The sequence below is a fragment of the Amblyomma americanum genome, chromosome 1 (genome assembly GCF_052857255.1).
Source record: "Amblyomma americanum isolate KBUSLIRL-KWMA chromosome 1, ASM5285725v1, whole genome shotgun sequence".
Lineage (NCBI taxonomy): Eukaryota > Metazoa > Arthropoda > Arachnida > Ixodida > Ixodidae > Amblyomma > Amblyomma americanum.
Window position 1 is genome coordinate 161147329 of NC_135497.1, and position 60948 is coordinate 161208276.

Here is a 60948-nt window from a genome sequence, read left to right on the forward strand (position 1 = left end):
GATCCCGAGTATAACAGCGGTGACCCGATGTTTCAAAGAACCCGCGAGCCGCGCACCCGCGTTTTCCTCCCGTGAATGTGCAAGAGATGGCCAGTGGGGACAAAGCTATTGCGGAAGAGATCGCCGAGTATAACAACGATGACCCGATGTTTCGAAGAACCCGCGAGCCGCGCACACCCGACACCCCTCCGGCGACTACCTCCCGCGAATGTGCAAGAGACGACCAGCGGGGACAAGGCTATTGCAGAAGAGATCGCCGAGTATAACAAAGGTGACCCGAAGTTTCGAGGAAGCCGCGAGCCGCGCACCCCCGACACCCCTCCGCCGACTACCTCCTGCGAATGTGCAAGAGACGACCAGCGGGGACAAAGCCATTGCGGAAGAGATCGACGAGTATAACAACGATGACCCGATGTTTCGAGGAACCCGCGAGCCGCGCACCCCCGACACCCCTCCGCCGACTACCTCCCGCGAATATGCCAGAGACGACCAGCGGGGACAAAGCCATTGCGGAAGAGATCGCCGAGTGTAACAACGGCGACCCGATGTTTCGAGGAACCCGCCAGCCGGGCACCCCCGACACCTCTCCGCCGACTACCTCCCGTGAATGTGGACTCGCCTGTTTGCGTGCTGCGTTAATTCCGCCACAACGGGCCTGCGCGCTTGCTTTATATGAGTTTTCATGCCTATCAGAGCAAAGCTTGTGTTCACGGCGCGCATTCGTACATTGAGTTGACGAGGCTGCTCTGCGATGGAGCTGCTCGAAGGGAACCCCCCCCCCCCCTCACATGTGCACGCATTTATTCTCTCCATAGCTATTTCACGATAGGGGCAGACAACGCTTTCAGCGCCCTCAAAATTTCTACACTCAGAAGTGGGGTTAACTCAACAAGCCCGTGAAGCCGCTGGAATGTGTTCTAACGGCGAACCATGGTATATGGGGAGCGCAAAAACGGCACAAGGGACAAAGAAAGACGGACAACACAGGCACTAACTTCCGACTGAAAGAAACCTAGGCGACAAAAACGAACGTGGACCGTGAGGGATTCCCCTCACGGTCCACGTTCGTTTTGGTCGCCTAGGTGTCTTTCCATCACGGTTCACTTTCGTTTTGGTCGCCTAGGTTTCTTTCAGTCGGAAGTTAGCGCCTGTGTTGTCCGTCTTTCTTTGTCCCTTGTGCGGTTTTTGCGCTCCCCATATACCATGGATCATCGTTACCGACTCGCCCAAGTTTCCACCCTTGTGAACTAACGGCGAACCCCTGTAAAACCAGGCGAGTAGCTCAGACGCGCGTAGCGAGGAAGACGTGTCATGCAGTGCATCCGGACCACAAGGTGATGCTGACCAGCTTGGAGACAGCGGACGCACCTACATCTCGACGATGCGCTGTACCAACTGATCAGAATTCAGGCTGAAAGGGAACGCCTCGGCGCAACGGCATAACCGCCACCAACGCTGCCACCACCTACATACAACGCAGCCCTACCAGAGGACGAGCGATGCTATCCTGGGGCAGCTCACGCAGGCATTCTCGACCGTGACACGCATTGATGGAGCGGACGGCTACGCAAACCGCGCCGCCAACCAATCAAGTGAGTCCTGACCCGTCAAACGCAATTCGCGAATTCGCAGGAGATGACACCCATGTTGCGGCAGAAGAATGGCTGTCAGAATTCACGCAGTTCGCAGACCAGGCTAACTGGTCAGATTAATAAAAATTGACTGTTATCCATTTGAATTTAAAAGGGCCGAAGAATGGCTCACATCAGCAACTGTATGTATCGCGACCTGGCCACAATTCGCCGCTTCCTTCAAATCTGCGTCTGTCATCACGGAAATCATTCCTGATTAGTGGAGAAAACTGGCACAGCGGGTACAACGTCGCGGCGAAGATGTCCTCAAGTATGTGCGTGAAAAAAGAAAGGATGTGCACTAAATTAAAGTTGGGCATCCTGGAAATCATCGCCGAAGCATTCAGGTGCTTGTGGTAAACAAAAATGAGCTTCGCACTGCGAGACCGGAGCTATGCAAGCGTTGACGAGCTACTTAAAGCCACAAGGTCATACGAGGAATTCGCTGAGAGCCGGAAAAGGCCGTTTTCTACAGCGCGAGGTACCGATATAGGAAATTCAACGCAGAGCGAATCTCACCAAGAGCTCGGAAAAACACGCAGAGCTCAACTTCACTGCACCGATACACAGGCTGTCCAGGCTAACTTTAGCTAACGGTTAACTTATAAGAAAAATATTAGAGGTAGGCCAGGGAAACCACTTACATACACCTATACCAACCGGCTTGCGCATCATGGGCAATTTTTGTTTTGCAATTAATTAATTAGCAATCCACCTTTTTCACGACGTGACTGCGCATGCGACCATCCCCTGGCGGCGGTGTCGCGAATCATATTGGAAGGGTCGCGCGCTCCACTCGAGACCGGCCGTGGAAGTGTAAACAAACCGGCGTCTTACGCGGAAGGAAGGAAGGAAAACGTTTATTGAGCTCTAGAGAGTAGGTGAGCAATTTGGCGGAGTCAGGTGTGTCGTCCGTCTTCTTAGCAATGTCGTCTGCCCCTAGTCCAGGGCTCCGCTGGATGCCGCTGCCAGCTGTGCTCGCCGGATTAGCCCAGGTTGGACGTCCTGACGGTCGCTGGACAGCATTCCTTCTCATTGCTCCGCACTCGGGTTTGGTATTTTTTGTGCCACCTCTATTTTCTGGCAGGCCCACGTTATGTGATAGAGCGTGGGTGTTTCATGGCACCATGGGCATTTGTCTGTGTATTGTGTGGGTTGCAATTTGTTGAGTGTATTTAGATTCGGGTATGAGACCGTCTGTAGCAGCCTCCAGGCCACGGCGTCTTCCCTGGAGAGTGATTTATGTGGTGGGGGGTACCCTTTTCCTGCAGCCCTTGTAGTGGTTTAAGATTGCCGAGTAATCTCTAGGGACAGGTTCGGCTTCCTCGAGGTCGCTTGTGGAGAGAGCTCGGTAGAACGTGTACCCTCGAGCTACCCTGTCGACCGCTTGGTTGCCTTCCACACCCGCGTGTCCCGGCGTCCATACCATCGTATGTTTTATTGGTTCTTCTTCTGTGCTTTGTTTGGGTCGGTCCCCACAGCGGAGTATGCGGAGCGCTTTGTGACCTATTCTGCCCAACATGAAGTTTCGGCATGCCGTTTGAGAGTCGGTTAGTATTGTTAAGGATCGCTTAGTCCGGTAGCCCTCCGCTGCCGCTAGAGCGACGGCCACTTCTTCAGCCTCGACTACCGTGTAGTCCCGTAGCGACGCGCTGATGATTTCCCGCATGTCCGAGTTTATCACAGCCGCTACCGCGTTGGGGTTGTTTTGTCCCGTCCTTCTGGGGTATGTGGCTGCGTCCACATACACAGTTGTTGTCTGGCGGGCTAGTGATTTTTGGATGCACACGGCTCTCGCCTTTCTGCGTTCTTAGTGTAGGTTGGGGTCCATGTTCTTGGGGAGGGGGTCACTCTAATTGTGCCTCGTATGCCGTCCGGGATAGTCGCGGTTCGCTGGATTTCTTGTATTCGTTGCATCCCAACTTCCGCAGAAGCTCCCTGCCAGACGGAGTCTGCTGTAGTCTCTGCAACTGGGCGACGTGTTGTGGCTCTCTCAGTTCTTCAAAGTTGTTATGAAGTCCTAGTGCTAAAAGCTTCTCTGTGGATGTGCATTGCGGTAGATGGAGTGCTGTTTTGTATGCTTTGCGTATAATCGCATCAATCTGTTGGATTTCGCTTTTGATTGGGTTGTAGTATGGAAGACTGTAGGTGGTTCGGCTGATCACCAGGCTCCTGACCAGCTTTAGCGTGTCTTCTTCGCGCATGCCCGAGCGTTTATGGGAGACGCGCGTGATCATGCGGGCAACTTGTAGGGTGGAAGCTTTGAGTAAAGCAAGTGCATGTGTACGCCGTTGGTTTGATTGTATCCACATGCCCAAGATTCTTATGAGTGTCTTCTCTGGTATGGGTTTTCCCTCTAGGTAGACGTTGAGCCTAAGCTCGTAGCTGTTCGGGACTGTGCGGTTTTGTTTCCCTCTCCAGACTCTGAGCATTTCTAATTTTTCGGTGAAGCATGCTAGCCCTCTCGATTTTACGTAGTTCTCTACGCAGGTCGCGGCCTCCTGTAGTCTTTCTTCCTTTTCTTTTAGTGAGCCCGTATTTGTCCAGATGGTGATGTCGTCAGCATACATGGCATGGTGTATTCCTTCGACTTCCTTAAGTTGTTTTGCAAGGCTGATCATTGCAACGCTAAAAAGAGTAGGTGAGATGACCGAGCCCGGGGGAGTTCCCTTGTTAGGGGTGTGGAACTTCTCCGAGCGGAGTTCTCCCAGCCCTATCGTCGCTGTTCTATATGAGAGGAAAGCTTTGACGTAACCGAAGACCCTCCTGCCGCAGTTCAGATCGTCCAGGCCTGTCAGGATGGCTTCGTGGCTTACGTTGTCAAAAGCTCGTTTGATATCAAGTGCCATTATTACGTTCTCTCCGTCCCTAGGGACGTTACTTAGAACTCCTTCTTTGATTTGTAGAAGTACGTCTTGGGTCGGCCGCTTCGCCCTGAATCCGAACATACTGTGGGGATAGAGTTCGTGATCCTCCATGTATTGTTGTAGCCTTAATGTTACCACTCTCTCGTACAGCTTGCCGAGGCACGATGTGAGGGAGATGTTTCTTAGGTTTTCGATTTGTAGCATTTACCCGGTTTTGGAATCATAACCACCTCTGCATGCTTCCAATCCTCGGGAACGGTCTCCGCTGCCCAGTGCTTGTTGAGGAGATCGGTTAATTCTGCGACTAGCTCGTCACTGAGGTTGCGGATGAGTGCGTTGTTGATTTTGTCCGCACCCGCTGCCGTATTCCTAGTTGTGCTTCGAATTGCTGCATAGACTTCTTCTCGTGTAATGGGTCTGTCTAGGTTTGGATTTTCTTTCCCCTGATAATCTCTTGCATAGGTTCTCGGGTTTGTCTCCCCGAAGCACTTGATGCGCACTTTGTCCAGGAGTTCCTCATCGGTTCCTTCGAACTGGTGGATTAATCGGTATATTGCTTTATTTTTTTCTGCTTTGGTTTTGGTCGGATCTATGAGCGCTTTCAGGATATGCCATGTCCTAGCTGTGCTCAGAGTTCCGTTGAGGGAGTCACTGAATTTCTGCCAGTTCGTTTTCGCCAACTGTACTGCGTACTCCTCTGCTTTCGTTGTAATTTCTGCTATTTTAAGTTTGAGCTTCCTGTTGTGTTTCTGTTTCTTCCACCTCTTGATTAGACCACGTCTGGCTTCCCATAGCCTAAGGAGCCTGGCGTCTACTTCGGGTGTCTGTGTTGTTCTCTTGATCTCTTTGGTGTGCTCATTTTGCCTTTGCTTGAGTATGTTTCCCCATTCTTCTAACGACTGAATCCCTCCTTTGATGAGGTGTTCGTCGCATGCTTCTCTAAAGGCGTTCCAGTCTGTGATTTTAGCCGTGCCTAGTTGCCGCTTTAGTCGGTCGGAGGCCACTTGGGTTTTGATTATGTAGTGGTCACTCCTCAGATTTTCCATCGGGAACTGTGCAGCGATGCTGGTCACTGCCCTTAATCGTGGATTTAAACCTATACGCATAGAAATGCAGCAGGCTCGTGACCGGGAGAGTTGCCGTCTACACCTGCTATATGGGCCTTAATAAAGTACCTGAAACCAGGAGCGGTTAGCGAGCGCTCTAAATTAAAGTAGGGCGCTGTAACCCGTGTCCCAAACAGTTCGCGTTATACAGTTTTGCAAAAATCTGAGAGAGGAATGCGAAAGCATGTGTTTTGAGGAAAGGACGCAGTAGCTCTCAGATCTCGACATCTCGGTAGACACCTTACCGCGCCTTAAAGTATGCACTTGAAGATGCGTATGTCATTGGTACGAACCCCTGCCGCTGGCTAGCCTCGAACTTGACTAAAAAATGTAAGCTATATGCAAAGAGAAATGCTATGACACCACCCAGAATGCTGTATGACGAACGGTTGATAAAAATTTTGGTGCATGTATTCCGGAATGCTGTCACCACATAAGAGTCCACCAGCGATGATATGGCGGGGATTTCATCTGCTCCTGCGATATCTGTTGTTCAGTTCGATCGTGGTTCCGTACGACGGGCGCAATTTTGCTCTGCGCGCCGCTTTCAAAGTGATGATGTTACCGTTTTGATTTTGTGAAACTGCACTAATTAATTTCTAACTGCCTTTACTAATTAACGGTGTGACGGCATCATTCTTCACCATGGTACATAACACCATTAATTTATTGCTCGTTATCACTAAACTTTTACACATCATTGTGTGGACACATTTGGCGGGCAAGTTTTGCGTACACAACTGAGCCATAAATGCTTTCCAAGGAACTCTTTAATGCACGCGGTGGCGGAGTGGTTATGGCGTTCGGCTGCTGGCCCGAAAGACGCGTGTTCGATCCCGGCCGCGGAGGTCAGATTTTGATGCAGGCGAAATTCTAGAGGCCCGTGTACTGTGCGATGTGAGAGCACGTTAAAGAACCCTTGGCGGTCGAAATTTCCGGAGCCCTTCACTACGGCGTCCCTCATAACCTGAGTCGCTTTGGTACGTTAAACACCTATAAACCTAAAAATCTTTACTGCACGATTGTTTGTTTCATGATAAAATTATTTCAGAAGACGCAGGCCGCCGAAAGAATCACCATGTGCACATGGAAAATTGATACAGTGGTTTTGTTCAGTTTTTATTGACCCAAAATAGGTAGGTTGCATATTTGCAATAACATGCAATAAAAACAGCACATTACAATATAAACGCCGCTGTTGATTATAATGAAATACAAATAATGACTATTGAATCAGACACAACAAAAGCGTCATTTCACCGTGTGGTACAAAAGAAAACAATTCCTCTTGTTTGTCGTTGAGAGGTAAGTGCCACATTTCAAGCAGTAGCTCACAGAGATTCCTGTGCATGTGGGAAACTTGCAAAGCTGCCTCTTCTGGCTCCAAAGGACCAAGTGATTAACCTGAAAACAGAAATTCAATTATTAGCTTTGAAATGAGGCATGATGATTCAGAAATTATACCTGATCTACCTTGACATCCTGTGTTGGAGTGGGTGCTTGTTGGGTCATGTTCAGAAGAGATAACCTACGAACATGAGATTTATGGTTATGTTTATAGGGTTTACCGTTCCAAAGCAACATAGGCTATGAGGAACGCCATAGTGAAGGGCTCCGGATAATTTCTATCACATGGGATTATTTATGACAGCATCACCAAACCGTATAAGAGCAGTCCAGTGCGTTCACACGAAGCAAACATGGGTTCCAAAAGGAAATAACAAATAATTTCAGAGAAATAACAGCGCGTATGCAAACCAGGCTTTCAGGTGCGCAGGTTTTTTATTTAAGGGTTGGGTGACGATTTCATAATAATAATAATAATAATAATAATAATAATAATAATAATAATAATAATAATAATAATAATAATAATAATAATTGGTTTTGGGGGAAAGGAAATGGCGCAGTATCTGTCTCATATATTGTTGGACACCTGAACTGCGCCGTAAGGGAAGGGATAAAGGAGGGAGTGAAAGACGAACGGAAGAAGAGGTGCCGTAGTGGAGAGCTCCAGAATAATTTCGACCACCTGGGTATCTTTAACGTGCACTGACATAAAAGATACCCAGGTGGTCGAAATTATTCCAGAGCCCTCCACTACGGCACCTCTTCTTCCTTTCATGATGACTCTGAAATTTGCACTCTATTTTTGTCTCCTTCGGTCTTCACAGAAAAATATGTTGATGTGATTGGTGGCTGGGAGGGATAAATTCGTTTGCTTTGGTCTCAAAAATATTCGAGTGGCACTACGGTGCGTTATCTTTACGTCTATCTTCCTCTACTGTGTGTTTTCGCTCTGGGTTCTTCGAACTCTTGATGTGCGCTCCTCCTGTCCGAGAGATCAGCTGCTAATGCCCCGCGCTAATTATTCAGGGCATGCAGCTGTCGTGGTAGTCACCGCGCCTATTTTAGCGCTTTCGGTATGCATCCTTGTTAATGCAGGCCCGTTCTTACGCGGGGTGCGTTGCTGCAGCCGTCGGGCGTTCAGCGCGACGCATTTGGCGATGCATACGACATGTGTTACATACGACTGAAATGCCCAATATGTAAAGGGCAGCAAACTCGGATTTTTTCGCTTTCCGAACGCTTCCCGGGACCGCCTTCGACGCAAAGCGTGGATAAAGGCAGTTTGCCGGCTCGACGATCGTGGCCGCCCTTGGGCACCGCCAAGCACGTCAAGACTGTGCGGGAATCACTTTGTGACACGTACGGAAGAGGTACTGCGTTTAAATGCATGTGCAGCCTATCACAAAAGATTTTATTCATGGCCAGGAAGGCCTCGAATGTCACTGCGGCATTTAGACTTCGTTCCGACGCTTTTTTTGTTTCTCAAGCAAGAAGGCCGAATGGGCAAGCGCGGTGAGCCGCTTTCAACGCACGATGGAGCGTACAACGAAAAAGAAGCTACGAGAGCATTCACGCATGATGCTAAAATTTTGTCATAATCTCCAATGTAAATTTCCTTGTTTAGGCAGAAGAAGAAGAAGGTGCGTTATGCGTGTGTTCGCATCATATTAATAATGATGAGCGCCGCGTGGTATCGCCGGAATTACTCAATGTGCGCCCCTCGCGCTCGTCATTATGGACGCGCTTGCTTGTTTAACCTATGTAGCGGTGTGCTGTGGAAAAATGAAGTGAAATTCTAGCAGAGCTGCCATGTTGCGAGTACGCTTGTGCTTGTTTATAGTTCGTGTAGCTATTCAGCAGCGCATGAACACGATTGCTTGTGAAAACTGTTGCCCCCAGTCGTTTTCTGTGCTACGGCGTGCACGATGTAGTATCCACCTTTCAATGGATGGCAGGCATATACAGCGGAACACGCCAACCTCACTGATCGGGGATATTTCATAGAACATTATGCTCTGAATGTAGCCTTCATCTCTGAAGCGGCGGCCCTTGCTCAGCTGGCGTTCGCATCGCATGCCGGTTGATCGGATATACTGAAGAATTTGCTCTTCGGTGGGCACAGCAGCCTGCCTCGGACTTCGCACCGAGCCATCAGTCAATCCTAGAAATCATCCATGTACCAGGTGCTGCCCACGACACGCCATCGTTGACAGATTCCAACAAAACGTGCTCCGCAGCGGCACTCAGTCCGGCAGATTTGGGCGCACAGTACCCTTCCAGTGAGCTTCCAGCGTTGTACGCGAGGTGGCAGCACAGGAATATGAAAAATGCGGATTAAGATAAGTTTTCAAAATGCGTAAATATTGACCTTAGACTGCAAATGGGAATAGCAAAGTTTGAGAGCACCTTCACAAAACACCGTTCTGTTTATTTGCGATATAGAAAGCCTCACGTGTATCTTTTTCTTCGAGCTATAAAGAAATCCCGCGAAATACAAAAAATATCACGTGACAAGGGCATTCGCGAGCCACTATTGTTCTGCTTTAAATCCTGGCGCGCGAATGCGCTAGTCACGTGATTTTTTTTGTGTGTGAACAGCCTTTGCAAAGTCGTCAACGCAAATGAATTCTATGAACGCCGTCGGCTCACTTGTTTTGTTTGGGTTTTGAGGAAAGGGAATGAGAGAGTAACCATCTCCCATATCTCAGCGGACACCCGAACAGTGCCGTAAAGGAAGGGATAAAGGAGGGAGTGAAAGAAGAGAAAACTGAAAGTTGCAATTTGAGGAAAGGCGCGGCGCTATATATATATATATATATATATATATATATAGGCCCTCGCGAGGCGACACCTCTTCTCCCTCTACGCCGGTTGGCCTTGTTCACATATTCCACAACATATGAACCACACGCATAAACGTCCAGTATGACCTGTAGGTCCATGTTTGATTTCAGCACCGAGGCTATCCAAGGATTGAACGGGTCGCGTCACTCTTGCGCCTATTCTCTAGGCTAATGGCACGTTGTTCATCGGTTTCTTGAGCCCGCCGCTGAAGTCTCTTGGTCGCATTCCATCGTTCATCACGGGCCGTCTTCAGTGAAACAGGACTCAGGTCTCCCCTCCGGCTGCTGTCACTGCTGCTAGCGGTCGAGACACCGGACGTTAAATGTGCCTCTCTCGCGGCGGCATATTCACGGCGGCGTTTAGCCAGTCGTCCGGCGCGCTGTTCGTCTGTTTCCTGGGCGATTCGTTTCCTCTTCATCTCGTTCCGATGTCGATTCCAGGCCTCCTCCAGCTTATCAGAATTGTCGCCGTCCATACAGTCGCCTCAACTGTGTTTGCGGCGCATGCGAGCTCTCCTTTACAATCCTGTGACATCTTATCACGCATGCGACGCAGCTGTCGAAGCGAACGGAGGCGAGCGCAACGACGAGGAATGCGATGTCTCGTCCTACCAAACGGCGGCGGCGGAGAATGCGCGTTGTGACGTCACGTGCCTCGATGGAGTACCGCCACGGCGAAATCGCGTGTTTGCGGTCCTGTCCCCTCACCTCTTTCAATTCATTTCTCCATTCTGCCTGATATCCTTTATTTCCGCTGCCCCGGCTCATTTGCTTCAGTATCGATGGCAGATGCCGGGGCGAGCGAAATTTTTTTCCTTCCGTTTTACTATTATTTTAGTAAAAAACCACTACCCCCAAAATCACGAATAAACCTTTCGCGTTATAAAAATGACATGGGCATAGTCATGCAGTCGAATGGCCACAGGCTTTCGCCGAACACACTCCAGAAATTCCAAAGTGTTTCAATTTTTACCTCTCCGTTCTCTTTCAACCTCTCGATAAATGTAAAACGCCGAGTTGTGCGTGCAGGCTAACTGCCTTCTATTAACCATCGGCGATCGATGCTGTAGCGGGCGCCTTCTGTCACTGCAAATCCATGTGTAGTTGCGTACAATATCTAATTCTTCTTTTACTACACCTCCGGCGTTTACGGCGCAAAAAAGAGTACCCGAACTATTTCTTCTATTTATTAAAGTCCACTGCGTAAACAAGACAGCTTTTAATTACCCTTTTACAGTGGAATTCGATGCGCAACTGAACTCGTGGCTGGAAATTTCTTTTCTCGCGTTGGCCGTGTTCCATTTTTCGTCAGAGAGCAACAGCGCCGCTCTGTGGCGCCGCTGGACATTTCGCTGCCGCGACCGCAACGCAGTGACATCTGCCGCCGCTCACAGTCACAACCGAACCGACATCCGCTTCCGGTGTATCGAAAAACCAGCTGTGTTCGCTGCGGCAGATTCTCACGCTTTTTAATATGACACAAACTCGGAATACGGACCGTGGACTCAGAATTCAGCGATCCTGCTTTATCCAGCTTAATGTGCGTTTCTTTTTAGGTTTTTTTTCGGATATAATTTGACCGCTCATTAAGCTCCCGAAAGCACAAATTTCCTGTGTGCCGGCGCTGTCCTTCAAGTCCTGCATTGTGCGAGGAGGAAGGTGCAAGCAATACATAGAATATTTGCAGCATTCGTTTGGCGCTCTCAATGGGAGCCGATGAGGCGTGACAACTTGTTCCTTCCCTTAGAGTGTGGTGGAGTGGGCCTTGTTCACCTGTTCGTGCATCAACTCGTTTCCCGTTTTTTCTTTTTCAAATCGGCAAACGACCCGTTTCTGGTAGCTGTGCTCATTAGGCGGCTTAGTTTTCATTTGCCTTACTTATTCGCACCGACTGTGCAGGCTCGTGAGGGGACTTTATGGGGATTTCTTAAGGAGGTTGCTGACACTTTCAATTTTCTCACTGTGCGCTTCTCTTTAGATTACCTGTATAGCCTCTCGAGAAAGCAGATGACCCAGGCTCTCACTGAGTCTTTGTTCCCTACACCATTGTATCGGCAGCCTTATCTGGGGTCTTTGGACATCAGTGTTCTAAAGCGTGTTAGGCGGATGTGCATTCAGGCAGCCGCTAAAACGTTCTTTTTCAAACTACACATAGCGACGCTGCCTGTCAAGACATTTCTTAATGACAAGGGGATGTTTGTACCCTGGAATGTGAATTGTCGTCTGTGTAACGTGCCTGAGACAATTGATCATTGCTTCATCCTGTGCCGTGATGCCATGTTCTTTTGGGACATACTACAACGAACTCTTAAGAAGGACATTGAAATTACACCATACACTATTAGATTTCTGCCTGTTGACAAAAACTCTGTTGTGCCTTATGACGTGTTTGTGTTGATGGGACTATTCAGTCTTTGGGAAAGCCGTATGATGGACAGACATGCCGAGCCACCAAGATCGTCCAAATCTGTGTTTCGGGAACAGTGTGCGTTGGTGAGGAGTGTATATGCTGCTCGCGACGAACCTCCAAGCTGGCTGCCGTGCCTAGATGCTTGTGTGTGCCTCTGATGTTTTGATGGGGATGCAGTGGTGAGTTAGGGCTATGGGGGGCTCATATTAAGCAGCCCGGTAACTTGAGACGCGAACTAGTCTGATTGAAGTTTCCTCCTTTCTACAGAAGTTCTTCCATGCAATAAAGAAAAAAAAAGTGCCGGCGTGGTCTAGTGGCTAGCATACCTGGCTTTCAGCCAGGAGACCCGGGTTCGAACCCCGGCGCCGGAGTTTGGTGTCATGGTGTAATGGTTAGCACTCTGGACTTTGAATCCAGCTATCCGAGTTCGAATCTCGGTGGGACCAGCGTTTTTTTTTCGTTCCCGGGCTCGAACGCCGGCGTCGAAGTTTGGTCTCGTGGTGTAATGCTTAGCACTCTGGACTTTGAATCCAGCAATCCGAGTTCGAATCTCGGTGGGAGCAGCGTTTTTTTTTCGTTCCCGGGTTAGAACCCCGGCGTCGGAGTTTGGTCTCATGGTGTAATGGTTAGCACTCTGGACTTTGAATCCAGCAATCCGAGTTCGAATCTCGGTGGGACCAGCGTTTTTTTTCGTTCCCGGGTTCGAACCCCGGCTTCGGAGTTTGGTCTCATGGTGTAATGGTTAGCACTCTGGGCTTTGAATCCAGCAATCCGAGTTCAAATCTCGGTGGCACCAGCGTGCTTTTTTTCGTTCTCCTTTTTTGCCAGATTTAGGTTGTCTGAGCGAATGCTTTCCAAAATACATATAAATAGTGAGTTCCAAACAGAAGAAAAATATTTTCAGAGCCAAACATTCACCCGAGGTGGAAGTCAGCTTTGGAGCGCTGCAGGGCGATGAAATGCGGCTCTTTTTTGAGCACAAAGCCAAAACTAATCACGTATGGCACGCAAGAAACCCTGTAGAAATGCAGCGTCCACTGATGACCTGTTGCAGTGCCTACGGTGCCCAAAAGGGGCCTCGCCGGCTGCGTTTCGATGGACGCGAACGCTAAGAAGCCCGTGTGCTGTTCGATGTCAGTGCACGGTAAAGATCCCCAGGTGGTCGAAATTACTTCCGCAGCCCTCCACTACGGCACCTCTTTCCTCTTTCACTCCCTCTTTTACCCCTTTATGGCGCGGCTCAGGTGTCCGCCGATATGTGAAACAGCTATAGTGCCATTTCCTTTCCCCAAAAACCAATGTTAGTTTTTATTTCTGGTCCTACAGTAAGCCGCAGCCTATGTCAACTGTCTACCACAAGCGGCCGCCGGGCGTATCCAGACCACGATGTAAGAATATGTTCAGGTGCTGACACTGTGCACGGCGACGCGGCCAGATCTTGTTCGGAGGTTTTTGCGCTTCTCTCGAACGCGAACAGATAGCGCCACACAATGGGGGTTTCTCTAGTCGCCGAGCTGCGGCGGCTGTTATGCAAATGTTTGGGCGCGTTCTCACGTGTCCTAGAATCTGGCTATCGAAGCGGATTCGCTCACCGGGAAACATGCACCTGTTCTCATCTGTTGATACCTGGGCGAAGCGGAATCGCCGCGCCGCTGCTGTTTCTCACTTTACCACACACTTCCCGTTCACCACGCCACCGCTCGCGCCGTACACAGATATGGATAGAAAAGAGCACAAATCGACGCTGTCTGTGTACCATAACCGTATACGCACGCTTACGTACAGTCGCGGACAGAATAAAATGGACTAAGGCTCCGGTTAAAAAGCGCGGGTCAGCGCCATCTAGTGGAAAAGCAGCCTGGTGTCGAGACCTATTTATGAGCATGCGCGCCTTATCTAACTCGCAGCCTCTGCCAACGGCTCACTTCTGCTCGGTACGATCTAATCCTAGCGAGTAGCGCGAGATGTCGCCGATGTATGTGCCGCAGATGATGCGCTGTCGGAATGGCTTGCCGCGTGCAATCTTTCTTCCGCTTTCTGCTTCCAGCTCCTGGCTCTGGTGACAACATTTATTATGTAACCATATATAGAGAGAGGTGTCGGGAGTGGAGCCGATGGCGCGGGATCGGCTGTCCGAGTACCTCCAGCTCTTGCGGCAGCTGTCTATTGCTGCGTTGGTGCCGCCGCCGCGGCTGCATTCATTTTTTCTACCGCATGAAGACAAACCCGCATAGACGGAGGCTGAATGGCGCGGCGTGTCCCCTGGTAGGTTAGGAATTCTCGGTTAGCTGCGGGTCGCGAGAATGACGGCGCACGATCCACTGTAGATACTGGCCGCACGGACGCTGCAGGTTTTTTTAGCTGCAGATGTAGCTTCTTGCGTCTGCTTTCTCTACAGATAAACTCCACAGACCACTGTGATCTTTTTTTTCCCTGGAACATGAAATGCTGGACGCCATGCAAACCACACGTCAGGCTTGAAGGTCTACCGCCGACAGCTGGAAATTATCGGGCTTTTCTAAGATTGACTGCCTGGCCGTCGCCTTGAGGCTTTTTGGTGGGTGGCGAGTGCGATGGGCATGGCATAGCAGGAGCTCTCTTGAACCTTACTTCTCTTCATTTACAGGCACATTGTCAGAGCTCAGATACAGCGCACAATTTCAAAGAAGTAAATGTTGGTGATCTAGTCATCTATACGCTACAGAACTACAGGACTGCCCCACAGAAGGAGAGCATTGTATGCGTGTTTTTCTGAGTTTTATTGATATTAACAGATGGATACCGCTCTCTGGGATGAACGCCTTTAATGCACTTCTTTCGTTGCGCTTGTGTCCTGTGCCGTTGCTTAGGAGAGCGACCAAGTGATCAACGGGAGTGACGGAAAAAGCGCGCTTGTTAATTCGCACTGGAAGAAAATCATCTCGAATTGCTAACTACCGACTCTTTCTTCGCGTGCTGCATATTCAGTAACCTCCAAAGTTTCCTTCTGCAGCCAAAACTTGTGCTACGTAGATTCTTCCGTAAAAACTTGTTATCTATAAATTTTCGATGGTCCACTCGGCTACTTTTCTTGCGTATTCCTGCCTTGTCTTTCTTTTGATTCTGTGAGTCAGAGCTTCTGGGCAGCCATGTGGTTCTGCAGTGCAGCTTGTTGCAGCCCCCTCTGAATGGTTTTGCGTGACACATGCAGGGAGAGCGCTTGTCTGGTGTCTCTTGCAGAAAGAAAAGGGACTCCCACAGCCGCGGCAACTATCAGCTGGTCCTCTTTCGTTATGCTTCGTCGCCCGTGTACTGTGCGATATCAGTGCTCGTGAAAGAACCCCCCCAGGTGGTGAAAATTTCCGGAGACCTTCACTACGGCGTCCCTCATATAGCCTGAGTCGCTTTGGGACATTAAACCCCTATAAACCAAATCATTATTCATGCCTGATCGAAGTGCGTCCCAGAATGATGGTCGATCCGACTACCGGCGAGAGACAACTAAGTGAGCATTCTGTACCGCTGCCGTCGTGCTCATTTCCTTTTAAGGATGCGACAAGTTTGTCTGCGCCGGCTTCGCTGCCGTCTGCCCTTCGCTGTGCACTGCAAGCCACTCGTCATGTCTGGATTCGGGCACCGCGGGCCCGTGGCGTGCGGGGGTGCCGGCTATTTTCTTTTCAGTTTACTCTCCTCACCATTTCTCTCACCTCTTCATCTGTACGCTGTTAGTTTTGCTGCCGGCGACACCAAGGCGACTGTCCTCGGCGCGAGAGTAGAGTGCGGAGAACGATCTAACCGGCAAGCCATTAACAGCGCATCAGCAGCGTAACCTCGCGCTAGTTGCTACGATGAAAGAGCGCACAAAGCGAAGTGAGCGATTTGGATAGGCTGAGAGCTAAGAGGGCGCACGTTGTGACGCAGAAGTCTTGGCACCAGGCAGCGTTTCAATTTGATGGCGCAGACCCGCTTTTTTTTAACCGGAGCCGTGGTCCCTTTTCTTGGCTATGTAGACATGGTCGTGTCCGCGTCAGTTGTGGGGAACTCAGAAGAAATAGCGTCAGACGAGTGGTTGTAATCGAAAGAGGGTGATGTGAGGATGCTGCGGAAACAAAAACTTTCGAAATCGGACGAATAGTTAATTAGATCCAAAAATGTCCAAAAAGTGAGCGGGGTCAAAGCAAAAGTGGCGCCGAATTTGAAATCGCCGGAAGTGTGGGACCACGTGCCGGAAAGTGTGGGCAGAGGCGACGCGTGGCGCCACATTTCAACACCCGAAATGAATGCTGAGACGAAACGAAGGCTAAGGCAGCTGTTCACAACTTTTGTAGGGGGGGTCTCCAGTCAAGCCACCAAATTATTAAGAATATACCATTCTAGCAGAGAGGTCTCCCTCATATGGGTTCCTGCTCATGAGGGCATTCTGAGGAATGAGGCTGCTCACATCCTCGCTCGAGAATTATACATCCGAGCTTCTCTGGAAGTACCCCTGAGTGGGAATAAAAACCTTCTCATAACGTATAAGGAAATAACCGAAACACATAGACTGAATGGGAGAACACTCTAACTTCCGGATATGTCACTCGCTCCAAAGCAGCGCAGTGCCTGGAGGAGGCTTCAGGTCAACAGATTCTTCCCGTACTCAATACTACACGATGAAGACACTGGGGAGCCTGCGCTCTGCAGTAGCTGCCACAGAATCACTTCGGAAAATCACTTAATTTGGGAGTGTCCCGATTCTCCTGGGGTGAAATCACAAAGCATCCCAGACCCTGCCACCTTGGAAGACCTGATCCGGAGCCAGGACCCGGATCAGCAAAGACTCATCATCCGTCCAGCGGAGACAGCTTACTACAAGACTGTCTCCGCGGTCTCCGGTGCTGAGCGCCGGCTGGGAGGCACACTTCTCCTTCCTGATTGCTGCGCCCCTACCGTGAGGCCCCATATGATGACGGTAATAAAGTTCATTCATTAATTGATCAAACGAGAGAAAATGTGCCGTTAGTCAAAGTCAATTGATTAACAATGAAAAGTGTTCCGGGTTATTTAGGCACATTAAAGTGAATTAATGATTGATTAATTGTGAATTAAGGCTGTTAACGTTGAATAGGGGTATTAATGGTGAATTAAGGCGAATTAATGGTGAATTACGGGAAATCAATAGTGTAACGGTGCGGCGCGGACGATGCCACGACAAGCGTGAAATGAGTATACGGCCCATCCGCCTCGACGTGTCGCTCTTGCGCCATTGGCGGATTGCTTGCTGATGAGACGTCATGATCACGTGAGACTCACGGAGCGATATGGCGCACCAAAAAAATTTAAAAGGAGTGGACGGCCCCTTGCGCTCTTGTACGCCAGTCGCTCTGTCGCCGCTGCCGCGTGCAGATGCTGTGTGCGCGTGAGTTGATTCCGTGGTGCTTAATCGCGCGTTGTGCGAGCGTGTGGCATCATGTTTAAGCCGCCTGTGCCATCGCATAGTGCAGCTTCAACGTCCAGACCACATCTAAAGAGAGGTAAAGAGAATCACAGAGAGGCGACGAGGGCTGAGGAGGCGTCAGTGCTTTCGCATTACTCCAGTGCGGGTTGCCGCAGTGGAGTAATCAAGATATACTGCTGCATAAACTTTCATTCTACGGAATTCGGGGCATACCACTAGAACTGTTTCGGTCATATTTGAGTGGCAGAACTCAGTGCGTATGCATCGATAGGGAACAGTCAAATTTCTTAACAGTTACACATGGTGTGCCACAAGGAAGTGTTTTGGGGCCTTTATTATATAATTTATATAAAAATGATATTGTTACACTAGACCAAACAGAGAAGTTCATAATATATGCAGATGACAGCAGTCTTATTTTCTGGTCCAAGTGTACACAAATTAGTACTAAAATGCAATGATATGCTTGACAAGCTCTTGCTCTGGTCGCAGCGCAACAAGATAAATATTAATGCAGCAAAAACAAAAGCAATTATCTTCCGGGCAAAAAATAAACCACTTCAAATTCAAAACGCAATTAGATATGCTGATAAAGAAATTGAAATTGTGCATGAGCACAAAATTCTGGGAGTTGTTTTCTCGTCTAATCTCAGCTGGGATACGCAGGTGAAAAACATCTGTAAAAAGCTCGCTGCGGCAGCAGGAGCACTGCCACGATGCCGAACGCTGCTGCCCACAAACGTTAAGCGACAAATTTATTATGCACTCTTCGAATCTCATATTAATTACTGTAGCTTAATATGGGCAACCACTACGAAAACAAATAACGCGAAGATTCTGCGCCTCCAAAAGAATACCCTTCGTCACATCGCAAACGTACACTGCTGATCCCCAACAAACGTTTTGTTTCCATTGTATCACATTGTCCGCATCGACCATATGTATGATTTCCGGATGCTACGTTTGTTTTCTTTCTCTAACAGTTCTTACAAGGCCTTTATAACTGAAACAGCGTCCCTAAAAATTAAACATACTTCTGCTCATACCCGCAGCGCGGACGCTTGGTTTGTTCCTCATTTTAGAATTATTAACTCCAAACATTGCAACACAATCTACCGCATGTACTTAACAAATATAAACATACCACAAATTTCACGTTCAAATAATTGCGACGGTATTTCGTAGAGTTGTGAACTATTTCTTTTTTTTTAGATATGTTACTTCTGTTTCTCTAGGTGGCCTGTTATGTACAGAGACAATTTTGTGCATTTCTCTAATATTTTGATTATTTCATACAATTTGATGTGTGTACTCTGCTTTGCATGTGTGTATATAGGTTCAAAATGTTTATAAGTAAACATTAAGTGCGTCTTTGAGATTCTATTACATGTGCATTTCATAATTACGTATTATTTTTGCACTATGAGCCTAGAAGTTGCAGTTTTAACCATACAATTGCATGTAAAAGTGTATTCATTGTTTGTATTTGATAGTGTGTATATTTGTTCTGCTTTGTTGTATCTTTCTTATGTTCATTTCCATCAGCTAGTATGTCGAAGCCACTGCTATGTAAAGGTTTTCCGGGCCCAGTCAAGTTGCAAAAGCAGCTTTTTGCCTGGAAATCCTTCCAGTTGTTCTGGAGAAATAAATTCAATTCAATTCAATTCAATCTCTACTTTTTCTGTCCGCGACTGTACGTTAACTGCAGGCACATTCCCTCTTTTGCAGACAGACTCGCAGCGATAAACCCAGCCTAGTGGCGCCTTCTGCTTGGCAAGTAGCGGCAGAATCGCGACTCGGCCGCTACTATAGGTGAGATGAGAAGAAGCGTCAGAGCGGTTCCCCAATTACGGCCAATGAACGCGCTGAAAAGGGTAGCAACAACGACGTATACATTCCGAGGCGAAGAGTACCGCTTCGAAGGGCGCCGCCAAGTTTGTCGCCGCGGAATTTTTCCGGCGGCGAAAATTGGTCCCGCACCGATCGCCCTCGCCGCGCCGCTCAAAAGCGGCCGAATCCGCTTCGCTCGTCGGATTTTTGGACAAGTGTGGACGCAGCCTTATGCGATCGCTCGGTGCCGCGGTGTGCACATGTGTGCGCTTTTTTAAGTGTGGCAAGTCACAAAACGATTTAAACTCCTGTCGTCACCGAATAATTTTGGGCGACTTGGTGTTTGACTTGCTGGAACTGCATGGATGGGTGGAACAGCACCGATCGAGGACGCTGCCCAGCGATCCTTCCAAGCTCGTAATCGATATGCGTTCACCACAAAGTTTTGTCGTTCATCCGCACGAATGCTTAGAGCATATAGTCAACGATACCGACTCTTAAATATAAAAGGTCGGCCGCAACGCGCATGCTCCCAGATTTGGGCCAAGGTGTATACGGATACGTTCAGACATTGCTTGAGCAGTGTAATGCGCCGACGCTGTGAGATATGATGTCCGCCGTGCAGAGAACATGATTAACTTCGGCCAACTGGGGTTCTTTAATGTGCAGATAAACCTCAAGGGCGTTTCCGCATTTCGTCTGCATCACAAATATTGCTTCCGCAGCCAGGAACAGAACCCGCGCTCCTGTGCTGTGATGCGGAATTAACGCCTCCACCGAAAGAGCACACGGACCGAGAGAAAACCAAGTGTGCATTTGCGACGTTTTAAGGGCTAGTGCAGTGCATTATTAGCTACGCGACGCGAAGATGGTTAGTGGAAACCCCTTCCTCCTGCCAAGACAATGCTGGGCTGCTGTCTCCCTCGAGGCAAGACTGGCGTGCACCATACGTGCGCCACTCTATCTAGTCTGGGATGTTGGCTGAGAGCAGTTGGCCACTTGTTGGCCTCAATTATGCCGGGCCACGAAATTCTCCATCCATAGTTCCAGGGTGCGGCAAATTATGCAGCTGCATATTTGCTATAAATGTTACCGGCATGTCATACCATGTTTTGTGGCACCAAATTCTACAGCGGTTGGAAACTTGCCACGAGATCGCCGACCGAAATTAATTTATCCGCTGCCATGGTATGTACAGGGAACGCTGAGCACCTATAGAATGTGAAGTACCCGGACCAGTGCACAAGAGAACAAACCTTAGCACCATTAGTACCGCTGAATACGGAGCTTCCACTTGAATGAGGAGGCGCCTCAAAGTTTCATGGTGGGAGGAGAGCATGTTTGTTGATCAGCTGACACGCATGATGTATTCCAGTCATCTGAGCGCAGTTTCTTGCGAGGGCTCGATGATAGAACGGCGTCTTTTTGTTTACAACAGGGCGGCCCCGAGGGCAGTGCGACAGCGCCGGGTGCGGGCCGCTGGCTTGGGTGCTTGGCACACGTGGCTGCAGAGTGTCGTTTTCTAGGAAGCTTTATTGAACTCGTCCTTTTCGTTAGATATTTTGTACACCAAGGAAAAATACTGGGCACACCATTCGCCGACACCACTGGTTTCTTGGGTGCATTTAAAAGTGCCTTGCCATTGCACTCGACGTAGAACGATTTTATATCGTATGCTCGGGAAAGTGCTTCGCGCAGACGTGGTCGCTCGGTTGCAGTATCCTATCTACTCTGGGGACTGGGGACTGCCTGGCGCCAAAGTTCTAGGCGAGCAGAATACGACGGAGCTTTGAAACGTGACACTCGGTCCGGACAACTCTGGTAGGCCGATTTGCATTTGGGTACGTAGCACTGGCTGTCCATAATCGCGCATAGTCGGCTTCTGGACCCGGCTGGACCCCTCTGGCGTGCCACAGCAACGACATACGCATATAAGCCACTACTGAATAAATCAAGACGATCCTTCAACGGCGTCGGCCCGCGCCCCCACGCGCGTTTGCACAGCGATCACTGCGGCTGGTCCCAGACCGCGACACAGAAAGATACTTTAACAAGGTAAGCATGTGGGGTAGTTGGTGTGTATCAGACATAACTTCACCAGCGAAAGAACGGAACACCAGGAGAAGAAGAAGACAGGACAACGCTGGACTGACAACTGAAGTTTAATCGAGAAACGTCCTGGGTCACCAAACGACGCATGCGCATCAGGCTCACAAGAACCCCTAAAAGACAAAATACCTATGTGGCGAATCACCTAGGAGAGGATGCACGCACCATAATTGGCAAACAAAAACAAACAAAAAGCACAAAAGCAGAAAAAACACATAATTTGCCTGTCAACCTTGCACTCGTACACTTTTGCTCAGGAATCTAAATTCCTTGTCAGTGAGATATAAAGACGGTGCACTGAATCTCACTGACAAGGAATTTAGATTCCTGAGCAAAAGTGTACGAGTGCAAGGTTGACAGGCAAATTATGTGTTTTTTGTGCTTTTGTGCTTTTTGTTTGTTTTTGTTTGCCAATTATGGTGCGTGCATCCTCTCCTAGGTGATTCGCCACATAGGTTTTTTGTCTTTTAGGGGTTTTTGTGAGCCTGATACGCATGCGTCGTTTGGTGACCCAGGACGTTTCTCGATTAAACTTCAGTTGTCAGTCCAGCGTTGTCCTGTCTTCTTCTTCTCCTGGTGTTCCGTTCTTTCGCTGGGGAAGTTATGTCAGAAAGATACTTCTAGCAAACTTAGTTCGTGTGCACTGTGCCTACCACAACGTGGAAGCCAAGAATCTAGCTTCCACACCTTGTGGTGCTCTCTGGCAGCGCAAAACACCGACAAACACAGCCTAAAACGGCACCGACAGCCGTGCAAACCGCTTGGTCGCGTCCGCCGTTGCGCAAGCAAATGGCCACTAGGGACTCTAATGGCAGCTAGTGTTCCCGTATATGCTCCCGCAGGTAGCATATGCTCCCCGTGGGAACATATACAAGAACACTAATGGATGGATAAGGCTGAACCCTTTAAATCGGGTGGTGGCTCAACCCACCTAGTCATGACTTATGAAATTTTACTCTTGTCTTGATTCTAGCTAGCCATCAGATAACCTTCGCTTGTTTACTTCTACCCGCTTAAAATCTACTTTCCCTTCACTGTCCTTAAACCCCAATGCATTGGATAAATCAGCCCCGCTGCTTTCCACTGTAGGGCGAAGCCCTTTACAGAAGCCCTTTAATGGCCACTGCTCCACTGAGCCCCCGCTCCGCAGAGGTCGGCGCGTGTACTAGAGGGCGAACATAATCTGTGCGCGCTCTCCGCTGCGGCGTGCGGTCCGTGTAAACACCTAAAATACTCTTACTCCGTGATTTGGACTTAAAAACGAGCGAGCGTCTTCACATTGAACCGTCGGCAGCGACGGAACTCTGAAGCTGAAGACGCGTATCCCTTTTTCTTTTTGCAAGCTGGCAGTTAATATTTATAATTTCACTCCGTTCCTAGTCACGTCAAGGTAGATGTACACTGGTAGCGAAGGCTCCATAGACGCCCATTGGTCCAATAAATGGCGGCTCGTGGGCACTCCAGCGCCCCCTGGATTTTGAGGGGCAAACTACGCAAACGTGACGTAGAATGACGTCACGCATACGTATGCTTTGGCGCGAATTATAAAGCGGTCTTTCTGTAGAATCCGCGTTTTCGAGCCCGTACCTCTCGAATGTTGCTGCCTTTCAGCGCGCCCCAACCTTTGCCAGTCAAATGTGCTCACCTTGTGTGCTCGAGTTCCTGCTAGTTATGGCCTTGTTAATGTGCAATTGGGAACGCAATGAAAGTGACTGGTAAAGGAGGGGCAGCATAGAAAGGCAGCAACACTTCCAGACACTGGCGTGGCCGGGTTAGCCGGGTATCGAAACAAGGCCTGCAAAGACGCGCTGTAATGCACCGCACACTCATGAATAGGGGGCAGGTCAAGAGTGTTGCAAAAATACAAAATTTGCCAGGTTTTAATAAAATGACTTACCTCTTTCATAAAACAAGGTGCTAATATATTTTTTCTTTTCTATTGGCAGATTACATTAAAAATTTTGTAGCTTTATCATTCCTTTATATGAGTGTTTTGCCCCCCATCCTCTGGTTGTGCTGCAGTCGCGCTAAACCACTTTTCGGCCCAGCCTTCGCCACCACTTTAAATCCGCCTTGGTCACGTCTACAGGCCTCTATTCGCTGTTGCCAGACTGCCTTGTATTGCTTTGCATTGCTCAATAGTATGGGGCCTGAAGTAGTCCTGAAAGAAATGCGCACGTATTCAGGGAAGAGCACAGAGAAGTCAACTCCAGCCTTGATTTTTTTTCAGCTAATGTTTTCAAGAGACGACCAGTGGGGACAAAGCTATTGCGGAAGAGATCGCCGAGTATAACAGCGGTAACCCGATGTTTCGAAGAACCCTCGAGCCGCGTACCCCCGACACCCCTCGGCCGACTACCTCCCGCGAATGTGCAAGAGACGACCAGTGGGGACAAAGCTATTACGGAAGAGATCTCCGAGTATAACAGCGGCAACCCGATGTTTCGAAGAACCCTCGAGCCGCGTACCCCCAACACCCCTCCACCGACTACCTCCCGCGAATGTGCAAGAGACGACCAGTGGGGACAAAGCTATTGCGGAAGAGATCGCCGAGTATAACAGCGGCAACCCGATGTTTCGAAGAACCCTCGAGCCGCTTACCCCCGACACCCCTCCGCCGACTACCTCCCGCGAATGGGCAAGAGACGACCAGTGGGGACAAAGCTATTGCGGAAGAGATCGCCGAGTATAACAGCGGCAACCCGATGTTTCGAAGAACCCTCGAGCCGCGTACCCCCGACACCCCTCCGCCGACTACCTCCCGCGAAAGTGCAAGAGACGACCAGTGGGGACAAAGCTATTGCGGAAGAGATCGCCGAGTATAACAGCGGCAACCCGATGTTTCGAAGAACCCTCGAGCCGCGTACCCCCGACACCCCTCCGCCGACTACCTCCCGCGAAAGTGCAAGAGACGACCAGTGGGGACAAAGCTATTGCGGAAGAGATCGCCGAGTATAATAGCGGCAACCCGATGTTTCGAAGAACCCGCGAGCCGCGCACCCCCGACACCCGTCCGCCGACTACCTCCCGTGAATGTGGACTCGCCTGTTTACGTGCTGCGTTAATTCCGCCACGGCGGGCCTGCGCGCTTGCTTTATATGAGTTTTCATGCCTATCAGAGTAAAGCTTGTGTTCACGGAGCGAATTCGTACAGTGAGTTGACGAGGCTGCTCCGCGGCGGAGCCGCTCGAAGGGAACCCCCCTCACGCGTGCACCGATTTATTCTCTCCATAGCTATTTCGAGATAGGGGAAGACAACGCTTTCAGCGCCCTCAAATTTCTACACTCAGAAGTGGGGTTAACTCGACAAGCCTGTGAAGCCGCTGGAATGTGTTCTAACGGCGAACCCCTGTAAAACCAGGCGAGTAGCTCAGACGCGCGTCGCGAGGAAGACGTGTCATGCAGTGCATCCGGACCACAAGGTGATGCTGACCAGCTTGGAGACAGCGGACGCACCCAACAGCTCGACGATGCGCTGTACCAACTGACCAGAATTCAGGCTGAAAGGGAAGGTCTCGGCGCAGCGGCATCACCACCACCAACGCTGCCACCACCTACATACAACGCAGCCCTACCAGAGGACGAGCGATGCTACCCTGGGGCAGCTCACGCAGGCATTCTCGACCGTGACACGCATTGATGAAGCGGACGGCTACTCAAACCGCGCCGCCAACCAATCAAGTGAGTCCTGACCCGTCAAACGCTATTCGCGAATTCACAGGAGATGACACCCATGTGGCTACAGAAGAATACCTGTCAGAATTTACGCAGGTCACTGACCAGGCTAACTGGTCAGATCAACAAAAGTTGACTGTTACCCATTTGAATCTAAAAGGTTCGAAGAATGGCTCACATCAGCAACTGGATGTTTCGCGACCTGGCCACAATTCGCCGCTACCTTCAAATCTGCGTCTGTCATCACGGAAATCATTCCTGATTAGTGGAGAAAAATGGCAGAGCGAGTACAGTGTCGCGACGAAGATGTCCTCAAGTATGTGCGCGAAAAGGAAAGGTTGTGCACTAAATTAAAGTTGGGAATTCCGGAAGTCATCGCCGAAACCATCAGGTGCTTGTGGTAAACGAAAATGAGCTTCGCACTGCGAGACCGAAGCTATGCAAGCTTTGACGAGCTACTTAAAGCCACACAAGGTCATACGAGGAATTCGCTGAGAGCCGGAAAAGGCAGTTTTCTACAGCGCGAGGAACCGATATAGGAAATTCAACACAAAGCAAATCTCAACAAGAGCTCGGAAAAACACGCAGAGCTCAACTTCACTGCGCCGATACACAGGCTGTCTAGGCTAACTTAGCTAACGGTTATAAGATAAAATATTTGAGGTAGACCAGGGAAACCACTTACATACACCTGTACCAACCGGCTTGCGCATCATAGGCAATTTTTGTTTGCAATTAATTAATTAGCAATTAATATAAGTGTTCTAAATTCGTAACTATTGACCTTAGACAGTAAATGGGAATAGCAAAGTTGGAGAGCACCTTCACAAAACAGCGCATTCGCGCGCCACTATTGTGTTGCTCTAAATCCTGGCGCGCGAATGCGCTAGTCACGTGATTTGTTTTTTTTTCTGTATTTCGCAGGCTTTCTTTGGAGCTCAGAAAAAAGATACACGTGAGGCTTCCTTTATCGCAATTAAATAGAATCGGGGTTTCTGAAAGTGCTCTCCAACTTTGCGATTCACATTTGCTGTCTGAAGTCAATATATACGCATTTAGAAAAATTATATTAATCAATGCTTAATTAATAGCCGTACAAAAAATTTCCTAGATGCGCAAGCCGGCTGGTAGCCGTATGGAAGTAGTTTCCCTGGCCTATCTCAAATATGTTATTTTTTAACCCTTGGCTAAATTTAGCCTGGACACCCAATATAAGTTAAAACAGTGGCGTTGTTAGCACAAAGAACTTCATTAACACTTCTGTTGGGCCTAGTTGGTGCATGATAACACTACAGATGATCGATGTGCGCAAAACTTCAGACAATCCACGTACACCTGTCCTTGTGTTTGTCTTCTGTACGTGAAATGTCTAATGTTTTGCGCACATCGATCATCCGTAGCACCAAGAAGTTTGTACGCTCGAATAAGAACATTTATTTTCACGCTTGTGTCCTCCGGTGTTAGGAGAAAACACTAAGCAGCTTACGTAGCCGTGACGTGCTTCCTGAGGCCTGTTTCAGCTTAGTCTCCTCTAGTTACGTATTCTTTCGAAGCGAAAGCTTCACTACGCTAGGTAAAACCGCTCTTCGCATGTCGCTAAATTTGGATTTCCCAGAGCCAGAGGTGATGCTTTCGCGGGGTCGAGGTGTTCACAGAGATATCGAGATCTGAGAGCTACTACGCCCTTTCCTTTCCTCGAAACACATACTTTCGCATTCCGCCCCGTAAGCAGAACTAAGTGCCCTCGATTGCGTTTCACCTCCACCGAAACGCGGTCGCCGCGGCTGGGTTCGAACCCGGGTACTCCGGCTCCGTATACGAGCGCCTTAACCACTGAGCCACCGCGGGTGTACCTACACAGTGTGCGGAACGCAATGTTAAAAACGCCAAACTGCGTCTACTTGCCCGATACACCACAGCTTTTGCTGCGTAGCAAGGTTCAACACTATTGTTAAACCGCACCGAATTTTTGAAGCGAAACGCTTCACTACGCTAGGTAAAGCAGTCATCGAGTAGGCCAGAGAATGACCGTGAACGACCTTCAGCCCAACCACGTTACCAGCTGCAGTGGCTCAGTGGTTAGGGCGCTCGACTACTGATACCGAGTTCCCGAGTTCGAACCCAACTGTGGCGGCTGCGCGATGTCGCGGCTGCGCGATGGCGGCTGCACACAGTGTGCTGTGCGATGTCAGTGCACGTTTAAGATCCCCAGGTGGTCGATTGATTCCGGAGCCCTCCACTACGGCACCTATCCTATTTCTTTCTTTCTTATTTCATTCCATCATTTATCCCTTTCCTTACGGCGCGGTTCAGGTGTCCAATGATATGTGAGACAGATACTGCGCCATTTCATTCCCCAAAAAACAATTATTATTATTTAACCACGTTTATCCCTTCCAACCCCCGCGGTGGCTCAGTGGTTAGGGTGCTCGACTACTGATACGGAGTTCCCGGGTTCGAACCCGACCGCGGCGGCTGCGTTTTTGTGGAGGCGAAACGAAAAAATTGCTGGCGGTTTAGCTCCGGTTAACCCTGGTCGAAAGTGAAGAGCTGCATCTCCCTGGCTACGGTTGTGGTAGAGGGACTGGCGGTTTCCATAGATAGCCATACTGACTCGCACACACAGTATGAGGATTTTTTCTCATTTGTTAAACATTGCTTTCTTCGAAAAGGTATTAAAGGCGCTCACACAAGACAGTAAATGATAATTGGTTTTTGGGGAAAGGAAATGGCGCAACATCTGTCTCACATATCAGCCGACACCTTAACTGCTCTGTGATGCAAAGGATAGAGGGGGAGTGAAAGAACAAAGGAAGAAAGAGGTGCCGTAGTGGAGGGCTCCGGAATAATTTCGACCATATTTATCGTGCACTGACATCACACAGCACACGGGCGCCTTAGCGTTTCGCCTCCATCGAAACGCAGCCGTCGCGGTCGGGTTCGAACCCGGAAACGCACGCGCTGTTTCCCCCTTTAAACTACCAGCAAGAATCTCAACTCGCTGCGCATAGACACAGTAACGTCATTCGTGCTCCAGATGGAGCCAGTGCGCGCTCAGCGGCAGGCGCAGCGACTCTCCTTGGTCAGACGTCTCGTTGCAGTCGAGTGAGTCGGATGGTTCCCAAGCGGCCCAGTGATTCCACGGCAAGCTGTTCAGAGAAGCACCAAAGGAGCCGGGTTCCCCAATACCAAACGCCAGAAAAAATTCGAAGACACTTTGGAAATTCTAAGTGTGTTCGGCGAAATCTGTGACCATTCGACTGGGGTGACATGTGCAAAATATTATTGTGGATTAGCTCAGCTAATCCAGGATATACAAAGCGAAAGATATCGGAGTTCACTGTGTTCATTGGCGTTGATGTTGACAATGGTCTAGACGGCGATGGCTTTGAGCAAAGGAAGGGCGCATAACTGGCTCCTTGGATATGTGGACGCCTCATTCGTGCTTTAATTCGTGGAGAGAGAGATGTGGAATGAATGAATTAGCGCTGACAGCGTTGTTGCTGACATGCGGCACTGCAGCAATACCTAAGCCGCAGCGTTCATTTGGTGATCAATCTCTCGCCATCAACCATTAACTGCATGCGAACTCCCAGGGTGGCAGGGAGGGCGTGCTGCCTATCCAGTGTGCGGAACGCAATAGAAGCAGCATTTTGACACCAACGCCATGTACATGAAAGCGAGATTGAGGTCTCCACTGGCCCACGGAGCCGGTTGTGCGCCTTTCCTTTCGTGACAATGAACAGCCTTTGCAAATTTGTCAACGCAAATGAATTCTATGAACGCCGTCGGCTCACTCGTTTTGTTTGATTTTGAGGAAAGGAAATGGCACAGTAACCGTCTCACATATCTCGGTGGACACCCAAACCGTGCCGTAAAGGAAGGGATAAATGAAGGAGGGAAAGATGAAATTGAAAACTGAAAGTTGCATTTCGAAGAAAGGGGTGGCGCTGCGCAGTTGCGGAACACCTGTGGCTAGGTCTGACTAGGGAGCGAGAGAGAAAAAAGGCGACGGAGTCGGCAGCGGCCACCTGCACCGTGCGTAACGTCACTTGTGCTCCGACATACGCCAGCTCGCGCGAAGCGCGGTGTTGACTAGCGTAGTGAAGCTTTTCGCTTCTAAAAAATTGGCTGTGGTTTAGCTCTGGTTAACCCTAGTTTTATTGTGAAAGCTTCGTTTCCTCGGCACGTCGTCTACGCAGCGTCTCATTCCGACGCTCTCGAGAATTCAAAGCGGTCTCTTCCGCAGTCGAAGAGTCACTCCGCGACGTGGCACGACTTCTAGCCGCATCTTCGTTACGACGCTTCTCGAGTCGTGCGGCGCGTTCTTTTGGCGTCTCTTGAGCGCGTTCTGTCGTTGTTGCGTCTCTTTCACGCTCTCCAAAAAGACTACAATACACTGATGGGAAGCACACACACGCACGCCCCAACACACACACACACACACACACACACACAGATATATATATATATATATATATATATATATATATATATATATATATATATATATATATATATATATATATATACCTCCCGCGAGGCGAAACCTCCTCTCCCTCTACCTCAGCGGAGCACATCTGGAGGAGCGAGCGGCGATGGCAACGGCGTCGACGGCGGCGCCATCTGTTGGAGCGCGGCGGTGGTGTTGCTAGGCAACGGCGGTTCAAGGTCGTACGTCGGCCACGGCATACGTCTGAAATGCGCGACCAGCTGAAGTGGCTCGCAGGCTGGCGTAATAAAGCTTTCGCTTAAAAAAAGACGTGGGCATAGTCAGTCGAATGGCCACAGCCTTTCGCCGAACACACTGAAGAAATTCCAGTGTCTCAATTTTTACCTCTCCCTTCCCTTTCACCCTCTAGATAAATGTAAAACGCCGTGTTGTGCGTGCAGGCTAGCTGCCTTTTATTTACCATAGCCTATCGACGGCTGTAACGGCCGCCTTCTGTCACTGCAAAGCCATCCGTAGTTGCGTACAATAACTAATTCTTTAAATACACCTCCGGCCTTCACGGCGCAGAAAAGAGTATCCGAACTATTGCTCTATTTATTAAAGTCTACTGCGTAAACAAGACAGCTTTTAATTACCATTTTACAGTGGATTTCGATGCGCAACTAAACTTGTGGCTGACCATGTCTTCTCCCGCGTTGGCCCGCGTTCCATTTTTCGTCAGAGGGCATCAGCGCCGCTCTGTGCCGTGGCTGGACATACGCTGCCGCGACCGCAGCGCAGTGACATCTGCCGCCGCTCACAGTAACAACCGAACCGACATCCGCTTCCGGTGTTTCAACCAACCAGTTGTGGCCGCTGTGGCAGATTTTGACGCTTTTTATTATGACACAAACTCGGAATACGGACCGTGGACTCAGAATTCAGCGATCCTGGTTGTCCAGCATAGATGTGCGTTTCTTTTTAGGTTTTTTGCGTGTATGTTTTGACCGCTCATTAAGCTCCCGAAAGCGCAGTTTTCCTGTGTTCCGGCGTGGTCTAGTGGTTAAGATACCTGGCTTTCACCCAGGATACCCGGGTTCAAATCCCGGCGCCGGAGTTTGGGCTCATGGTGTAATGGTTAGCACTCTGGACTTTGAATCCGGCTATCCGAGTTCGAATCTCGGTGGGACCAGCGTTTTTTTTTTCGTTCCGCTCTTTTTTTTGCCACATTAGGTTGTTTGAGCGAATGATTTCCAAAATACACATAAATAGTGAGTTAGAAAGAAAAGAAAAATATTTTCACAGACAAACTGTCAGCCGAGGCTTAAGTCAGCTTTGAAGCGCTGCAGGGCGATTAAATCCGGCCCTTTTTTGAGCACAAAGTAAAAACTAATCGCGTAAGGCACGCAGCAAACCCGGTACTAACGCACCGTCCACTGATGACTTGCTGCAGTGCCTACGGTGACCAAATGGGACTGGTCGCGCTACTGTACCGCGTCTTTTGCATTCTTTTGCTCGCCACTTGGTGCAAGGGCAGTGATAGACACCGCCGACTGCGTGGTCGTTATTTCTGAGAGCGACGAAGCAAACGAAAGTGCATGCCCTGGTAGTTGTTGTTCTCAGGTGGAATGGCTATGCTGCGATACAATTCGCGCTACAGGGATTAGAGAACAACTCTCTCTTCGTTTCTTATAGTTGACACGCATCATCTTTTCTGTGCCTACGAACTCGCCATCGGCACTGCATCCACCACAATTTGTTTATTTAAATGTTAATCAGTTAATAGTAATTATTTGACTAGCTGATTCGTATGATTTATTGAATGACTGACGTCCGACGCGGCTAATAGTATGCCCCTGAAAATATTTCCTTTCGATTTCGGTCACTATACTTTTAGGAGTTTGTGAAAGTGCTCGCTGAATTAGACGCCTGGTGTATAATGTTTTGTCGACCTATTTTGCTCCCGCTTGCAGCATTCCTCTGTTCCGGCAGGCTATGTGTGACTGTTCGAAAGATATCTATCAGAGGGACAATTTGGAACGAAATTTGAAAGAAGATCTTCCAATTACACCGCATGGAATACATCTGCTTCCTGTAGAAAACGAGGGGGCGTGTTCTAAAGTATGTTTATGCTTCTGCATAACGTGTGGACGGCTCGAATGGCTGTCTGGCACGAGGATGTCGATGTTAGGTCAACGCGAGACTCAGATATCTATGGTTTATTAACGTTTTCTACAAGTATCAGAGAGAATAGCCTGCTTGGCATTGCGGTAATCGGCTGCGGCAAAGATGGAACTATATAGGCGATGACGCCATCCCTTCCTTGTTTTGCAGGTTACTTCTCACTGCTGATATCGCCACCGATCGTATAGCCTGTCATCAATCCACCTCGTACCGCAGCGGCTGCGTTTCGATGGAGGCTCAGTGGCCCGCGACAGCTGCTCCCTTGCTGCGGCGGCCACCATCCCCGCCCTGCGACTGCACAGCCAGCAACACGCAGCCTTCCTGGGCTCCTCCACCACGGCGGAGTTGATGGGGATCCGGCTCGGGCTGGACCTGCTGCTCACCCTCAGCCCTCCGCCGCCCAGGAGTGCTCTGATGTGCGACTCCCGCGTCGCCCTCAGCCGCCTGCAATCTAATGGCCGCGGTACCCCACTAGTGCGGGAAATTCGCTCGCGCATCGAGCGCCTCGCGCAGAGAGGTTGTGCCGTGCGTGCACAGTGGGTGCCCGGTCACTGCGGCATCGCCGGCAACGAAGAAGCCGACGACCTCGCGACCGCTGCACACCAACTACCTGCCAGCGATCTGCCCCTTGCGCTGGAGGACGTGCGTGCGGCCATCCACGACCATCTCCGAAAGCAGCACCCCGACCCACGCATCGCGGGAGGTGAGCGCATCGACAGTGTCACCGGCTGTCGCGCACTTACACGGTCGCAACGTGCAATGATCCTCCGCGCGCGCATTGGCTGCGTGTGGCCCGGGGAACGACGGGTGCGTCACGGAATCGCGACGAGTGATGTGTGTGACGGATGCGGTGCAGTGGAAACACTAGAACATCTGCTCCTTCGCTGCTCCGCGTTCGCCGATGCTCGTCGGGATATGCTCGCGGCCTATAGGGCGCAGGGCATACTACCAGACTCCATCAAGACGCTATTGTGGCCGCAGGGCAGTGCGCGCACTCGTGAGCGAACTTTGGTGAGCCTCTGTGCATTCCTCGAACACACGGGCTTGACGTCCCGTCTGTTCTCCGTCAGGTAGTTACACGCAGTGACCGAACGCTCCGCGAGTTCTACCTTGAACGATTAATAACTGGACGCCCCACTCCAGTTGTAACCTACACAGTGCTGTGCGCGTGTGTGATTTAATTCCTCTAAAATGAACTAATCACGCGCACAACCTGGACACATTACTTATTGTGTAAATAGTTTGTACATATTACTTCTCCCCCTGTCCTCTATTCCTGTCCCCTCACCTCTTTCATTTCATTTCTCCATTCTGCCTGCTGTCCTTTATTTCCGCTGCCCCAGCTCAGGTGCTTAAGTATCGATGGCAGATGCCGGGGCTAGCAAAAATCTTTTCCTTCCTTTTTACTATTATTTTCAAGAAAACCACTACCACCACCGCCTGCAGTAAGCCGCCGCCTGTGTCAACTATCTACCACAAGCGGAAAAATGAAAATGAAAATTGGTTTTGGGGGAAAGGAAAAGGCGCAGTATCTGTCTCACATATCGTCGGACACCGCAACCGCGCCGTAAGGAAAGGGATAAAGGAGGGAGTGAAAGAAGAAAGGAAGAAAGGGGTACCGTAGTAGAGGGCTCCGGAATAATTTCGACCATCTGGTGATCTTTAACGTGCACTGACATCGCACAGCACACGGGCGCCTTAGCGTTTCGCCTCCATCGAAACGCAGCCGCCGCGGTCGGGTTCGAACCCGGAAATGGACGCGCTGTGTCCCCCTTTCCGCTCCTAACAATAATGTTTGGTTTTTGGTGAAAGGAAATGACGCAGTATCTGTCTCATATATCGTTGGACACCTGAACCGCGCCGTAAGGAAAGGGATACAGGAGGGAGTGAAAAAGAAAGGAACGAAAAGGTGCCGTAATGGAGGGCTCCGAAATAATTTCGACCACATGCGGATCTTTAACGTGCGCTGACATCGCACAGCACATGGGCGCCTTAGCGTTTTGCCTCCTTAAAAACGCAGCCGTCGCGGTCTGGTTCGATCCCGGGAACTCAGGATCAGAAGCCGAGCGCCCTAACCACTGGTCCACCGCGGGGGGTACCACTCCCAACAAGAATCTCAAGTCGCTGCGCAAAGCAACAGTAACCTCACTCGTGCTCCAGATGGAGCCAGTGCGCGCGTCAGCAGCACGCGCGGCGACGCTCCTTCGTCAGACGACTCGTTGCAGTCGAGTCAGTTGGATGGCTCCCAAGCGGACCAGTGATTCCACGGCAAGCGGTTCAGAGAAGCACCAAAGGAAGCCGGATTCCTCAAAACCAAACGCCAGAAAAAATTTAAAGAACTTTCGAAATTCTGAAGTGTGTTCGGGGAAATCTGTGGCCATTCGACTGGGGTGACATTTGCAAAAAAAAAAAATTGACTGTGGTTTAGCTCTGGTTATAACCCTAGTTGAATTGCGAAACCTTCATTTCCTCGGCACGTCGTCTACGCAGCGTCTAATTCCGACGCTCTCGAGAACTCAAACCGATCTCTTCCGCAGTTGGAGTCACTCCGCGACGTGGCAAGACTATATATATATATATATATATATATATATATATATATATATATATATATATATATATATATATATATATATATATATATATATATATATATATAGCAGACAAGGTAAAGTAAATGAGGGGCCCGTTTGACAAACTTATGAAGGGAGCGAACAGTCACCGAAACCAAAGTGCATAGGGGAACGTTCTTTTTTTTAATGTGTTGTGCTTATCGGTGGGATAATATTATTTAGATTAATAAATCGCTTAAAGAAAATTACTTATAAAGCAGCAGAAAAAAACAACCACGCCGCCGGTGGGATCCGAACCCACGACCTCCGAATATCGCGTCCGGTGCTCTTACCAACTTAGCTACGTCGACGGCTGTCCAATCTGCTGCTCTCGTGGGTATTTATGTTTATTTTGATGTACGCGAACCTTGAGAGTGTTCAATAGCGCCACCCTCGACCATAGCGGCGGATTTAGCGATTTATTAATCTAATCACCGATAAGCACAACACATTAAAAAAAAATAACGTTCCCCTATGCACCTTGGTTTCGGTGACTGTTCGCCTCTTCATAAATATATATATATATATATATATATATATATATATATATATATATATATATATATATATATATATATACCTCCCGTGAGGCGACACCTCCTATCCCTCTACTCTAGCGGAGCACATCCGGTGGAGCGAGGAGCGATGGCAACGGCGTCGATGGCAGCGCCATCTGTTGGAGCGCGGTTGCGGCGTTGCTGCACAACGGCGGCTCAAGGTCGTTCGTCGGCCACGGCGTCCGGCATACGGCCGAGGTGCGCGACTAGCCGAAATGTCTCGCAGGTTGCCGTAGTAAAGCTTTTGCTTTAAAAAAAAGGCATAGTCAGTCGAATGGCCACAGCCTTTCGCTGAACACACTGAAAAATCTCCAGTGTATTTCAATTTTTCCTCTCCGTTCCCTTTCACCCTCTAGATAAATGTAAAACGCCGTGTTGTGCGTGCAGGCTACCTGCCTTCTATTTACCATCGGCGATCGACGGCTGTAGCGGCCGCCTTCTGTCACTGCAAAGTCATGCGTAGTTGCGTACAATAGCTAATTCTTCTTTAAATACATATCCGGCCTTTACGGCGCAAAAAAGAGTATCGGAACTTATGCTTCTAATTATTGAAGTCCATTGCGTAAACAAGACAGCTTTTAATTACCCTTTTACACTGGAATTCGATGCGCAACTAAACTTGTGGCTGAACATTTTTACTCTTGCGTTGGCCGCGTTCCATTTTTCGTCAGAGAGCAATAGCGCCGCTCTATGATGCTGCTGGACATTGCGCTGCAGCGACCGCAACACACATAGAGTTTCTTATTATTAACTAGAGGGAAAGCTGGCGCCCTGCCTATGGGAGTTTGCATGGAGCTTCCTCGAGACAACCTGTACCGCCATGGGCGCTCTAAGCACCATGGGGCGGAGAGCTACTACTACTACTACTACTACTACTACTACTACTACTACTACTAATAATAATAATAATAATAATAATAATAATTCGCAGTATCTGTCTCATATATCGTTGGACACCTGAACCGCGCCGTAAGGGAAGGGATAAGGGAGGGATTGAAAGAAGAAAGGAAGCAGAGGTGCCGTAGTGGAGGGCTCCGGAATAATTTCGACCACCTGGGGATATTTAGCGTGCACTGACATCGCACAGCACACGAGCGCCTTAGCGTTTTTCCTCCATAAAAACGCAGCCGCCGCGGTCGGGTTCGAAACCGGGAACTCCGGATCAGTAGTCGAGCACCCTAACCACTGAGCCACCGCGGCGGGTGAGCTACTAACTGCAGAACTACTATTTTTTTCCAATGAATATTTAAAAAAAAAACGTTGCTCGATAATCAAGAATATCCTATCATTCAATATCCTGTCCATAAATCGTAACAAACGAGCAGAAAAGCATGTAAATGAAAATTTTGCTCAAAATAAGCAGTGGCTTGCTCTCCTATTGGCCAAGCATTGCAGACCACAAAAGCCAATATTTCGTGCTTGACAGACGCAATTTTAAAAAGAAATATGTTTTAAAAAAATTTTTGTCGCTTTAACAACCTAAATGTTTTGTCCACTGTATTTCAGAAAAGAAAAACCTTTTCTTGGCGTCTTGTGCTGTTGCGTTTTCGCTACTATGACTTTTGCACACTACTTTCACGCCGAAGTGGACGAATGGGACGTCTTTAGTAACGCCACTCTCTGTTCCTAAAAAAAAAAAAAACTACCGTTCCGCACCAAGTAGCTCATCGCCCCATGATGCTTTGCGCGCTATGGAGGGGCAGGTGCAGCGCCGTTAGTAGTAGTAGTAGTAAAGACTTTTATTCGACCATAATTTATAGGCCGAGCATGTCGACCGCCTGGGCGACCAGAAGCCGCTGTTCTTCTTCCCCTTCAGCGCCAAGCCAGTCGAGCCAGGTGGTGATGGATAGAAAGGGTGGGGGGAAGGAACCCGACTGCTGAGCAGCCGGGCAATAGAATAGGCAATGGGCCAGGTCCGCATAGATTCAGGGGCAGTTGGGACAGGAAGGGTCCGATCGATAGCGATAGTGGAAGAGGCGGGACGGGGTGATAACTGCATTCATCTGAATGTGCCGAAGAAGGCGAGACTCCGGCACCGTGAGTGATGGATGAGGAGGAGGGTAAAGGCGTTTGTCGAGGCGGAGCTCAAGGTAGACCTCTTTTATGGTGCGGCGAAGGGTGAGCCTCCCACCGTCCTCCGAGGGCTTGGGCCAGGGGATCAACGGTGCCCGGAAAAGTGTGTCGCGGGCGAGCTGATGGGCCAGCTCATTGCCGTCAATCCCTGAATGCCCAGGGACCCAGCGGAGGAAAACGATGGAAGGCTGCAGTGCGGAGACCGCTCGCTCGACCTCCTGTTGGAGAGAAGGGGTCAGGGTGCGTTTCTGTATGTGGTGTATAGCGGCTTGTGAGTCTGAATAGACTGTGTACTCTTGGAGAGAGGGAAGGAGGGCAAATGACTGGAGGGCATGCGCAATGGCGAGGACCTCGAGGGACAATGCGTCTGGAGGGTGTAGATACGGCCCGCTGGTGTGGGTTTCAGGAGAAGGGAGGTGTGGATGGTACAGGGCGTAGCCGCAGGAACCTCGAGGAGCCACGAAGGAGGCATCCGTGTAAGCTACACCCTGGGTATCAAAGAGAGGGGAATGGTGCTGTGCGGCCGCATGACGACGTCCGGCGTGCAGGACGGGGGACATGTTGGTCGGGAGGGGAAGGATACGAAGATTGGGAGCGGGGGTGGGAATAGGAGAGGTAAACGGGGAGATTGGAATGGGCGAGATACCCGCTTGAGTCAATAACCACTGACCCTGACGGGTAAGGGAAAGCCGGGCGAGTTGTGAGTCACGATGGAGACTGAGAAGAGAACGAAGAGGATGGAAGAGGCCTGTGGCAAAGAGCTTAGTGGTAGAGGTAGTGATAGGGAGGTTGAGAGCTGCCTTGTAGAGGCCCACAAGGGCAGTCTCGAGAGCGTTAAGTTGAGTCTCATTGAAGGAAGCGTAGGGTGCAAAGTACAAGACTTTGTTGAGGGCCAGCGCGTGGGCAACGCGGCACGCGTGAGCCTCGTGGAGACCTGAGCGTCGAGTGACCACGCGCCGCAGGAGGTGAGTTACAGTACAGAGTGACAGGTGGTGACAGCGCGGTGGAGGGCTTGCACATTCTTAGCCGCATGCAAAGGGAAGCCAAGAACTTTGCACTGTGTGACGACAGGAATGGGAGAGCCAGAAAGGTGGAGAGAGACGAAGTGGTTGTGTGAGCGCTGGTAGGAGGAATGGTTGAGAAGGAGAAGCTCGGATTTCTCAGGAGCAGGAGAGAGGCCAGCGGTGGTGAGAAAGGAGTCGATGAGATCTAGGCCACGTTGCAGGGTGTCCTGTACGTGACCGGGAGAGCCAGATGAACACCAGAGAGTGATGTCATCGGCGTAAAATATATGATGCAGGTCGGGAATTTCAGCTAGCTGGGAGGCGAGAGGGGCCATAGCGAGATTGAAAAGGGTAGGAGAGAGAACAGCACCTTGAGGAGTGCCACGGGTGAGGTGGTGTGGGTTAGACAAGTGGGTATCTACTCGAAAGCGAGCCACACGTTTAGAGAGGAATGAGCGGATATAGGAGTACATGCGGGAGCCACAATCCAAAGAGGCGAGTTGAGAAAGGATGTGATCGTGGCAAACACCGTCAAAGGCCTTGCGCACATCGACAGTCACAAGTGCGTAAATTTGAGTGGGTGTAGGGGACAGGAACGTTTGCTGGAGAATCAGAAACATGTCCTGTGCACAGACGCGGCGTCGGAAGCCAATGAGAGAATGGGGGAAGAACTCCCGTGCCTCAAGGAAATCAGAGAGGCGAGTCAGAGCCATTCGCTCAAGGGTCTTACCAACGTACGACGTCAGGGAGATTGGGCGGAGGTTAGAGAGAGAGGGAGGTTTGCCCGGCTTTGGAATCATAGAAATAAGGGAGGATGTCCAGGAGCTCGGCAAGCAGCCGCTCTCCCAGGCCTCATTGTAGGTTTGAAGGAGGAATTCTTTGGCGCAGTCAGGAAGGTTACGAAGTGTGGTGTATGTAATGGCATCCTCCCCGGGAGCCGAGCGTGTAGAATTAGCAGCCAGAGCAGATTCGAGCTCCCGGAGAGTGAAGCATTGGTCCAGATCGGGGTTAGGTCCACCTGAGTACACCGGGTAGGAGGGTGCCAGAGGGGGCGGGAGGTAGAGAGAGGCGAGTTGATCAAAAACTTCGGAGGGAGTCCCCTGAGTGAGGGCTTTAGCTAGAGTGGGAGCAAGGGCAGGCTTACTGCCAAGGAGGGATTTAAAGAGAGACCATGCGGATCGCGAGTGCAATGCAGAATCAAGGCCATCACAAAGAGCACTCCAACGAGAATGCTCGAGGGAGGCGCAGTGGGCGACGATCTCAGCCCGCAGAGCAGTGATCCGGGAGGAAAGTTGGGCATTGTGTGGTTGGGAGCGAAAGGAGCGTTGAAGACGTTTACGGCGACGCCATAAACGGATAAGGTGTGGATCTGGGTCCTGGATTGGGTAACGAGAGCGAACGCGACGGCTACTGGACGTGAGCGCTGCAGAGATGCGCGACGTCCAGTCGTCGTAGGATTGAAAGGAGTCGGAGGCGAGATTTGTGCGAAAAGCATGCCAGTCAGTGTGAATAACCGGATGACAGCGAGGGATGTGGGAAAGAGAGGTGGTGATATGGATGAGAAAGTGGTCACTTAGAAGAGTTTCGGCTGTCACCTGCCAGTAAAAGGAAAGTGATCCCCGAGAGAAAGTGAGGTCGGGTGTCGTGGAGCGTTGTGAGGCAATACCCGCTCGAGTAGGAGAGCCAGGAGTATTAAGAAGGGTGAGGTGGCGTTCCTGGGCCAGACAATGCAGGAGGCGGCCGGGTTTGAGGGTTTGTGGGTAGCCCCAGAGTGTGTGAGGGGCATTAAAGTCACCACCAAAGAGGAGATGGGAGGTAGAAGGAAGAGAGTGAAGGAATTTGCCCAGAGCAGAGAATAAAGAGGAAGTGACAGGGGGGTTGTAAAAAGACAAAAGGACGAGTGAGATGCGGGAAGAAGGGTGGTAATAAACCACACAAACTAAATATTTAAGGAGGGTGGAGGGGATGTCAATTTGCTCTACGAGCACGTCACTGCGTACATAAATAGACGCAAGTGGCGTAGCCGTAGTGGCATGGTAGGCGCGGTAGCCTGGGACATTGCGGGCCGTCCGGGTCTCCTGGAGAAGGAGAAAATGAGGCAGAGAGGGGCGGGTGAGTAGGTACTGGTGGAGGGGGGTCTTATTGTGGCAAAGATTTCGGCAGTTCCACTGCACAATTTCGAGGTCCTCGCCAAACGCCATTATGAGAGTGGAGAGGAACGCGATGGTACGCGTTCCTTCTTTTTTGCCGGGGGCAGTGACTCATGGACGGATTGGAGCATAGATGTGAAAGATTCCAATTGCTTTGATTGTGCTTGGAGGGTGGTAAGAATCTGGAGAACCGAAGTTTCCACCTGAACCAAGCGAGTGTGATGTGCCTGTGTGGTGGTTTCGACAAGGTCAGCCAAAGGGGCGACCTGGGCGCTGGAGGAGGGAGTGGGGAACGTGGCAAGGTGCTCATTTAGCTTGCTAAGCTGGGAGGTAAGAGAGGAGGTGGTTGTCTGGAGGGTTTGAGTCAAGGCATGTATCTGCTGTTGTAGATCGTGGGAAATGCGCTGCTGCTCTCGCTGCTGGCGTTCGAGCATTGCTAGCCGGAGGTTGAAGGAGCGGCTCGCGTCAGTCAAGGATGGAGAGGGTGGTGTAGTGGAAGAGAGGGACGCTGGCACCGAGGATCCTTTAACTATGGCGGCGAAGGAGCCTGGTGGTGACGTGATCGGAGCTGATGGATATTCATGATTAGAGGAGGAGGAGGAGGGGGTGGTGGGTTGAGTGGCCCGGCGCAAAGCTAGGCGTCGGAGGTATGCAGCTTTAGCACACTCGCGTTGTTTAGCAAGGAGGAAGGGGCAAGTGGGGTCGAGGGAAGGGTGGGTATTCACCTGGCAATGAACGCACCAGGGCTGGGCACACACATGAGCGGAAGGGTCAGCGGGTAGAGGGGCAGCACAGCGACGGCACTTTGCCGGAACGCTGTGCTGGGGGCATTGGTGGGCGCGGTGGCCTAGAGTGAGACAACGGGTGCAGGTGGGAGGCTTAGGTTTATGAGGACGGCACCGGAAGGCAACGCGTTTGAAATATACAAAGTGGGGGATGACGCTACCAGCGAACGTTATGAGCACTGATTGAGTGGATCCCATCATGCGAGCAGCGAGAATATCTGTTTTGAAAGATTCTAGTTCATGCATGAGCTCATCAGGAGTGAAGTGGCCACCGGCGTTATGGATGACGCCGAGGCATGAGATGGGAGGATGGGGGGAATAAGTTTTGATGCTGACAGGCTTACCGTGAAGGTGGAGGTGCGTGACAGAAAGTAGGAGGTGGGCGGTGAGAGGAGAATGAGTTTTTAAAAACACAAGGCTTTGGGCTGGCTTGGCCTGAAGGGGGATGTCTGCACTGGTCTTGGAGGAAAGTTGTGCAGCGGAGGTGACTGCGGCGAGCACGTCGTAGAGAGGCAGCTTGGGATTGAGGGTACCAGGAGGGAGTTGTATGCCAACAGTGATGAGCTCGGAGCGGGGTCGGGTGGCGGAAGCAGGCTTACGGCTGGCACAGATGGTGCTCCAGCCGATTTCCGGGGATGGAAAGTCGTCTACCGGGGACGCCATGAAGTCCATGTCTGCCGACGAATCGTCAGCCTGGGGCGCAATCTGCGACGCTGGTGCCGGGCTGCAGGTCTTGGTGTCAGCGGGTAATGTGGCTGGTGTAGGCGCGGCGGCACCGGCGGCGTCGACGAACGCAGGCGGCTGCGACGCGTCTATGGGCCCAAAGGTGTTGACGTCTCTTAGAGCGTGGAGTTGGCGAGCGGTGGACGCTGCGGCGACGACGAACGCTGGCGGCTGCGCCGCGGCCGTCGATCCGGAGCTCCCAGCGTCGCACACAGTGTTGGTTGCGACAGGATTTTGCGCGGTGGCGTGGGCGGTTGGAGTAGGCCCCGCGGTGGCGGCATCAGTGGGTCTGGGCTGCAGGGGCTTCGTGAGACGCTGCATTGCAGAGGTGCAGGCGCGGCGCGTTAGGGTTAGCGAGGCGCCGCGCCGGTTCAGACTTTTGGAGGCGCTTGAAGGGCCAGCCCGGCAGCGGGCCGTGATGCCGATGGTATCCACGTGCTTCGGAAGCCTTCCGGAAACGATGGAGAGGAAATCCAGGGGCGGGCGAAGCCCTGGATTAGGCCAGGGGCAGGTGAAAGCGGAGCTCGATAGGCAGCCAGCTAAACAGGGCGGCGCCACCTAGCGGATCCTCCAGCGCCGTTAGCTTTTCCTCTAGTTAATAGTAAGAAACTCTATGGCAACGCAGTGACATCGTCGCTGATCACAGTCGCAAGCGAACCGACATCCGCTTCCGGTGTTTCGAAAAACCAGATGTGTTCGCTGCGGCAGATTCTCACGCTTTTTATTATAACACAAACTCGAAATACGGACCCTGGTCTAACAGAATTCAGCGATCCTGCTTTGTCCTGCGTAGATGTGCGTTTCTTTGTAGGTTTTTTTTTCGCATATGTTTTGACCGCTCATTAAGCTCCCGAAAGCACAAATTTCATGTGTGCCGGCGTGGTCTAGTGGCTAGCATACCTGGCTTTCAGCCAGGAGACCCGGGTTCGAACCCTGGCGCCGGAGTTTGGTCTCATGGTGCATTGGTTAGCACTCTGGACTTTGAATCCAGCAATCCGAGTTCGAATCTCGGTGGGACCAGTGTTTTTTTTTCCTGCCCGGGTTCGAACTCCGGCGTAGGAGTTTGGTCTCACGGTGTAATGGTTAGCACTCTGGACTTTGAATCCAGCAATCTGAGTTCGAAGCTCGGTGGGACCAGTGTTTTTTTTTTCGTTCCCGGGTTCGAACCCCGCCGCCGGAGTTTGGTCTCATGGTATAATGGTTAGCACTCCGGACTTTGAATCCAGCAATCTGAGTTCGAAGCTCGGTGGGACCAGTGTTTTTTTTTTCGTTCCCGGGTTCGAACCCCGCCGCCGGAGTTTGGTCTCATGGTATAATGGTTAGCACTCAGGACTTTGAATCCAGCAATCTGAGTTCGAATCTCGGTGGGACCAGTGTTTTTTTTTTCGTTCCCGGGTTCCAACCCCGCCGCCGGAGTTTGGTCTCATGGTATAATGGTTAGCACTCCGGACTTTGAATCCAGCAGTCTGAGTTCGAATCTCGGTGGGACCAGTGTTTTTTTTTCGTTCCCGGGTTCGAACCCTGGCGTCAGAGTTTGGTCTCGATTCCACTCCCGGCCGCCGCAGCGTACGGACGTGTGATGACGGGCTCCGTGGGAGCGGCTACAGCGGCCATGTCTCGCCGCGGAAACAGGTTTTTTGAAACTGACAACGAGTACGAGGTCATCCTACCAAGTCTGCCTACAGGTCGTATAGTTTTTAATACAGTTTTTCTTCACGCTGACGTCCGTGCACGACCGTACCGCGTCGAAGATTTCCGTGACGCGTTGGCTCACCTCAAGTTGCTCCCTGACGTAACCGCCTTGGGGGCGTATCGGATGAGTCACGTCTGGGCGGTGACTTTCGACAGTGCTCACGCTGTCAAGAAGATGCTCGCCGCTGGTGAAATGCAAGTGAAGGAACGTCGGTGTTTGATAATTGACCCAGCAAACCAAGATGTTCGAATGAAGATTCACTGGTTGCTTCCCGGAGTGTCAGATGAAGACGTGCGGGCGGCCTTTGTGCCGTACGGAAAAGTAACTGATGTCAAGGCTGAGCGTTGGCGGGTACAAGGCGTCACCGATAAAGGGTCGACAACGCGCCTGGTGTCTCGTTCGCTGAGAGCGGGAGTCAAGCTGGACAATTTTCCGCATCAGGTGAGCATCGCTGGTGAATTGGCCCTGGTTGTGGTACCGGGCAGGGCCCCCCTCTGCTTGCGCTGCCGTGGCAAGGGTCATGTTCGGCGTGATTGCAAAATTCCGCGGTGTGATGCGTGCCGTCGGTTCGGGCATGAGGAGAGTGAGTGTGCGCGAACGTATGCCAGCGTGACCGGACGCTCTTCTAACGAAGGAGCGTCCGATCTGATGATGGATGAGCTTGACGCCGAAGAAGCAGCGACGGCAAAGGGAGGCAACGTTTTGGAGACACTGGTGCCCCTTTCAACCAGTGTCGCAGAGGGGAGCGGGAGGCTTGAGCCTGCATCCAGTGTCCTGCAAGACGGTTTGCCTGATGAGAAGGCTGCTGTGTTGGAAGACGCCGCCGCCCGTCCTAACGAAGCTTCGGAGAACGCTGAAAGTCAGCAGGAGGAAATGGTGGTCTCCTTGGCTGCAAGCAGCAGTCAGGCTGGAAAGCGACCACGAGAAAAGAATTCCGATGCGCCGCATACTCCTGAAGAAGGCGCTGAAGAACCCCCGGCGAAAGCTCCTGGAGTGAGGCGTCCGTCTTGCTCCTGGAGTGAGGCGTCCGTCTTTCAAGCCGCGGCCTAACGTTCCGCCCGACCCGCGGCAGGCGGCCAAGCCGCCTCCGTAGTTAGGTCGACCGCGTGCACCTGGGTGCCTTCGCGCGCAGCGGCAGCATCGACGGAGAACAGGCAGCGTCGCCTTTCAAGTTTCCTAGTCAGCGCAACCATGGACTATTGTGAGTTCAGCGACGTTGCTGCACGTAGCCTCCTTGTTCACAAAGTAAACAATAGGCGGTACAAATTGCTTTAAAAAGAAAAGATGGAGGGGAAAAAAGATGCAGCATTACGTATAGCAACGCTTAACGTGAGAGGGCTAGCCGCAAAGCGGCGGCAGTATCAATTAAATCGCCTTCTACTAGAAAATGACATCGACATCGCGGCTATACAAGAGACAAAAGTAGAATCTGAAGAGCAAACTGACCGCATGTTGTTACCTTTTCGATCCCGCTATGACATCTGTGTGAGTCATGCCGTTGGCACTTCTGGGGGTGTTTTGCTTTTGATGCGAAACTCAATTGGTATTGTTGTAGAGTGTGCAAAAGTAGACGCAAGTGGTCGTCTTATTGTTTGCGATTTTTTCTTTGTTCAGATGAAATGGCGAGTGATCTGTATATATGCCCCGAACAAGCAACAAGAGCGCAGAGTTTTGTTTGAGGAACTTGTGCCCCATGTCAGTGCAGAGCGAAATTTTGTTTTACTCGGTGACTTTAATTGTGTTTGTATGCCTGAAGATAGGGCAAGGAGGCACCCTTTGCGCGACCGCAGCGCTCTTTACTTGAACACGTTGATCACAGAGCAAAAGTTCGAAGATGTAGGTTTGCTGCTATCGAATTCTAGTCTGCCACAGTACACTCATTTCCAGCGCGATTCTCACGCTAGACTTGATAGAGCTTACATATCCGTCGCCCTCGTGCCACTGTGTACCCATTACATGGTGAAACATGTATCATTCAGTGACCATAGCCTCGTTACGTTTACATTAGGTACAAAACAAAGGAATTCGCGCTTTAACTGGCATCTTTGGAAGATGAATAACAAACTTCTCGAAGACGAGACCTTCGTTAGCAAGACACAGGATAGTATACGAGGAGTACTGACAAGTGGGTCTAATAGTTTTGTTTGCGCGTGGGAGTGTTTCAAAGAAAACGTTAAGATGAGCGCAATCGAACTGAGTACTGCGAAACAACACAAAAGAAAACAGGCTGAGAAGAAATTACAATGCCAGCCGGATTTGTTACTCAGTCAAGAATGTGCGCAGCCGGGACTGCGCAGTACAGAAATCAGAGATGTTCGTAAGCAGCTGGAAGTGCTAGACAATGATAAGTACAAGGGAGCAGTTATACGGGCACGGGCAGAAAAGCTTTGGGTTAGTGAAATGCCAACGAAGCGGGCACTTGCGGATGAAAAGAGCTACGCAGCGAAAAATGATATCCAAGAGATTAGGCTCGAAAATGTAGTCACCCGAGACAAGGAAATGACTAAAAGAGCCTTTGTCGAACACTACAGCGAATTATTTGGGTGCAGAGACAAACTTGAAGAGGGTTTTGAAAGCACGTTTTTGTAGCTCATGCCAAAACTCAACGAAGAAAGGAAATCATTTCTAGAAGTTCTAGTTACAATCCAAGAAATTGAAAAAGCCATAGATGATCTTAGTCCGGGCAAAACGCCTGGTCCAGACGGTTTGAGCGCGGCTTTCTATAAGCGGGTTCGAGAAGAAGTGGCAGAGGCATTACACGCTGTTTTAATGGAGGCGTACGAAAAGAAAGAGCTGCCACCGTCTTTCCGGCGAGCGCATAAAGTACTAATTCCTAAGAGTAATGATCGCGAGAAGCAGCAGTTGGTTTCGTCTTTCAGACCTATAACGTTAACGAATGTGGATTATAAAATCTATATGAAGGTGCTAGCAAGGAGATTGCAAACTGTCATCAGAGATGTTGTGGGACCACACCAGACCACACCAAAGGAAGGTCAATAACCACTAACATTCACATTATGAGGAGCATTTTAGAGTGTTGTGACGTTTTCTCAATGCGCGCAGCTCTGTTACAGGTTGATCTTGAAAAAGCTTTCGATCGCGCCCATCACGACACACTTTTCAGCATATTGGAATATGTAAACTTGGGCTCAGTGATTTCGGATGGTGTGAGAATGACATACAAGGGGTGTTTCGCAAATATTGTAGTCAACAAAGAACTCACCGATAGTATCGAAATCCATTCTTCTGTCAGGCAAGGGTGCCCCTTATCACCCTTGCTATTTGCCATATATCTTGAGCCGTTTTGCTTGAAAGTACTGTACAATGAAAGGGTTAGAGGCTTCCAGTTAATGTCAACAGAAGTGAAGGTGCTTTCGTATGCTGATGATATTGCTATTATTTGCAAGGACAAAGAAAGTGTCAAGGAGGCCCTGAACGATGCCACAGCATACTGCAGATGTACCGGCAGTATTATAAACTGGAACAAATGCCTCGGTTTCTGGCAGGGGGAGTGGGAAGACTCTCCTTCCTTATTTCAAAATGTTCAGTGGTCAGACGTGCCTACAAAGTATCTAGGCGTACCAACTCAGCACTACAAGGACACGACACAGTATTGGCGAGAAGAAACTGAGCATGTGCGTTCAAAAACAACTAAATGGGGTGGCAGGGATTTTTCCATTTTTGCTCGCGCAACAGTGTGTAACCTTTTCCTTGTCGCGAAAGTATGGTACGTGCTGCAGGCGATGTTCATGACAAGAATGTGTGTTCAGAAGCTGCACAGAGTGTTAGCTGTGTATGTGTGGGGATCAACATGGGAGCGCACGAGCCGGACAAACTTGTTTCGCTCAGTGCAGAATGGTGGTTTGGGTCTTGTACATTTGTTTTTAAGGCAAGTTGTCTCGAGATTCATTTTCCTGCGAGACCAAAAGGATCCCTTTTTGAGGACAGTGATGCAAGTGCGGCTGCAAAACTTTTTACCCGAATTTCTGGTTTGTACGCAAGGGTTTCATCGTCGAGGTGTGCAGGGGTATTTGCGTGAAGTACATGGTTGGAGCCTTTCAAATATTGAAAGTGCGATTCTCGATGCAGTACCTTAGTGGCGTAAAACGTAGGCGGCTCTATACGGACCTGTGAGATTTGATGTTACCAGTGCCAATTTATCGCATACTGAATGGTGATGGTCAGGGTTATGCTGTTCTTAAAAGAGTGAAGAAGATGGCCGTGCGGCCATCGGCGAAAACTTTCTTATTCCACTTACATAGTGGCACACTGCCCGTGAAGCCATGGTTGGAAGAGAAGGGGATATATGTCCCATGGGGCACAAACTGTTTAATATGCCGCAAGCCAGAAACTGTAGAACATATATTCTTCGATTGTTGGGATGCAGTCTTTCTTTGGGACATCCTGCAAAGGACGCTAAAGAAAGACCTTCCAATAACGCCGTATGGCATCCGTTTTTTGCCAGTTGATAACGAAGACGGTGCACCGTATAATTTGTTCATGCTGTTGGTACTGCATGGCGTATGGAAGACACGAATGGGTGCCCATCATGCAGATCAAAATGTGCGACCCGCTAGAGAGTACTTTGTTGAGAGTATTGCTTATCTAAGAGATGTGTATAAGGAAAAAGTTGATAAACCGGAATGGTACACTCTTTTGAATGACCTTGTTGCCCTGAAATGGTTTTAACCTACGAGTGCTGTCTTTGTTCAGATAGCACCTTTTAATGTGTTGTATTTGTTTTTCCTGCCTAGTCGGCAATAAAGAAAAAGAAAGTCGGAGTTTGGTCTCATGGTGTAATGGTTAGCACTCTGGACTTTGAATCGAGCAATCGTAGTTCGAATCTCGGTGGTACCAGCATTTTTTTTTCGTTCTCTTTTTTTGCCACATTTAGGTTACTGAAGCAAGACGCCATGAAAAAATCTTGCACCCACAGGACTGCCAATAGTTTTTATTATCAGGTTCAGAGGCTCGTTACTGCAGGATACCCCCTCAACGTCTTAGCAGCTGTAGCGGAGGGGATGCTGAAAAAGTTAAAACTTTCTGCCACTGTCGACCATAGTACCAGAAACAAAAATGTGTCTGTGATACCCTACATTCATGTTGTATCGCATAATTTGAAAAGAATTGGTAAGAGAGCCGGAGTAGATGTCTTTTCAGCTCCTGTGAAATTGAGAAGTCTGTGCGCGCGTGTAAATGGCCCCAAAAAGTCAAATGAAGGTGAACCCATCTGCACAAAAAAGCATGAGGTAAAATTTGTGAAGTGCGTAGAGAATCTGGTTTATTCGATCCCTTTGAGTTGTGGTGGTGCATATGTTGGACAAACTGGTCGTTGTTTGAACGATAGGCTGAGGGAGCACAAAAATGATGTCAAAATCGCTGCCCGCCACATTCGTGTTCACTGTCGTGATTGTTCGTGCCAGCCTCTGTATGACAAAAGCAGAATTGTTGATAGACACAAAGATCAGCTGACTAGAGAACTTATCGAAGCGTCTGAGATCTTGAAGATGCGTCAGAGGTGCGTAAGCACCCCTTCTGTCGCTATCTTGCAGAAAGAACATGAATTTTTGCACACGTGTTAGCCTTGTGCTATTATATACGTGCCTGGTTGGAGGGATATCTGTCACGGTTCTGTGTGTGTTTTTTTCTGTTTTTCTTTTTTTTTCAGTGTCCCTAGCGCCTCTATAAGCATGGCTCACTGAATAAAACATTCTGTTGTTAGTCAGCGCTGTGTATCGTCCTTTCTTGTCCTCTGGCCTTGTGCCGTTGCGCTGTTTCACTGGAAATCATGTCAGACCAACGTGCCCATCAGTTACTGTTGTACCCTGTATAAGTTAAATCAGTGGCGTTGTTAGCACCAAGAACTTCAATAACACTTCTGTTGGGCCTAGTTGGTGCATGATAACACTACAGATGATCGATGTGCGCAAAACATCAGACAATCCACGTACACCTGTCCTTGTGTTTCTCTTGTGTACGTGAATTGTCTAATGTTTTGCGCACATCGATCATCCGTAGCACCAAGAAGTTTGTACGCTCGAATAAGAACATTTATTTTCCCGCTTGAAGTCCTCAGTTGTTTGGACAAAAAACTAAGCAGTTTTCGTAGTCGTAACGTACTTCCTGAGGCCAGTTTCAGCCTAGTCTCCTCTAGTTACGTTTTCTTTCGAAGCGAAAGCTTCACTATGCTAGGTAAAACCGCTCTTCGCTTGTCGCTAAATTTGACCTTCCCAGAGAAAATAATAATAATAATAATTATAATAATAATAATAATAATAATAATAATAATAATTTTGGGGGGAAGGAACTCGCGCAGTATCTGTCTCATATATCGGCGGACACCTGAACCGCGCCGTAAGGGAAGGGGGAAAGGAGGGAGTGAAAGAAGAAAGGAAGAAAGAGGTGCCGTAGTGGAGGGCTCCGGGATAATTTCGACCACCTGGGGATCTTTACCGTGCAGTGACATCGCACAGCACGCGGGCGCCTTAACGTTTTTCCTCCACAAAAACTCAGCCGCCAGAGGTGATGCTTTCGCGGGGTTGAGGTGTCCACCGAGATGTCGAGATCCGAGATCTACTGCGCCCTTTCCTTTCTTCAAAACACATGTTTTCGCATTCCTCCCCATAAGCAGACCTAAGTGCCCTCGATTGCGCTTCACCTCCACCGAAACGCGGCCGCCGCGGCTGGCTTCGAACCCGGGTACTCCGGCTCAGTAGACTGGCTGGGCTCGCGGCGCCTGCGCGTTCGTTCGCTGCTCTGTTCCACGCAAGACGATGGCAAACGCCGACGTGCATGAGTTTTGCCGCTCCTATTTCGACGAGCTTGTGGGGCCTACGCGGGCTCGGTACGAATCCAAGGTGGAAATGTGCGGCGGCGTGGACCCCTACGCACTACGCGTTGGGACGGACTCCGCTCCCGATGCCGACATGCTGCCAAGCACGACGCACGTTGATATTATCAATTACTTAGTGTTATCAGCTAGCTACGTGTCTCTTGAACAGATGAAGGCATACAAGTCTCTTGAGGCCCATAATTACTTCACCAGTGGACGGGTAAAAAGTGTGACTGCCATGCGAGTGCCATCGAAGCGTGTCGTCGTTCTGAGCGAGGGGAGGTTCCTTAACGTCGAAGCATGTAGGCGCGGAAGCGCGCGTTTGTGTGTCCGGGTATTTAAAATATCGATTTGTACTCTAATATTTGTGGCTTACGTGCCGCCCGCAGCACGCATTATACTGTGCGGTCGCTTTGTTTCCATTGGCAGATACAAGTTCGTGCATGTAGGGTACGTGCGAGTGCAAAATGATTGCGACTGAAAGAAATGGAGCTATCGGCATACGTTTACAGCCTCAGATGAAATGCTGGAATGCACTGTAGCCTTAAATTATCGATGAAATTCGTAGTTGGGTGTTTGAAGTGCTCATGCTGCATCTGGGCAACATGTCATGCCGTAGTCAGCCATGCCACTGACCTGAAATGTCCGAAAAAGTGTATGAACGCGCATGCTTCATCAGCTGGTAACGTTACCAGGCAACTCGGTCGCGAGGCAGCGGTATACAGTATTTTTTCCCCGAGGACACGCATCCCGTTAACTTTTTCGGGCGATAGAATGTTTCTGCATTTTGTTCCAATCGAAATGCGGCTGCCGGAGCCAGAATCGTACTAGCAATCCTCAGATCAGTGACTTCTTACGAAGGATGTAGATTGCTGTCAACACCTAATTACTGGTCATTTTTTCTCAGGCCACCCATTCACAAAGGCTAAGGGAGGCACCACTGAAGGTGTGGGTTCTGGCTGAGCCTGACGGAGCCATCGTGACAGTGCACTGCACTTCCATGGCAGGTGCAGGCGAAGCCTGCTCTCACATTGGTGCTACATTGTTCACTGTTGAGACGGCAGTACGTCTCAGAGACTCACGAGTGTGCACGGATATAAAAAACATGTGCCTTCTTGCGCACAGCTCTGGGGCTGGCAATAAGAGGATCAGAGACATTGACTTTTCATCATAAAAGAAAAAGGAACAGCATATAGATAGTATTCACCTGAAGCCAGGCGTTTAGCACGTACCTGAAGACCCAGCACAAGCATTGCCACCTGTGCCACCCCCAACAGAAGAAGAGCTGAAGGCATTTCACAATAAACTTGCGGATGCTGGTGCTACACCAGCATTCTTCATGCTGCACCCACAGTACAGCGCCATATTTGAGCCACTGTGCAGAAGAGAACCTCTTCTCCTTCGTGATTTGTTATGCTTAGAAACACAGCCGGAACACCTGCCTACACTCATCTGCCGTGCTGAGAAAACTGTTGCCGAACTTTCGATCAGCAAAGAAATGATGAAGAGTGTTGAGGAATGCACGCGGGAGCAATCGAAGTGTGCAAAATGGTACGCTTATCGTGCAGGCAGGATCACTGCTTCAGTCATGAGGAATGTACGCTTCACAAGTGTGCATGAACCATCAATGATTTTACTAAAAAAATATGCTATCCAGAGCAACACAATTTTTCCACTCCAGCCACAGCATGGGGATTACAACATGAGGCTGCTCCAATCGCATGCTACGCCGAGGAAATGATAAAGAACCACACAGACTTCACCCATAAAAAGACTGGAGTTTAAGTGGGAAGTGCCCGTATATGGCATCTAGTACAGACAGTTCTGTCTCTTGTACATGCTGCGGAAGGGGCATTGTGGAAGTGAAATGTCCCTTTTCACTCTGAAACTGTACGATACTAGAAGCTGTGAAGGACCGCAACTTCTGCTTGGAGGAAACTGACGCCTGCCTGCGTTTAAAGCGAGAGCACTCTTATTTGTTTTCATCTGCAAACGCAGATGGCTGTGTGCGGCGTTCCATACTGTGATTTTGTTGTATGGACTCCATTGTCAGTATTTATAGAAAGGGTGGAGAGAGATGACGCGTTTTTTTCAGAATATTGTGCCAACAGCATTAGATTTTCTTACTCGTGCAATCCTGCCAGAACTTTTCGCTCAACACTTCTCAAAAAGGATAACAAGAAAGCCAACAGCTGACGCCAACATATTATGCTACTGACAAGGTCCAGAGGCAGGGAAGATGCTTGCTTGTGATGGCCCACAGTGCAGCTAGCTATGGGTGGCCTCATTACAGTTTCTTAGGAATTAAGCGAGCCCCTAAGGGTAAAAAATGGTTCTGCCAAGATTGTTCCACAGGAAAGAATGATGTCTTGCAGTGAGCTGTTTGCCTTGTTTCTGTAATGTTTCCAGCTGCAGAGCTTTACGCCTGCCGTAATGTATTGTTAATAAACATAGCATATACTTCAAGTATAGCCTCATGTAACATACCATGCATTGCAGCCAAAAACACCTAAACAAGCCAAACAAGCATGGTACCACTTGGCCTCTTTTTGTACATCTCCTCCTGGTCAAAAGCGCCTAAATTCAGTTAGTTAATTCACAGTAGTTCATAACAAAGATCAATGAAAACACTGCATTCAAGATATTGATTGATATGTATGCAGCAAACACTTATCAGACTAGATTCATAATTACTAGGTCAGCTTGTTCCGTGCTTTGCCTTCAACTAGAAAACAAAGGTAACAAAATTTTACCCCTTTCCAATGGGTTCACATGTACACAGAGAAGCACTGATGAGACTTCAAACGCAAGGCATGCAGTAGTCACAAAACAGTAGACATGTGCCTCATTTAGAGCACTATAAAGATGGCCATTTTCAGCCCACTTTTACTAAATAAATAAAATGGGTACACATCTACATAAACAGAATCACTAATGAGAATTCAAGGAATGCATGCAATAATAACAAAATACATATGTCTGCTTTAGAGCACTATGTAGGTGACCATTTTCAGTCTACAATGGCCAAAAATGCAATATGAACATACAGCTGTTCTTATGAGTTGCTACGTCAACGCACCAGAAGTGAAAACAGCTCAGTTCACAAGCAGTGCAAACCAAGGGGTGCTGGAAACTTGCATTCTGCAATTGTTGAAGAGAGAATACCAGAAACGTTAAGCCGGTTTTGTGCTTTATATGAAGGCACACTTAATTTAAAAGAGGAAGAAAACTTGCTGGTTCACTGTGAAGGCGTTTGCATTTGATATTGCCGCGAATATTTGCAGTTTTTGTTCGTTTTTCAAATCTGCCGCCACACCACCTTATCGCTTTCTTTGCAACGCAAGACGCGACTAGATTTATCTCGATTGATCGCGGCCAGGCAGAGCTGATTCTACGTTGTTCCGGGATGTTCTAGTAACTTTGCACGCTTTATCTCGAAAGTTCGCTATCAGCTTTAAATTGAGCACGGCCGACAGCGGCGGGCATTCTGTTCAACGACCGCCGAGCACGCTTGTAGCTTCGCCACCGCCGAGTGATTCAGTCCATTTTGGGTGCAAGCCAGCCCGATAAACAGTTTTCTTTTAGAAGACCCTTTCGTCCGTCTTCATCGCTGCTTCGACTGCCATCACCGCTACGTGACATCTAGTGGAGGTGCTGGGTAGCCTTCCATGTTCCGGACGCCCCCTTCAAGTCGTGAAGCCAGCCCTCAGCGATTCGCACCCGAGGACGAGCCAGCAGCTCAGCGAGCCAGCCGACGTCTCCAGGGAGAGGAGCCTGAGTTCGGGAAACTGCCGGACCGCACCAGACAGCTAAAAGACGCTGCTACGAGCACCGCAACCTCGCCGAAGATGTCGACACCGATCATAATACAGCAGCCGCGGGTGCCGCCAACTTTTAATAGATCCCTAGGCGAAGACCCTGAAGAATGGTTGGATCAATTTGAGCGCGTGGCGTCACTCAACAAGTCGGATGATGCGGAAAAAATTGGACTCGTGTTCTTCTCATTGGATGGCTCCGCACGCACGTGGTACGAAAACTACGAGTCGTCCCTTACGACATGGGAGCTATTCAAGAGAGAACTATTGAAGGTATTCACCAGTGTCGTGAGGAAAGAAAGAGCCGAATGACTCCTCGAGTCCAGGATCCAGCTTCCGAATGAGCCCGTACGCGGTTACGTCGAGGAGATGAAGCGCCTATTTCGCCGCGCCGACTCCGGGATGACCGAGGAAAAGAAAGTTCAGTTTTTAATACGCGGCGTAAAAGAACAACTCTTTGGCAGCCTCGTCCGTCAGCCATTACCGAAAGCCATTAACGCTGAAGGCATCATCGAGGGGAACATGCAGTTGCTTCTAGACCGAGGAATCAGCATCTCAAGAGGCATCGCACATTTCCGCAATGGCCATGCCGAAGTACTGCTGACTAACTTCAGTGAAGAATATGGTACATTAACAGAGGAACGACGATTGCTTTTTTCGACGAAATATCTGACGTACGAGACTCCTTCGCCCTCTCCGACCCCTCCGCAGAAGATTCGCCTGACCAAGAGAACTCGCCCACTTTCGACATCAACCCAGCCCTGCACCGGAACAGACAAGACCAGATCCGCAATCTGCTTCAAAGCTACAGTGAGTGTTTTTCGACATCGCCGAAGTTGCGACAGACGCCAATTGCCAAGCATCGCATTATAACGGATCAACACGTCCGACCTCTCCGTCAAAGCCCCTACCATGTGTCACCGCGAGAACGACAAGCCATCCGGGACGAAGTCGAAGAAATGCTTCGAGACGACGTTATCCAGCATTCAAACAGCCCATGGGCGGCACCGGTTGTTCTAGTGAGAAAGAAAGACGACGCACTTCGATTCTGCGTGGATTACCGCCGCTTCAGTCCACATCGAAGCACTTTATGCACATTACCGATGTCCGGCAGTTCGGCAGGGGTGGTGTTTGGTGCCGGTCGTCGGATAAAGACTGTATTGAAGATCTTCTAAAGTGCACGACCTTCGCCAGCCACCCGGTGCGCGCATTCATTCCGCCTCATCTAGCATGTTCCAAGGGCTTGGTCCGAGGGGTTGACTCTCGATTGAGCCCTGCGCAGACGCTTGAGAACCTCTCGCCTGCGGGAGTGATTGCTGTCCATCGCTGCAGCAGGCTGGTTGACGGAGTAAAAATTCCTACTGAGTCCGTCATTGCCACATTTGCAGGATTATTTTGCCCTTCAGAGATTAAGGTGTGGCCATTGGTTTTTCGAGTAGATGCCTTTAACTCTCGGCCCCTTCAATGTCAAAACTGCTGGCGATTTGGCCACAGCGGCAAAGCCTGCAAATCGGCCTTACGCTGCTGTGCCTGTGGGGAACGTCATTGCAGAGAGGAATGTCCTGAACAGCAAGAGAAGTGTTGTTTGTGTAGCGGTGCTCATCCTGCTGATTCGCCTGACTGTCCTGCACGAGCACAAGAAGTTCAGGTGCTCGAGCTTATAGACAAGCGCAGATGCACGCGGAGAGAGGCTTTTGCCGCAGTCAAGGAGAGAGCCTCAGCCTACTCTAGTGTGGCCGCCAAATGCCCACCCATAATGGATTCTAGTTTGTCCCAGGCTATTACAGCGGCAGTTGAGAAAGCTGTGGCAAATGCAATGGATCGCATTATGGAAACCGTGTCCACGTGCATTTCGCAGGTCATAGCTGCTCAGATGACCAATCTTCTGCAGGCGTCCACCACTCCGCTCTTGTCTTCTTTGGCTTCGGAAGCTACCCCTCCTTCTGTAGTAATCGATTCCGCTCCACAGGGCCAAAAACAATGTGAGCAACAAAAGACCTCTCAGCCCTCTCCTTCGAATAGCGTTATGGACGCATCCTCTATGGATTGTATTGATATGGAGTGTGATCTCCGCGCCCAGAAACGAAGTGGGTCTCCTCTGAATATTGCAGGTCCATCTTGCCCCCAGTCAAAGACAAAGAAAAGTCACACAAGTCAAAACGCTAAGACCAGTATTCTAGAAAAGGCAGTCGCGGCTGCGGCACTTCCGCCAAGATAGGGTTCTTAAGTGTCCTCCAGTGGAATTGTCGATCAATATTCTCAGCTTCAATAGATTTAAACTGCCTATGCAATCAGCTTCTACCAGATTTAGTTGCTTTACAGGAAACATGGCTAACTCCAAATTTCAATTATCATCTCAAGGATTACCATCCGTTCCGGCTTGACCGGTCATCACGAGGGGGAGGGTTGTTATTGCTCATATCTAAAAAGTTTTGCCACAGGGCATGCATTTCTTTTCAATATGCGGACAATGAATGTGAAATCCTTGCGGTTGACCTCAGTGTCCCAGGTCAACAGCCCTTTACAGTAGCTAATGCATATTTCCCGTCTGGTGTGCGTGACACTCGGCCCCTTGACTCACTCATGTCTAGTAGCCGATCTCAGGTTCTATTACTTGGCGACTTCAATTCGCACCATGTGACTTGGGGGTTTAAAACAGACAGCTTTGGTTCTAGGCTATTTGATTGGGCTTCTGGCAACAACTTGATCTGCAACAATTCCGGATTGCCTACGTTTGTTCGCAGTCAATGCCGCTCTGCCCTGGATTTAACTTTTTCCTCCCCAGGAGTCTCCGTTATGTCTTGGGCGCCTGTTGACTGTGCAACAAACAGTGATCACCTACCGATTAGTTTCAAGTTTGCGTGTAAATTAACTCTTCCTGAGCGACATCAGCGCACGTTAATAAATTACAATTGCTTTAAAGACACTCTAAAATCAGCCCTCCAAATCACTTCAGACACTCGCGCTCAGATAAGTGCCGAAAGCAAGGCTGCACATCTATGTTCAGTACTGGACCATGCAAGGCAAAAGTCTGAATTTTTGGTTAAGAGAACAAAGGGTGCAATCGCGAACAATTGGTGGAATTCTGAGTGTACGCGTGCATATAGACGACGGAAAGCAGCTTGGAAGAAACTTCTCATCAATCAATGCCCAAAAAATTGGCTGGATTATAAGTATGTTGCAGCAACATTTAAGCGCACTGTCGCCCGTGCAAAGGAGGAGTATAATACAAATCATTATGATTTCCTTTCCCAATCGGGAAGTAAACGAGCCTTGTTTAGTTTCATGAGGCGCAACAAGGTGATTCCTCCGACTGCCAACATTGAATCCCTCGTTCAGTCCCCTGCTGACATCGCAAAGGCCTTAGAAGATATTGCGTGTGGCCTAGAGCTTCGCTTTACATCTGCTTTACCTTCTACTATATTCACATGCACCTCAAGTGATTTCACTGAGGTCTCTATGCCTGAGCTGTCGCAAATTGTTCTGCGCTTATCCCCAGCGGCTCCTGGCCCCGATAAGGTCACTTCATCTATGATCAAAATTTTGTTCAATGAATCTCCTGCAGACCTGTTGGCTCTAATTAACCATTCTATTAAAGGTCCTTGGATACCGCATGAGTGGCGTCTTGCTGAAATAGTTCCATTGCTTAAAAAGCAAGGGGAGGGCTTAACTTTAGACAATATACGCCCTATTTCGTTAACATCGAACCTAGTGAAATTGGTGGAAAGGGTCCTTCTCGGCCGTGTCATGTCATTCATTTCAGAAAATGCTGTATTGAATCCATGTCAAATTGGTTTCAGGCCGGGTTGTTCAATTTGGTGTGCTCATACTGATCTTGAGAGTCGTATTAAATTAGCTCGCCATAGAAAACAGTTTGCTGCGCTTGTCACCTTGGATATCAGTAAAGCATACGACAGCGTGGAGCACTCGACTCTATTACTAAGATTACAGGAACTCAACTTCCCAAGCTATTTTGTAGCCTGGATTTCTGTTTTTTTTAGAAAATAGAGAATTTTACTGCTGCCAAAATGGTATTTCCTCAAGGAGATTTCCACAGACAAGAGGTGTTCCGCAAGGATCAGTTCTCTCCCCTGTTCTTTTTAACATTTTTCTAAGCTCAATTCCATGCGTTCAAAATGTGAAAACTTATGTGTACGCCGATGATATTGCATTTTTTGCATCAGCAGGTGACATTCACACTCTTTATCGAACCCTGCAAAATTACCTCAATGTTCTTGACAACTGGCTAGGAAGAATTCATCTGTCCCTTAATGTGAAGAAATGCGCATTGTTAGTATTTCCAGTTTCTGTTCCTGTAAACATCTGCCTGGTCTATAGAAATAACATAATACCTCAAGTTCAGACGGTGAAGTATCTCGGTGTAATATACGACTCTACTCTCTCCTGGCGGCCACACATTGAGCAAGTTTCTGCAAAAGGAGTTCGGGCCATTGCCATCCTGCGCAGGCTTTGTAGTGCTAGGTCAGGCATGAGAAGGCATACGCTTCTGATGATTTATAAAATGTACGTCCGCCCAATTTTGGAGTTCGGGTGTGTTTTATTCTCAGGAGCTCCTGCCTATAAACTTCGCCCTCTTGTGCTTTTGGAGCGTGAGGCGTTGCGCCTTTGTCTGGGGCTTCCAAAATATGTCGCCAATGCTGTTCTGCACCTTGAGGCGCGAATGCCTTCGTTATCAGCTAGGTTTCGCCTTTTAACAGTTCAAACATTTTTAAAATTGTGCGACTCCCCTCTTCACGCTTCCAGTATAATATTTCTTAGTCAACCTTCCGCCTTTTTTAGTGCTGCCTGGTCTCGATTTCGTACCCCGCAGATATGTTACGTGCAGTCCCTCCTTGATCGCATAAATATCCATTTCACTGATGTCCGCCAAATATATAACAACTCCTCATCTGTCCAGATTGAATTCGATGACATTTTCCCATCGAATGCAAAGCTGCAGCCCTTCCCGCTTCTTCAGGGTCTATTGCTGGACCACCTAAGGTCCTTTCCCTCTCATGTTCTTATTGCTACCGATGCCTCGCAGGATCGCGAAAAGGCAGGTGTGGGAATTTTTTCACCTTCACTGGATTGGTCTTTTTCTCTCCGTCTTCCTGACTTCACTCCAATTTTTCTGGCTGAATTATTAGCAGTAATCTTAGCCTTACGAAAATTAGAATCTACCGTTTCCAAGGTCGTGGTTATGACAGACTCTCTGTCCATTTGCTCTTCCTTATCCTCGCCCGCTGACTCTCGGCCATTACGCCTCTTTAAGTTCCTGATTCCGCTGCATCTAAATTCGGTAAGGTTGCTTTGGGTACCAGGTCACATGGGCTTTCACTTAAATGAGGTTGCAGATTCCTTAGCAAGAGCCTCTCTCAGCGGCCCAATTGTTGCTGTCCTACCATCGTGTGCATATACAGCTGCGGTGAGGTTTCGCAGCTACACAATATTTCAGGAATTTGCTGCCTCGGCTCTTACATCGTCTCCCGAATATCAGCATCTTCTGCATCCTTGGAGTAGCAAAGACTGGCGCTCACGCAGACTAGAGGTCTCTTTCACGCGCTTGCGTTGCCGGGTTCCCCTTCTAAATTTCTACCTTCACAGATCTGGCCTGGCAGCTTCCCCACTGTGCCCTTTTTGTGCCGAACCTGAGACAATAGATCACTTCCTGCTGTTCTGCCGCCGCTTTTCTCATTTGAGGAAGCGTCTTTTGCAAATTCCATTTCATCAACTGGGCTTGCCTTTGTCTTCCGCGGTTGTTCTTTCCATTGGCGCTTCTTTGCTTGGACGAAGCGACAGGAGTGTGCGCTCTGCTGTGCAAAATTTTCTTCAAGAAACGCAGCGACTCCCATTCTAATTTCTTTTTCCTGATCTCTGTCAGTAAGACATTGCAACATTACAGGCATTGTGTACTATTATGCACATTAAGCAATTGTCCCGTCTTCGATCTCCAAGTTAACTGGACCCCTTTCCTTCCCTCTTCCAATCTATCAGACTACATACTATTTCCACTGCTTTTCCCGTCAAAAATTTCCTGTATCCAGTAATTAACCGCCTGTGTCTTGGCCACTCCCCCGTAGTGGGTATGTGCCAGCCACGTCTGAGGCCTTCCTTCCTTCCTTCCTTACCGCCGCTTGAACAACATAACAAAGGACGTGTACCCCCTCCCCCGCATCGACGACACACTGGACCGCCTCTGCAACGCCACATATTTCTCATCGATGGACCTCAAGAGCGGCTACCGGCAAATTGAGGTCGACGAAAGAGATCGCGAGAAGACAGCATTCATCACTCCGGATGGACTGTTTGAGTTCAAGGTGATGCCATTTGGTCTCTGTTCCGCACCAGCAACGTTTCAGCGAGTAATGGATACAGTGCTGGCAGGCCTGAAGAGGCAAATTTGTCTGGTATATTTAGATGACGTCGTTGTCTTCGCGTCGAACTTCGAAGAGCACCTCAAAAGACTTCGAACAGTACTAGACGCAGTAAAGTCGTCTGGCCTAACCTTGAAAGCAGAGAAATGCCACTTAGCCTACGAAAAGCTGCTGTTTCTAGGCAACATCGTTAGCAAGGAGGAAGTACGCCCAGACCCGCAGAAAACAGCTGCTATTGAACAGTTTCCACCGCCGGCCGATAAGAAAGCAGTGTGCAGATTTCTCGGACGGTGCGCATACTACCGACGATTTGTGAAAAACTTTTCGCGCATCGCCGAGCCCCTGACCCAACTGACGAAGGCAGACGTGCCGTTTAAATGGGAAGCGCCGCAAGCAGAAGCCTTCAAGGAACTTCAGCGTCGTTTACAGTCCCCACCGATCCTTGCGCATTTTGATGAAAACGCCGATACTGAAGTT

General features: G+C 49.5%; 1 protein-coding gene, 5 non-coding genes and 1 pseudogene across 6 annotated transcripts; all 7 read left to right on the top strand.

Annotated features, from left to right (window-relative positions):
* The first annotated feature begins 12581 nt into the window (after positions 1-12581).
* On the top strand, positions 12582-12653 carry TRNAQ-UUG (transfer RNA glutamine (anticodon UUG)). Its single transcript has one exon. It is a non-coding gene; the product is annotated as a tRNA-Gln (tRNA).
* Positions 12654-12815: 162 nt separating this feature from the next.
* TRNAQ-UUG (transfer RNA glutamine (anticodon UUG)) lies at positions 12816-12887 on the top strand. Its single transcript has one exon. It is a non-coding gene; the product is annotated as a tRNA-Gln (tRNA).
* Positions 12888-30714: 17827 nt separating this feature from the next.
* TRNAE-UUC (transfer RNA glutamic acid (anticodon UUC)) lies at positions 30715-30786 on the top strand. The gene has a single exon. It is a non-coding gene; the product is annotated as a tRNA-Glu (tRNA).
* A 3-nt stretch (positions 30787-30789) lies between these two features.
* Positions 30790-30861, top strand: TRNAQ-UUG (transfer RNA glutamine (anticodon UUG)). The gene has a single exon. It is a non-coding gene; the product is annotated as a tRNA-Gln (tRNA).
* An 11844-nt stretch (positions 30862-42705) lies between these two features.
* TRNAQ-UUG (transfer RNA glutamine (anticodon UUG)) lies at positions 42706-42777 on the top strand. Its single transcript has one exon. It is a non-coding gene; the product is annotated as a tRNA-Gln (tRNA).
* Positions 42778-43336: 559 nt separating this feature from the next.
* LOC144114531 (uncharacterized) lies at positions 43337-44500 on the top strand. Its single transcript, XM_077648340.1, has one exon. It carries the CDS (start codon positions 43337-43339, stop codon positions 44498-44500), a length of 1164 nt encoding a protein of 387 aa, XP_077504466.1.
* A 2300-nt stretch (positions 44501-46800) lies between these two features.
* Positions 46801-48139, top strand: LOC144136690 (uncharacterized; annotated as a pseudogene).
* Positions 48140-60948: the final 12809 nt, after the last annotated feature.

Excerpts from the sequence above, each read along its gene's own strand:
- LOC144114531 (XM_077648340.1), top strand. The coding sequence starts at position 43,337 with ATGACGGGCTCCGTGGGAGCGGCTACAGCGGCCATGTCTCGCCGCGGA.